This window comes from Macaca thibetana, chromosome 2, assembly GCF_024542745.1.
Source record: "Macaca thibetana thibetana isolate TM-01 chromosome 2, ASM2454274v1, whole genome shotgun sequence".
NCBI classification, from domain to species: domain Eukaryota; kingdom Metazoa; phylum Chordata; class Mammalia; order Primates; family Cercopithecidae; genus Macaca; species Macaca thibetana.
The window spans coordinates 99984701-100056454 of NC_065579.1; the positions used below are offsets into that span (position 1 = coordinate 99984701).

Genomic DNA, 71754 nt, shown 5'->3' on the forward strand with positions numbered 1-71754 from the left:
GCCCAAGCTAGTCTGGTGCCCAGGCATGGCTGGAAGGTGGACTGAGCTGGTCCTGTGAGCTGGAGTACAGCAGTGTCAGGGTGGTGGGCCTTCATTCATGGCAACTTGGAGCTCCCCAAGTGAATGTTCCGGCAAACCAGGTCGAAGCTGCATGGCCACATGATCTAGCCTTAAATGTCAAATGGTGTCCCTTCTATCATACTCTTTTGGTTGAAGCAGTCACAAGCCCACCTAAATACACGGACCCTATCCCTCCATGGGAGAGGTGGAAAAGCACATGTGGCCATGTCTGAAAACACGTTGGAGTTCCTGTAGGCCTTGGTCGGAGGCCCTCTTCACGTATACTCACCCTGGATGACCTCATTTAGACCTGTGACTTTAAATAACATCTCTCCACTGTGACTCCCAAATTTATATCTCTAGCCCAGACATAACCCAACCTCCAGATTCTTATGTTCAACAGGTTACTGGATATTTCCACCTGATTCACAGACATCTCAAACCTCACATGGTCAAACCACTCCTGAGTTTTACTCTGTAGGCCAGCTCTGTTCCCCACTTTCCTCATCTCCGGAAATGGCACCAGTATCCACCCAGCAGGTGAAGCTCTTTATCCCCCTTTCCCTTAGCTGGGCATCCAACCCAGCAGCAACACTTGGCAACTTTCCCTCCAAAGTATAGCTCAAGCTTGCCTATTTTTCTCCATATCCATTCCCACATCCATGCTGCCATCATCTTCCATGGGTTTACTACAGTAGCTTCTGGAGTGATTTTCCAGCCTCCCCTTATGCCCCACTCCCATCCATCCTCCGTGGCAACAGTGATCTTTCAAATATAAATCAGATCTTGCCAGACCCCACAGTGAACCCTCAGTGGCATTCTGTTTCTCTTCAAGGAAAATGAAGCTCCTTGCTGTGGCCTGCGAGGCCTTATGTGATCTGGCCCCTGCTCACTCCTCCAAGCTCACTTCCCATCACTCGCTTTCCCATTCCAACCACAGGCCTCCTCTCTGCTCTTTCCCTCCTCAGGGCCTTTGCACCTGCTGTCACCTCTCCTGGACAGACCTTCTAGGAATTTTAATGACTCGTTTGTTCTTTAAATTTCAGTTCACAAAGCTCCTCAACCGCTTAAAGTACTGTCCTGTTAACGCCACCACATCGGGCCATTTATTTGCTTCTTAGACATGATCACAGTCTGTAATCATATCATCTATTTGTTATGCATCATTGTCTCCTTTTCCAGAATGTAAGTGCCATAAAGGCCAGCGACTGTGTCTATCCTGTTCACCATTGCCCCGGCGCATACCAAGGGCCTGGTTTGTAATATACTATTTGGGTGATCTCAAAAAAGCCTGATCCACCCACTCTGCAGGAGGGTGAATAATAGAAAAGTGACCCACATGTAAGAGACTGGTCAGGAAATTCAGGTTAAGAATTTCCTATTTGTAGATCCACTTTTTGCCTTGCAAAGGGATGTGTAAATCTGTTATTTTTTTCTTCCCCTGACTGATACAGGGCAGAAAATCGGCTTATTTAATTCTTTACCCCAGCTTTTCTACCGATAAAGTGGCATAAGTTAATTTTTCCATGCAAAGTAACTCATACAAAAATCAAATACAATAGTTTACACACTCCTCCCCCTCAGGTGAGGCTCTGAGGTCACATTCAAACCTCATGTGGTTGTGCACGGCCCTGGCCAAAAGGAGACGCTGAGATGGGCAAGACTGCCCGGGATACTCTCAAAAGGAGTGGCAAGATTCTGCAGCAATTCCAAGGGGCTCACATTCTGTTTTAAATCTGGCCAATTAGAAATTTTTTTTCTAACTTTTCTTGTGGACTCTCTCATCTTCCCATGATAGACTTCATCCACTGCATTGGTGCAGTCTCACGGGTTACATGAGGAGGTTACGTGGAAAAGCGTGGTGGAAAAAAAATTTGGATGGATTTGCTCCCTCTTATTTTCCATTTTTTCAAAATTAGCTTGTGTTTCTACATGAGGAAAATCTTGTGTTGAGAGAGGTCTTAAACTGTATCCAGTAAGTGACAAAAGCAAATCCAAAAACAAAAAACTGTAGATACACTTGCTTAGTTATTTACTATGACAATTGCTAAAAAACAAATATTTCCCTACTCAATTTCTTGGAGCTAAATCAAGGTTTACTATGTTTCCAGTAAAAACAGAAAACTTTCCGGAGTCCATGATCTGGCCATCGCGCCATGGCGACTACTAAGGGCACAGGGATGGAATGTCCCTTTTTCTCTCCAGCTTATTGGAGGGTGAGTGGACAAATGTCGACATGGCCACTTTTGTGCAGTACCTAGGAAATGGCTAAGAACACTTTTTGAGATAGGATTGATTACTGGCTCAAGAGGATTCTTGAGAAATGCTCTGCTCTTCATGAAATTCACAGAAACGAGACATTTTCATCTGGAGCACATTATTCTGTAACAGTGGTGCTTCATCTGTTTGAGTTCCATGAGCAGAAACTATTCTGTAGAAGTAGCTCTTCCATATAATTGGAAATGCTCAAAAATGCTTTTTTAAAATTTATTTATTATTTTTTGTTTTTGTTTTTGTTTTGAGACAGAGTCTCGCTCTGTCACCCAGGCTGGAGTGCGGTGGCATGATCTCGGCTCACTGCAAGCTCCACCTCCTGGGTTCACGCCATTCTCTTGCCTCAGTCTCCCGAGTAGCTGGGACTACAGGCGCCCGCCACCACGCCCAGCTAATTTTTTATATTTTTACTACAGATGGGGTTTCACCATGTTAGCCAGGATGGTCTGGATCTCCTGACCTCGTGATCCGTCCACCTAGGCCTCCCAAAGTGCTGGGATTACAGGCGTGAACCACTGTGCCCAGCCCAAAAATGCTTTCAAATTTTGTTTTGTTTTGTTTTGTTTTTTGAGACGGAGTCTTGCTCTGTCGCCCAGGCTGGAGTGCAGTGGCCGGATCTCAGCTCACTGCAAGCTCTGCCTCCCAGGTTTACGCCATTCTCCTGCCTCAGCCTCCCGAGTAGCTGGGACTACAGGCGCCTGCCACCTCGCCCGGCTAGTTTTTTTGTATTTTTTAGTAGAGACGGGGTTTCACCGTGTTAGTCAGGATGGTCTCGATCTCCTGACCTCGTGATCCGCCCGCCTCGGCCTCCCAAAGTGCTGGGATTACAGGCTTGAGCCACCGCGCCCAGCTCAAATTTTTAAGTCATTTTATAAAATGAAAATATTCCTCAATGTACCACCCATATCCTTTCTTTTTTAAAGGGGTCCTCTCGATTTGGCTGCACATTGCAATCACCTAGGGAGTTCTGGGGGCTATGGAGGCCCAGGTCTTGCTTCCAGAAGGTCTGATGGGTGGCCCCAGGGTGTGGTGTGAGCATCTGGAGTTTTAAATGCTCCAGAGGTCGGAATGGGTTGCAAGGTGGGGACACTGAGTAAGGTCATGATATAGGACATTCATCTTTTCATTCCTGAGGCTACCTGGTGTTCAAGGCTTACGCACCCCGACTGATGGCTGATCCCAGGTGGCCCCGAGTTGTAAGACAGTGACCGTGAGTGGGGGTTGAGAGGAGGGCCAGACCCTCCAGGATTCAGAGCAGACTCGGTGCTGTGTTTGCCATTGAGTGTGCGTGCTCTTCAAGCCTGGACAGCAGGGTTTTTTTGACATAAAAGAACCACCTGATAAGAAGATTGAATCCGTGGGGTACGTGCTGGCTCATACATTTGAAAGTCAAGTGATCTTTTGATAACTGGACAATCAGGTGAAGCTGGAAGTATTGATGAGATGGTTGCTGAAGACAGTAGAAGACCTTTCTAAAGCCTATTTTTGCTGTAAGAGAATTTTACAGCATAAAAATAAAAAGACATCTCTGGCCAACGTCCCAAGTGAGTGTTTGTTTGTGTCTTCAAAGATGTCTGTGCAAATATATCCGCAGAGACTCTCCAGAATTCCATAGTCTCAAGGAAGCACTGGACGTTAGAGCAGGAAGGGACCTGCTCACTTTAGGGGTAACCTTGACCTACTTTATTGCAGTTAAAAAAAGAAAATTCTCAGGGTGGACTTGAAGGGGGCCAGCCCCTCCACACCTGTGGGTATTTCTCATCAGGTGTGACGAGAGACTGAGAAAAGAAATAAGACAGAGAGACAAAGCATAGAGAAAGAACAGTGGGCCCAGGGGACCGAAGCTCAGCATACAGAGGACCCGCAATAGCGCCGGCCTCTGAGTTCCCTCAGTATTTATTGATCATTATTTTTACTATCTTCGTGAGAGGAGTGTAGCAGGGCAACAGGTGGGGAAATGGTCAGCAGGGAAATATGTGAGCAAAGGAATCTGTATCATGAATAAGTCCAAGGAAAGGTACTGTGCCCAGATGTGCACATAGGTTAGATTTATGTTTCTCTTTACCCAAACATCTCAGTGTAGCAAAGAGGAACAGAGCAGTATTGCGGCCAGCGTATCTCGCCTCCAGAATAGAATGAATGGGAATGGTCAGCTTTACACCGAGACATTCCATTCCCAGGGACAGGCAGGAGACAGAAGCCTTCCTCTTATCTCAGCCTCGAAGAGGCCTCCCTCTTCCGCTACTCCTCCTCAGCACACACCCTTTACGCATGTCAGGCTGGGGGACAGTCAGGTCTTTCCCTTACCATGGGGTCATATCTCAGGCTGTCTCAGTGGAGGGAAACCTTGGACAATACCCAGGCTTTCTTGGGCAGAGGTCCCTGCGGCTTTCCGCAGTGCATTGTGTCCCTGGTTAATCGAGAATGGAGAATGGCGATGACTTTTACCCGGCATACTGCCTGTGAACATATTGTTAACAAAGCACATCCTGCACAGCCCTAAATCCATTAAACTTTGATTCAATACAGCACATGTTTCTGTGAGCGCAGGGTTGGGGCTAAAGTTACAGGTTAACAGCATCTCAAAGCAGAAACAATTTTTCTCAGTACAGATCAAAATGGAGTTTCTTATGTCCTCCTTTTCTACATAGACACAGTAACAGTCTGATCTCTCTCTCTTTTCCCCACAGGGACTAATGTGATATCAGAGATACGGTGTGTCTTCAGCTACAAGATGCTCTGTTTGAATTATATACATTTCAGAAAACTTATGTACAGATGAATCATTTAAAATGAATTGTAAGTGGTATTGTGGTCTTGATAGAGTTGGCCACGATGTCCAAATGTAATATTAAGCCTATGGGAAAAGTCAGATCCACTTCTTTTTTTTGAGTCAGAGTCTTGCTCTGTCACCCAGACTGGAGTGCAGTGGCATGATCTCAGCTCACTGCAACTGCCACCTCCTAGGTTCAAATGATTCTCGTGCCTCAGCAGCCGGAGTAGCTGGGATTACAGGCCTGTGCCACCACTCCCAGCTAATTTTTTTTTGTATTTTTAGTAGAAACGGGGTTTCGCCATGTTGGCCAGGCTGGCCTCGAAATCCTGACCTCAAGTGATCCACCTGCCTTGACCCCCAAGGTGCTGGGATTACAGGCGTGAGCCACCATGCCCAGCTAAGATCCACTTTCATCCTCACAGTGGCTCCTGACTCCTTTTCCAATGCACCAAGACACCACGGAGGGATGTCTGCGCAGACTTCTAATGTGGTTTGCGGTTGCAAACTGTCGTTGGGGCAATTTTTTGTAGAAAGGTCTGGTCCTGGACCCACTGTCAGAGAACTTAGAGAAAGGTTCCCTGTGGGGGTCCCAAACAAAGATCTTCTTTCTTTATAACCTGTCATCCTAAGATTTAAAGGGTGGAAGGGGAACACAGAAATTGCATATTCACTACAACTCAAAAAAGAAGATAATTAATTTTGCACCAGTGACAAATATGTCATCTTAGGCACTTCGAAACTCCTTAAATGGATCTAAAAATATTTGTCCTCTAATATTTTGGTGTCTCTTCAGCCAAAAACAAAAATTGCTTAAATTTGGTCCCATAAGAATTATAGTCATATTTTAGTTCGCAATGTGCCCTAATTCTAGGACTTTCCTGGAATGAAGGACCGCCGTTATCTTTGAGACTGGCTTTCATAGCCCGCCCCCTTCGATGATGAGGAGGCAGGCGCCGGGGAGGAAGGGCGGCCTCCGGAGGGTGTGCGTTCTCCCAAGGGAGTCTTCTTCCTGCACACCTTCCTCATCTTGTTTAGACACTCAGGAAGTTGACGGGCTGAGCACTTCTGGCTTAAGCATTTGAAAAAGCAGCAGAGGAGTTTCCGCCTGTAAATAGTATCCGTAAAACTGTGAGCGGCTGGGAAGCCCACATCTCAGGCCACGGGGGCCGCGTCTCCCCTCTTGAGGTGATGCAGAACAAAAGTCCCCAGGGCCACCAGGGGGATGCACATGGTGGAGGAGGCCACAAGCAGCCCAATGACAGCCAGTGCATAGGCCGGGTAATCTTTGGTCACAAGCTGGCCCTGAAAGGAGAGACTGAGTGTCAGCAGAGAGCACCTGCTGAGAGCACTGCCCCTGGGCCTCAGGGCCGCCACCCGTGATGCGGAGGCGGTGTGACGTGGGCAGAAAGCATGTGGGGCCGGTGTCCTTACTCCTGGGGCCACCAGCTCTGCAATTCACTAGCACATGTGCCAGGGGCCTAACCGCCCTCACCTTCTTTTTCTTCCATAAACTAGGAATAATAGTAACTACTTGAACCAGTGGGTGTAGAGCTATTGTTTGGAGCTACCCATAATAAATAATCATGGTAATAATCAAGCACCTTACGTCTAAGGCAACATTCAGGGCACCTAAAATATAGGGGACTACTCTTAGCCCGGAATGGAACTTTCCATGAAGGTAGCAATGTTCTCTATGAGTGCTGTCTGCTGTGGTGGGCGCGGAGGGCAGCGCTGCTCAAGAGGCAGGAGCTGGCGCCTTCGCAGCGGGAGTTTTTCTCAGCGTCCAGGGGACAGGTCAATGGGGAAGCTGTGGAGCAGTGCCTTCCTCTCGCCCCACTGAAGCATATACCTAAAAACTCAAAGCCCAGTTCCTCTGTCCTGGGCTATTTCTAAAATGCCTCAGTGATATTTCCATGTCGTGACAAATAACCTACCCACACTGTGGAAACAGTTCCCTGGTTTCAGACAACGAATGGCCCATGCTTTCGGGTGACCGTGGGGGCCCAGCGCCAGCCCTGCAGGGACAGCAGATACCTGGGAGGCATCCCAGGCTTGGTACTTCAGCGTCCCCGTGAGGATGTAGTCACTCAGGTAGAAGACAAAGAGGCTGACAATCAGTAGTGGGCTTACGCCAGCCCACATCACCTTCCAGTACCAGCTCACAGCTCGGCCAGTCATGGCCTTAAGGTCACTTTCAAATCTATTTGGAAAACGGGGAGAGAAAGTCTGGATTATCCAGGCTGCGGAGGTGAGGGCGTCCAGCTTACCCGTCCCTGTTCACAGAGGAACATTCTGTTCTAGGTGGTAACTGATGTCTGAGTTTGGCCACTGGACTCCTCTGTGACACCTTCTTGAGAGAGCAGTGCCGCGGTGGGGAGGGGAGAAGGGCTGAGACTGCCCAGGAAGGGTGACGGAGCAAGCACGCTGTGGAGAGTGGACGTCAGAAGATACCTTCCCAGTGCCAGCCTTCAGACGAAGGTTGCTGGCATAGCCCAGAGGGCAGCTTCCAGGAATGGTGGGCACAGGCAGCAAGGGAGGGACATTTGTTGGGCTGCTCATCAACAACAGGGGCTTCTTGGGCAGCTCTGCCCACCCCCCAATCCAGCCCACTGCTGTCAGTCAGTGACTCCCTTTCCCAGTAAACGCCACGGAGCAGAATCACTTGGTCCACTGAAACCAGAGCAGGTTTTCTGGGACAGAAGAAGAGCCAACCTCGGACTGAAGGCCTTCCCGTAGCCCTGGCCTGTTGGAGCTGGTCTAGAGCGGCCAGGACAGTGAGGCCCAAAGGCGTTGCCCACAGCCACCATCACCATCTCCATCATTCCTGTAGCTCTCTCTTTTCCCTCTTCTTTACTTTTCAACCTACATTTAGCAGCAACACAACAGCAGCCAGTTTCTCATAGACTTGACAGGCTAAGTACACGTATTTTTGAGTACACATACACAGTATAAAAAGTATCTTTGGCATTTTGGGAGATGTTGGCCCAACGAAACTCCCCATTTCACACAGGAGGAACCAAGGCCCAGGGTTGCAATGCCATCTGCCTTAGGGCTTGGTAAAGACCAGGCCCAGAACCTGGGTTGGCCTCCTGCCTCCGGCCCAGAGCCTTTAAACCTGCTCCCTACAGCGGGAGAGGCAGCCTTGGCGGGAGGGGCTGGGGTGGTGTGGGTGTGACGTCACCGGCTGCAGCCACAGCCCCTCCCTCCCTGGGACCTGCTGCATGTCCTGGGTGTCCACGCAAGGCTGTGCGGAGACCACCACCTGCCCTTTGCTGCTGCTGACATAGTGGGACTCTAGGCTGTAGGCCATGAAGGCTCATGTATGTGATGTGGAAATCTGGGGCTTTCAAAAATCGGACAGGTGAAAAAGTGTTGGGGGGTCCTCTTGTCCCTTCACACCCCCATTACCCCCCGCTTTCTGGATGGAGAAAGTTGGGAAGAGCTGGCTGCAGAAAAGCCCCAGGACACTGTCGCTGGGTGGTCACTAGATGGCGGTGTCCCCTGAGCAAGCCGAAGCCCTCCCCACCTACCACTTACAGTCAGTCCACCTACAACATCTCCAAGGCACGTTTGTTTCCGCCTGTCTCCCTTCGCCAGCCCCTTTTTGATGGACTTGTGCCCCTCACTGATCTAGTGACCTCCAGTGGGCCCTAGGTTCTGTTCCTCTCTCCCAACCTTCTCTTTTTATCCTGAAACACTCACCCTCTCAGTGACCAATCTCTTTCTCCCTCTAGACTGGCATTTCCTAGGTGACCAGGGATTTTCCCAGTTTTAACACTGAAAGTTCCACATCCCAGAAAACCCCTCAATCCTGGGGAAACAGGGAGAGCCGGTCCCCCTAACGCTAGTGTCCTCGAAATGTTAGTAGCTAAGGGTGGGAGTGGGGTGAGCGGAGGGTGAAAAGGCATTCCTTGACCAAGTAAGTCTGGAAATGCTGCAATTCTAACCCTCTCTTTGGGATCCATAACTGTCTTTAAGACTCTGAGAAGTCCTACAGGAAAGACATCGATTTGGCTTTGTTTAACTTATGTCCTGAAATGAATGGACCGTGGGAGATTCCGCAGCATGGCACAGGACCCTGGCCTTTGCAGGGACATAGCAGGGAATGCTGCTTCAGGAATGCCTGCCTCCCAGAGTGTTGTCAATGTCTCCCTCCCCACCCCGAACCAGCATGGAAGATCAAAAAGACTGGGGAAGAGAGCAGAAAACAACGTGGCACAGCCTCCTCGCCCAAACTGGTGCCCACTTGAGCAGCGCTGCCCAAACTGAGGTGCCTCAGGCCCCCCGGACGTAGCGTGAAGATGTAGGATCTGATTCAGCAGGACGGGGTGGGTCCGAGCTTCTACAGTCCCAATGAGCGCCTTGTTGCTGCTGCTCCCGCTCTAGGGACCACACTTGGGGTAGCAAAGCTCTCTAGGCCAGTGATTCTCAAAGCGTGGGTGCCAGACTCATCTGGGAACCTGCTAGAAATGTGAATTCTTGGCCTTCCCCAGGCCTGCCTGATCAGAACCTTGGGTGTGAGTCCCGCAGCTGTGTTTGACCAGCCCAAGGGACTGTGAGGCACACTCGAGTTTGAAGGCTGCTCTAGACTGGTGGCTCTTGCCCCAGCTGCACATTCCATCACCTGGGGAGAATGAAAACATTCCAGTCCTGTGCTGTGCACTGGGATTGAGAACCTCACTGACTAAATTTTCAATCTGCCAAATTTTCTAAGGTCTAAGTTATCAACTGCACTTTGGTCAGGGTTCTGGGAAAATACTGATGTTGGCCAATGATCAGAGCATCCAGTGCCTGGAGGCACAATTCCCTGCCCCAGTAAGCTGTGGGGGTCCAGCAGGGTCGACCCTAAAACATCCTGTGATACAAAGCAAAAGTACGGGAATAGAGAGAAAGATATTCACTGAAGCAAACTGAGCGTGGAATAGGGGCAGAGCATTAGCTGAGATCTGCGGGCAAAGAACAAACATTGAGTAACAATGCCAAGCTTAAGGAAGAGGGGAAAATGTGTATCAAGAAACAGCTGTTTTCCTTGAGGGGTGTGGCCTCTGTGGCTGTGTTTTCCCTGCGCAACTAGGGGTCCTGGGCCTCCTCACCTCCTCAACCCGTACACGTAGCACACGGCAATCGTCTCCACCAGCACGATGAGCAGCAGGGACAGTGTGGCCGCGTAGTCGTTGAATATATCAAACCAGTAGTTCCCAGCCTCCATGGTGAACACCATGCCGATGGCACAGTTGACAAGGCACACCAGACCTGGGGGCCACAAGACCAGCTGCTCACCTGCCCAAAACCCCCCACTACTGCTCACCAGTTTTCTAAGGGACAGCGGGGCCACTGGCCTTCGGGGGACCTTGGCTGATTGGTTCATCCACATGGGTTGAAAGAGCTGTCGTGGGTTGGACTCTCTGAAGGTGTGTGCCATGTGTGTGGGGCAGGGGGCACAATGGTGTCCCGAAGTGTGTCAGCAGGAGTCACTGATGTTGACTCACTGAGCTGCCCTGCAGGGGAGGCAGAGCTTCAAGCTCAATGAACAAGCAGACGTGGTGGGCACTGCCATTCCAGGATCCCGCCCAGGCTGTGGGTCTGCAATTCTAACCCTCTCTGTTTATCCCAACAACTCAGCCCTGGAGCTTATGAGAAAAGAATCAGGGGAGGAGGCTTGAATATGGGGTGGCCCCATAAGGACTTCCTAGAGAGGACTTGCATCCACCAAGAAGGGGGTGGGGCGGGGAAGAGACACATGTCCTCCAAGATCCTCCCACGTGCCAGGCACTTGCAATGCGTTGGACCCTTAGGCCTCTGAGGCAGATGTCCGGAGCCCCCTTTCACTGATGGGAAGGCAAGGCTCAGAGATGTCCAAGGCTCCCCCGACGTCCCATAGCACGTCAGTGGCAGAGTGAGGATTCAGATCCAGGCCCTTTAGCCTCCAGAACCTGGGCCTTCATCCCAGGCTCCTCCAGTTGCCTCCCCTGGGGACCCCATGCGTGTCTGAGTCTAGAGCCCACACCTGCCCTTTCGACTACCACACCGTACACTGCTTGCTACCGAGCCCTCCTGCCATCCTGACGGGGACACACAAGGAGAAAGGGACCATGCGCTGGCCAAGGGCTACAGGCACACCTAGTGTTGGCTACAGAGACCAGGTCCGAGGAAGGGGGCTAAGTGCTGCTGGACTCTGAAGAGGTGGGGGCAACTCCAACTGGAGTGGTCGGGGCTTGAAGGAGATGGCCTGGGAGCTGGGTTTGATTCGTCCTGCATGTGGAGGAATGGTGTCTTCAGAGGCAGAGGTGTAGGCCACAGGGTCCTTGAGGCACTCTGGTTGCAGATGGGCCAGGGAATGAAACCATGAGAGATGTAATTGGAAAAGCCAGCTCATTTCCTAAGAACTGAAATGTCCATCAACAGCAGAATGGATAAAGAAACTGGTATGTGATCTTACAATGGATTATTATATAGGCAGAAAAAGGGGCAGACGATTGCTGCTCGAAACATGAGTGGATCTCACAGGTAGATTCTGAGTGAAGAAAATAGGTGCAGAGTATGTACAGCAGGACTTCGTTCATATGAAATTCAAGAACAGGAAGGCCAGGCGCAATGACTCATGCCTGTAATCCCAGTACTTTGGGAGGCCGAGGCAGGTAGATCACTTGAGGTCAGGAGTTTGAGACCAGCCTGGCCAACACGATGAAACCCTGTCTCTACTAAAAATACAAAAATTAGCCAGGCATCATGGTGTGCACCTGTAATCCCAGCTACTCAGGAGGCTGAGGCACGAGAACAGCTTGACCCTGGGAGGCGGAGGTTGCAGTGAGCCAAGATCGCACCATTGCACTCCAGCCTGGGTGACAGAGTGAGACTGTCTTTAAAAAAAAAAAAATAGGAAAAAAAAACCCTAAAACGTAGAAGTCAGAATAGAGGTGAAGTCCGAGGGTGCATATTTCCTGGGAAGGGGTGTGAAGGAGCTGTCTAGGGTGTGGAAAATGTTCTGTATCTTGACCTAGGTGGTGGTTCCTCGAGTGGACACATATGTAAAATCCACTGAGTTTGTACTTAAGAATTGTACACTTTATAATGGTCATAGTTCAGGCTGGGTGTGGTGGCTCACGCCCATAACCCCAGCACTTTGGGAGGCTGAGATGGGCAAATTACCTGAGGTCAGGAGTTCAAGACCAGCTTGGCCAACATGGTGAAACCCCGTCTCTACTAAAGACACAAAAATCAGCCAGGTGTCATGGCATGCACCTGTAATCCCCGCTACTTGGGAGAGTGAAGCAGGAGAATCACTTGAACCCGGGAAATGGAGGTTGCAGTGAGCCAAAATCACGCCACTGCACTCTAGCCTGGTTGACAGAGTAAGACTCTGTCTGAAATATATATAATATACTTCAATGAAAACAAACAAAAGCAACAGCAAGTTCTCTCCTAGCCTGGAGAACTTTGAATGTCAGGTTGGGGAGTTGGGTTGGGGTGGCCATTTCACTTCCCTGTGATGTGGAGAATGGAACGCAGCCCCCTGCAGCCACCTGAACCAGCCCATGACCCCTGAGGGAACTCTCCCCTGCTCACTCCCATGCCCTGGCCCTCCTGATCCCCGCCCCCTCCACTGGCTGGCCTGCTGACCTGAGATGGCCTCCTTGGGCAGGTGGCTGGAGATGATCTTGCTGTCTGTCAGAGGGGTGAGGATGGCCGCTGTGTTTCCCAGCATGCTCCCAATGCCCAGCATCAGCAGCATGAAGAAGTAGAGCACCGACCACAGCTGGGACACCTCCATGTTTTTAATGGCCTCCGTGTAGACGATGAATGCCAGGCCAGTGCCCTGGACGGCCTGCCCAGGGTGAGAAGACACCAGTTACATGCATGAGGGACTTACAGTCTTATTCACACATTCAGTGCTAAGCAACATGGGGGACCTTGGAAGTGGTCATGAGAAGCCACATTGTGAGGTTGGAGCTTCCATCTGCAGACCAGCCCCTTACACTTAGCTGGGTCGAAAAGGAAAGGGAGCTGCTAGGAGCTCATATATGCAAAGCACGTGAGAACTTGCAGCCAGCCTGCAACACTGAGTTCCCCTCTCCTGCCCCAACTTACGTAAATTCTGGATGAAAAAGAATAAAACAATGCATAATTTCTGCTTCTAATGTGATGACTGACTAGGTGTCCTGAAACCTCTGTGGCTGGGACCTGAGGAGGGCGGGCAGGGCCAGGGCAGCAGGAAGCAGAATTGTGGAGAGCCAGCTTGGTCAGCAGGCAACCAGGAGGGCCAGGTGCTCAGCGGTCAGGTCCCTGTGTTGGTAACGCTGTTGTGGAGATGTTAAACTATGGAAATTGAGGCTGGAACTCCTGCTTAAAGACAATCCCCCAAGGGGCTCAAAAGGGATAATAAGTTGTGTGTACTCCCTGGCTACCCACAGAAGAAGCAAAAACAAGCCCTCCCTGGGTAGAAGCCCCCCGATTTAGACACACAGGTTTCCCAGAGATTAAGCAAAGTGCTCATAAACAGGGATTTACAAACCCACAAGGAGAGAAGTCACTGTGAGTGAAGAACTACCAAGAATAAGAAATAAGATTTAGAACAACCCTCCCCAAGGGTGGCAGATGTTGGATTGTCAGATTCAGAATTGCTATGGACTGAACCGTGTCCACCTGAAATTTGTATGTTGAAACCCTAGCTCCCAATGTGACTGTATCTGGAGATAGGGTCTTTAGGAAGTAATTAAGGTTAAACGGAGTTATAATATTGGAGCCTTAATCTGACCAGACTGTGGTCTTATAGCAAGAGGAAGAGACAGAGAGAACTCTCTATTGTGTGAAGACACAGTGAGAAGATAAGTATTCATGAACCAGGAAACAGGCCTTCATCAGAAACCAAACCCTGCTGGACCTTGATCTTGGACTTCTCAGCCTCCAGGACTGTGAGACATAAATTCCTATTGCTTGCTGGGCACAGTGGCTCATGCCTATAATCCTAGCACTTTGGGAGGCTTAGGTGGGAGGATCACTTGAGCTCAGGAGTTTGAGATCAGCTTGGGAAACATAGCAAGACCTCGTCTCTACTAAAAGTAAATAAAAGAAAATAAATTTATGTTGTTTAAGCCACCCAGTCTATGATATTTTGTTATAGCAGGCTGCATTGACTAATACAAGAACACAGGTCAATTCTATAGCATACCAGCTGCTCAGAGGCATACTGAAAATAGTTGGCTTCATGTGCTAACAACAAGGGAGTGACTACTTGTAGAGAACTTAAAAACAATAGTAAAAATCTACAAAAAGTTGATATACTTTTTATTATTATCATGAGCCAGCAATTCTAAACAGTGTTAAAATACTGCTCTCCTTCTCTTGCCTATGGCCACGACTGAAACAGTTATGTATGAAATGTTTAATGAAACAAAGAATAACATTACAAAGATAAACATGTATCAAGAAACTATTGGGATGGACAAATAAATTGGAAAAAAATAGCATCTATATAAAAAATATAGTTATTGAATTAAAAGGTTCAGTTGACAATTAAATACCAGATTAGATGCAGCTGAAAAGAGAGTTAGTGAACTGAAAGATATATCCAGGAATGACTCAGTAAGACAAAAAAGGATAAGAAGATGGGAAAAATAAAAGAGAGGTTAAGAAACCTGTAGGACAGGATGAAAAAGTCACATCTAATGAAGTTCCAAAAGGAGAAAAATGAGATAATCAGAGACAATGATTATGAGATAATAGGTACGAATTTTCCAAAACTGATAAGAAACATGGATCCATAGATCCAGGAAGCCCAACCTCACCTAGGCCTAGAGTGGATAAATAAAAATATATTCATGCCATGTCTAGATTGCAGAGGCCAAAGACAAAGAGAAGATCATGAGAAAGAGAAAAAACTGCTTGCTTACAAAGAATGAAATAAAATTTCAACAGCAACAATGGAAGCCTGAATCACATAGCAAACATCTTCAAAGTGTTGAGAGAAAATAACTGTTAACCTGGAATTTTCTACGCTGAGGAAAAATATCTTTAAAAGATAGATGCCAATTACAGAATAAAATTTAAGAAAACTGCTCTAAATGAAAGTATTTTAAGGAAAAACCTTTGGAGACACTGGGATGCAAGAAAGAATGGTGAACAAATAAAATGGCAAACATGTAGGTAAATACAAGAGCTGTATAAAATAATAATAATGTCATGTCCAGTGTATGGGGTTAAAAAGACAGAACTAGACAACAATCATTTAAAATGGGAGCAATAAAATGAAAGTACTCTAAAGTCCTTTTGAATTTTGGGAAGGAGGTCAAGATGCTGTTTAACTTTAGACTTTATTAAGTTAAATATGAAAGGAAAATTTCAAGAAGAAATCAAGCAGCCAAATTCCAAACAGCAGGGAATAAAGTGGAATGAGGAAAGAAAAGAAAGAAAGAAAGAAAAAAAGAACAAAGCAACAGGAAAAACGAAGTCTAGATAAATCAATAACCAACCATGTAATTCTTGGCTGTAGAGCCAAGCTCAGAAGTAGTGAGGAAAACTCCCAGGTGCCAAAACCATAAAGGAAAGTTGAAGTGAAAGCACTGAATAGGTGCGGAAGCTGAAGGACCTCATGGATCACCTGAACAGGACCTAGGCCTTGAAGGCTGGGGTTTCGGGGCTGCGGTCTGATGCCTGCCCAGGGAAGTAGGCTCATGCCACAGGCCAGTGCAAGCATGGAGCTAGGGCTGAACAAGCAGGAGAAAAAAGCATTGCCTAACTCATGAAATGACCTACAGTGGTTGTACCCAGGAAACAAAGTGCCAAACAAACCAAACCCAACCAACCAACCACCCCAAAAATACCAACCTCCAAAGTAGCTTACTGGCAACCAGAGCCACAGGCCCTCCCTACTCTCTACCCTTGAAAAGCATTACCTAGGAACACTCTGTAGAAATAATCTCTAGAAGTGTTTACTTTAAATATAAGAATTAGACAAATATGCCCACTATCACTTCTACTCCCATGTGCTAGAAATCCTAGTGAATACAATAAGAACAAGGGAATGAGATATAAGCATTGAAAAGAAAAATGCAAAATTCAGTCTGCAGGCGATAGGACAGTTTAACATAGAAAACTGAAGCAAGTCTATAGCTAAATGTGAGAATTAATAAGAAAATTCATAAAGGTTGCTGGATACAAGGTCAACATACAAAATTTTTAGCTTCCTTTTGCAACAAAAACAAACAATGATAGAATGAGGGGAAGAGACACCATTCACAATACAATAAAACAGTAAGGTAATAGAAATCTAATGAAAGATGTGCCAAGATGTTCATAGAGAAAGTTAGCTGAAGAATATTTTAAAAGACCTGAGTGAATGAGAGAAAGTATGCTCCTAAGTCGAATGTCACAATTCAAAAGATATTAATTCTCCCCAAATTACACTATAAAATCAATGCAAGTCTAGTAAAAATTCCCTAGATTTTTTTCCAATGAAACTTATCAAACTGATCCTCAAACTAATGTGAAAAAATAAAGCTCCCAGCACAGCAGAGATAATTCTGTAAAATATAAAGATGACTTTCAGTAGCAAAAATTAAAAAAAAAAACCTCCAAATGTCTATTAGTAAGGGAATGGATAAATTGCAGTATACTTGTGTGATGGAATAAAATGCAGCATTTAAATGAACAATGAGGTTCCGCATGTGTTATTGTGGACAGATCTCAAAATTAAAATGCTGAATGAGAGAAGTATCTTTCCAGACCATTTATGCCTATTTAAAAACTGCCGACATAGGAGTCCAAAGGCTTGTTGGAAAAAAATAAAATAAAATAAAAACTGCCAACAAAACAATGATATTATTTAAGAATACATGAATGGGTATAAAAATGTAAAATATAAAATATAAAAATGAAGGTTCTTGCCTCTGGTGAGTAGGGAAAACAAAGGGGACTTTTTAACTTCATCTTTGAAACGTTCTTTCCCTTTATATAAAGAAAATCTGAACTCAAAATGACAAAATGTTTATAATGGATCTTTCTGAGTGGTATATATATGGGTGTTTGTTATATTATTCTCTCTACTTTCCTGTATTTTAAAAGCTTAGAAACACAAAAGAAAAAGAACGGACAGAGAGGTTACTGTAACTAGCATTCTCCAGCAGCCCTCAGGAGAGTGGTGGTAAAGCCTCTCTTCTTGGAGTTGCAGGAAAAGTTATTCAAGATACTTCTTCATTTTTATGGACCTCACCTAGCTCCCAAGTCAGCAGCTCACCAAGGTCCCCATGAGTGTGTGGAGAGAAGACAGTCCCCAGCCTTGCCTGGGCACGTTACCGTGTCTAGCTCCGACTCCAAGCTGCAGTTTTTGATGTGCGGGAACACCTCGCTGTATTTGCTTGGGTAGGCAGATGCGAGGTAGCCCTTCACCTGCTCCAGGTTGCTGGCCGTCAAAAAGCCATCTTCAAGGTCAAAAGTGTTGGTCAGCAGCAGACTCACCCTGCAGAACACACCATCGGACCGACCTTCACTGATCAGAAAGGCAGCTGTCACCAAAGCCGCCCGTCAGCCTCTTCTTTTCTGATTAGGTGAGGAAAGGGAACCTGTTGCTTGGTGACCTTTTAAAGGGCGGGGTGATTTTGAATGGCACTGAAGAAGCCTCAGATATGAACAATGATGACAACAGGCACCAAACTCACACAGCTAGGCTCTTTTAACCTCTGGACCAACATAGTCCAGCAGAAGTTTCCGTGCTGATGAAAATGTTCTCTATCTGGGCTGTCCCATTTGGCACTCACTGCCACATATGGCAACTGAGTACTTGATGGTGGACACTGAGCAACTGATTGAAAGTAACATGGGAATATGAATTAAGTTGCATTGATGTAAATGTAAATTTGTAAACAGCCACTTGTGGCTGGTAACTACCCAACTGGACAGCATACCTCCTGGATGATGTCCATGTATTTTGGGCAAGGCGCCACAGAAAGTGTATCCTGCAATCTCTGTGGCTTAGCTAGAGGCTTCTTGGTTACTTTTGAGGTTGGGGAGATGGGGTAGAAGAAACAAAGTTTGATTGTCGTATGTCCTATTACGCTAAGTGCTCGCAACACATTAACGTGCCCTCGTCCCTGCCAGGCAGATGTTGACATGCCCCAGGGCCCCCAGCAACTGGTGGTGGTATAAGGAGTCTGAACGTGAGCCCTGGATTGAGGACTCCAAAACTGGTGCACTTTGCCCCAGCCCTTGCCCAGGCGACCCTTCAGCTCAGAGCTCAGGGAGGCCTGGGACTCGGTGGGACAGCCCGAGCTTACTTCTTCAAGCAGTTTTCATAATTGAAGGTGGCCTTGAAGCCATAGATGGAGAAGGTGACGATGCTGGCAAATATGGAGGTGAAGCTGTTGATGAGGGACACAATGATGGCGTGCTTCTGGCAGTTGTTGGATGGCTCATTGTAGCTGGCGAAGGCGATCAGGCTGCCAAAGCCCAGGCCGAGTGAGAAGAAGATCTGGGTGGCTGCATTGACCCAGGCCTTGGGGTTGGCCAGCTGTTCCATCTGGAAGGCCAACAGGGACAGGGCTGATGAGCCCTGGGTGAGATTCCAAACAAACACTTAGACCCTCAACAGGAGAGTAACCCAGAGAGGGGAAGGAGCTCGCCTACAGCACGCAGCCATCGGGGCACCCCTGGGACTGGAGACCAGCTCTTCTGGCCGCATCCACTCCCTGGCAGATGAAACACACAGCTCAAGCTGCACACCTCCCATGGCTAAGGTGCTGTGGAGAATACAGGTGTTATGTGGAGGATATAAGGTGCTACGTATCTTCTACAGCACTTCAGTCATAGGAGGTGTGTAACCAGAAGCAGCTATGCTCACCACTATACATCAGTGCAGAGGTGTGCAATGGAATACTGCAGGGTAAAATAATTAAAACACACACGGAGCCCTGATTCACAGGCAGATACTGCACAGGTCTGGGCATTCAGAGATGGAGGTGGTGTGGCCTGGCAGGGGAGGTCTAGGTGTGGGTTGACTCTCGGCACTGACATCAGGGGGCGTTTGGAATGGGGAAGGAGGAGGATGACACAGTCATTTAATTTCCAGGGGCTAGATTTGCTAAATGAAGAACTTGCCCCATCCCAAAGGCAAGAGGGCACCCTCCATGGATGAACCCTGGGTGTGGGGTGCATGAAGAGTGGGTGGGTTGGGAAGGGATTGTAGGAAACCCTGTAGGGAAACGGGTGCAGGGAACCATATGAGCCCGCAAACAAGATGACCAGAGCAGTGCTCATGGGAAAAAGCTTGGTCCAGTTTGAAAGGGGCTTGAGGTGAGGCGGTGGTGGGGGTGCAGCAGTTGGGGGACAGTGAGGATGAAAAGGAGAGGCTGAAAGACTTAATGCTCCAGAATTAACAGGGAGTGGGGACGACCTGGCTGAGGAGGTGATCCAGCGACTGCAGGTACTCCACGCTCCCACCACACCCTGGTGGGCTCACATCAGCTTCCCTGGGTACAGCGTTGGCCCACTCTCCATCTTTCCCTCTTCCCACCTGTCCTGGAAGGTGGCAGGATGAGTGAGGGGCGCCCTTAGGGACCTCCCACTTCAGCCCGTACCTTGGGAGTGAACATGTACATGAGGCCGTTGGTGGCTCCATGGAGCGTGAGGCCCCTGATGAGGTAGATGATGAGCACGCAGTAGGGCAGTGATGCAGTGAAATACACCACCTGCGGGCATCAGAGGGCAGAGTCGGCCTCCCGGAGCGGTGGGGTCCACAGGACAGACCCACGCCCCACGGAACACCGCCACATCTGGGGTATTCAGGCTGCACTGCCCAGCTGCTGACAGCTGGAAAAGGCATGGAGATTCTTGGTCACACACAGGCTCTGGGTTAGGGCTGGAGAAATGGGTTGGTGGGATGTGGTCACTCACAGTTGTGACCAGCAGGACATTCCTTATTCGGTAGAGAAGAGGCAAACAGGTACCGAGCCTCTGCCTTCCACCCTCCCTTCAACCTGACCTTATTCCGGAAAGGATTTGAGGTTACCCACAAAAACACATCAGTCACATTAACATTTCAAAATTGCTAGATAAAGAAATCAGCCTGAAAAAAATATATGGGCAATCCAGTAATGAGCCCACAGGAAAAAGCAACCCATAGAATCTGTGCATTAGTCTCTACCCAGTTTCTGAGGCAGATTCAGCTCCGAGCTTCCTGGTGGCCTACACACAAAGCAGGAACACAATTAAAAGGAAAACAAAAATCTGCAGCTTGGAGAAGGACAGATTTCCCCGGGATTGGGGCCTGAGAGCAGATTGGTCATGAGTGCTCATGCAGGAAAGCAGCGACATGTAGAGTAGAGGACAATGTCTCCATAATAAATACAATAGGAAATTCAGATCTGATTTTTATGGCAACCCTCCAAAAAGGGTTTACTTCCTTAGGCTTTAACATTACACCTGAATGGACATTTTTGTCAACCAGATCTTCTTTCTCCACCAGCATGCATGGTAAGTTCAATGATGTTTTGTTAATATATTCAGTGTTCATGGTAGCGTTAGTAGTCACCTGTCATGCTCTGGGTGATTCTAACTGTCACAAAGCCATAGAATACAGACCTTCAAGTGCACGTGTACCTATCCAGGAATGGAATTTTTTCTGTAAATCAACTCATATGTGTACCAGAGCCTCATTTGTAAAGCAAATAAATATTTTGCTAGATTGTCTTTTGTGTAAGAGTTCCCTTAAAGTTTGAGTCTCTCTGTGAGAAATATGGCTGGTGGCTCATGTTCAGGTGGACTTGAATTACACTTGACCCTCCCTTCCCACTGAGGTGTGGTGTCATCTTCTTATCCATTTCCAAGGCCGCCAGAGTGGCACTCCGTGCCCTGTCACCCAGAGGACAGCAGGTGGAATGCGGGGTGTGTCTTTTATCACTGCTTCTTAGCTGAGGTTGTTGTAACTTGAGAACAGTAATAAATCCACCCAAGATTATAAGAAAAGAAACCAGATAAGAGACAGAGATGAAAAGACAGGGCACTTACTCATGACCAACATCCATCACAATGGGCACTAAGCAGGCCCTTAGGGCCAGCCCCGGGAATTTCCCTCCTTCTCCCGAGGTGAGCAAGTTTCCCGGAGGCTCATGGAGTCTCCCCAAGTGGGCAGAATTGCTGGACATGTGATCCAGCCTAACCTATTGGAAGAAACCAATTCTGACCACTCTACAGAGATTCTGGCAGGAAACAAAGGCAATTCCAACAGAGGATGCCAGGAAATGGCACATGGTCTGTGACAAGATTAGTTCCCTTTACATAGAGCTGTTGGGGTATTTTGCCATGGAGAAGGGTATGGCTGAAGCAGAGGAAATAGATGATAAGAATAAGTAAGTTTTTATGGCATGACAGGTCTCATGTAACACATTTCTAAGTGATCAGGAAAAGTAATGGTCTCTAATCTCTGTATCTGCAGATGTTACCCTCTGATCTTTTGGATCATGATCATAATAACCTGGCAAAGATAAATTACAAAAACATTTTTTATGAGCATGACAGTATGGCCAGGCTTTACGATGGGACTGAGTGAGCTGCTGCAGGTTCTAAGCTCTCTCGGGGGAAGAGCACCTGTGCTCACTCGTCCCTCTCAGCCATAGCACAGGGGGCTTTGGGGGCTTAGAGGCTGGCCATCAGGGGGTCTTGGAAACCAAAATAAAATGTCCTACCAGGCATGATACTGGAGTTGTCCCATGGGCCCTGGAATACCATGGGTAGCTCTGGTCTAATGCCTCAAGAAATACATGGGGGGTGGGGTGCAGCTGGAGGAGGCAACTCAGGTAGTCAGAGGGTGAGGACAGGTGGGCTCTTAGGACTCTCAGCAGGTGACAGTTGGAGTTGATGACATCATTAAGGCATAGAGAGAGCTATGTGGCTACCAAACCAAGGCAATGGGAAGTCTTGGGGTGAGGCTGGGCTTTGCCCTCACTAGCTGTGCCCCTGGGCAAGTCAATTTACCTCTCTGAGCCTCAGGTGAGTGGGATCATGAAATCTACCTTGAGGGGCTGTTGCCAGAATGAGACAATGTGGGTGCCCAAGCCATGTTGGGTCTACGGTGAGAAGTGACGGTGAATGAGACAGGGCGTGCTAGGCTCTGGGACATCTGCTGAAACTTCAGGCAGGTGACGGGTGATGGGAACACTGAAAGCAGATCTTCCACATGGAGCAGACTAGAGCTGCAGGAACATGTCAGCCCCAGTGAAAGTATGAGCCTTGGGATGCACCAAGAAAGGACTATGGAGATCAAGCCTGACAGCTATGGAGGGTGATTGGAAGCAGCTTAGAACAAAGGGTCGGTCTCAAACTGAGCTGAACACTAGAATCAGTTGGCAAGCTTCTAAAATCCCCCCACCCACCCCATTGCTCAGGGCACATCCCAAACTGGTTACTGCAGAACTTTGGGGGCAGGGCTAAGGCATGAGATTTTTGAAAGCGCTCCAGAAAATATCAATGTGTAGCTGAGTTGGAGAGCCAGTGGCTAGGGTGTCTTGAGGACACATACAGTCTTAAAGAAAAGCAAACTCACTGTCTGGTTGCCTGGGTGGTATGGATTTTGGGCCGACTGATACAGAAAAACTTTTTTTTTTGGTAAGAAAGTCCTTGTTTTGAGATTTAGGGTTGCAACTTTAACCACCTCTGGCCGTCTCTATAGTCATCTAGTAGGTGACTTGTCCCAGCAACACCATCTGTGCCCTCTGCCCTAACATAGCTGCTGCCTCTCCACTGCAGAGGGCACTCCCTTGGCATTGCCCAGGGTTGGAGACAGAGGCAGCTGCCCCTTGGCGCACCCTCCCACCCGCCAGGAGCACTGGGTGTCTGTGCCTCGCTGTCCCACCTTGCCAGTGGACTCGGTGCCACGCAGGATGCACAGGTACACCACCAGCCAGGCCAGGAGGAGGCACAGCGCCGGCTCCCACTGCACACCCCCGTTCTCCTGGAGGGACGGCGAGATATTGAGGGTTTTCCTGTACCAGAAGTACTGTGTGGAGGACGCCTTCTCGCACTCTTCATCGTAGCCTGTGTGGTTACCATTCAGTGGGCAGACAGACCACGGCAGGGGATCCTGTGGGACCAAAGCGAGTGTTATCCAGAGAGGTGAAGGCTGAGGACAAAGGCTGTGGCAGGGGTGAGGGAGGTGACCCTGAGTGGAGACTCTTGAAAGAGAAGGGTGCTGGTTCCGGAAGGGCAGGTGGCTGGAGCCCCTGAAGGCAGACCGGGAGTTGGAGAGTTTGTCAGGAGACACGGGTGAGGCAGGAAGGGGTTGGAGGAGGGGGCTCTGCTCTCATTGCAATTCTTCAGGTGCTCCCTGAGGACTACTGAACTCCGTGGTGGGTCCCAGAGACTGAACAGTGAATGGACCACGGCCAGGCCAGCTATGATGATGGGACTCCAACCCACGGCCTGTGCACAGTCAGCTCAGGCACTCAAACCACACCCTCTGCAGCACTGGCCCAGATTGCTTAAGACTTGGTCAATGACTGAGAGAGTCCCTATTTAACCAACTAGAGAAAGTGACAGAGAGCCCAGTTCAGAGTAGCTTAAGCAGATGAGAGTCTTACTGGCTCCACCCTGCAAAGTCCAGGAGTCTAACTGATTCAGGTATACCTTGACTCTAGCTCAAAGAAGTCACTAGCACCAGGTTCTCTCAGGCTCAGAAAGGCAAGAGAGCTGTGGGGCCTGAACCTCATCTCCTGCTAGCTTCCAAACCCAGTGTATGTTGCAGGAAATGCCATTCACCACCAGCACTTAGTGAGCACGGAACCTGAGACTCATGCATCTCAGGACTTGTTAGGGACTTGCGGAAATCAACAAAGACCACCCAAGTGAGAACAAGCAGAGGTTCTTTCCTTAGGGCTTGCTACAACAAGGGAGGTAGCAGCATCGCTTGCATTTGGCAGGGACTCCAAGGCAGGCAGGGATTGGGAAAGCTTGTTAGTAAGGAAAGAGAAGGCTCCAGGTGTGCCCCCACAGGAGGCTGTGGGCATGTCACTTATGAACACAGGAGCCTCAATGGTGCATGCATCATGACCATGACCCAAGGCCAAGTAGTAAACGGTGGTGCTGAGATGGGAGGGAGGGGAGGAAAAATTACTTCTGACTTGCGGGGTGGGAGATCCCAGCCCTGCTCTTTGAGGACCAGCCCCACATTGATCAGTTTTGCACATATCTGGGTTCTGCAAGTCCAGATTTAATTAGACAAAATGCATCATTAATGGAAGCAAGTCTGACCACCCCACTGGGCTCAATCCCGTATTTCACAGGAAAAGAACCAAGGCCCAGGGGTATCACCTGATGGGTCATGGCTGCTGTGCCAGTAGGCAGCTGGAGCCCAGGTCTGCATACCCAGACAGCGCTCGAGACTGTGCTGGTGAGGACCTCCATGCCCACCCCTGCCATACCTCCCCAGGGCCACCCTAGCCTATTGGAATGTGTGAGCTGGTTTCTCGCTTTGACCCATATCGTGTTCAAAGCTGGCCACCAACAGTCCTTCCCCTCCCCATGTGCACATTTCTCCCATCCAGAAGTGGCATCTCTGGCCTCACCCTGTGAGCCTGGGCTGGCCTCCGATGCACGCTGACCAACTGAATATGGTGAAGAGATGCTGTGTGAGTGACTTCCCGGCCCAGGCCTTCAGAACCCTGTAGCTAGCCTCTCACCCTCTTGGAGACCAGCTGTGGGACATCCAGGCTAGCTTCCTGAATGATGCGGATGCAAGGAGAGGGAGGCACATGGAGGGAACTGAGGTGCCTGGTGGCAGCCAGCACCAAGTCCCAGGCAGGTGAGAGGGGTCCTAGTAGACCTGAAGCCCAGTCAAGCTGCCCTGGCTGACATCCCCTTGGGCCATTTACAGCCTGTGTGGGACTGACCTGAGTCTGTTCACTGGACCACCTGCTGATGCCAGCCCAGGCCTGCTTCCCAGGCTTGGCTACACAACTAAGTCACCCAGGGGTGATGTCCAGGCTGCACCCTCAGTGACTCTGATTTCATCTGTTTAGGGTAGGGCCTGGTCATTGGATTTTTCACACCTCCCCACCCCGCGCCCCGCAACTTCATCTCCCCAGTGTGCAGCCAGGGTGAAGAAGGTTTAGAGTATAGGAGAACTTGTTAAATGGGCCAGTTCCCAGTCTGACCTCCCTCACCCACCTCTGAACCAGCAGGTGAGGACAAGGATCCCTGCATTTGCATGCATAACAGCACAGGTGCTCCTGCTGAGAAGGGCTGGACCCAAGGCTGGAAAGCCTGGCCAGGGAGTGAGTAGACAGGAGCACAGACCCCGGGACCAGGTGCCTGATTCCAACCCCACCAGCTATGAGCTACTTGGCTCCCCTCTGCTCGGGTGCTCAGTGCGCTCAGCCTTGCGGGGTGGCTGTGATGATTACCTGAGTGAACACTTCTAAAGTGCCGGGACCTGTGTCTGACCCAGAGCACATGTAAGTGAATGTCTGCAGCTACTATTCCTCTCATTATTACGGGACCATGGAGGAGGGCTTCAAAGTAGAGGGACTAAGGGATAAGTCCACAGACCTACGAAGGATGCAATGAATGAACACTTAAGTGATTTTCAGGAATTGCTGGCCCCCATTCTTCTGACTATTAGAAAAAGGTGCCCCTTTCTTGAGGCACTTTATTTTTGCTTTCGGGGGATGAGCAACTTATTCTGATTTTGTTAGGACGAGACACATTGCTTCTGCTTTTGGAAACTTGTCTTAAAAAGTATACAAATCTATCATGTTTACAATGTGTATGGCAAGCCCTTAGTTGGGGGGGGTACCATTGTGCAGTGCACAACCTGCCCAACCATACATGGCAGCCCTGCAGAGAGGATAGGAAACAGTCACCAGGCAATAGAGTGAGAAGAGTTGCTCTGTTTCCACCGAGAAGGCTGGGGAGAGGCAGAGTTGTGGCCAGTGTTCATGAAACTCTAGGTTGAACCAGGGAAAGAAGGAGGAACTGCAGCTAAGCTCAGGGCACATCTTTCTTGCCAGAGATATGTGCAATGGGGCAAGCTTGGTGGAGCTCATTGGGAAGCCAGAGTAGGGTATGCCAAATCAGGATTATTAAAGTCATTCACCCAAGCATTCCTCACGCCCCCACAGAGTCAAGGCTGTGCTCAAGCATCCCAGAGGCAAACCCAGTTCAGTCCATAGTCCATGCCAGCCCTGTCTTGCTTGTGGACCTAGGGGACAGCCATATCCCATGAAGGCCTGGCTCAGGGGCAAAGGGTAAGGCATCGGCCTGATTAGCTCCTGCCTCCTCCTCTGTTCCCATCTGGGAAGAAGCCAAGGTGAAGGTGGTTCCTGGAAGCAGGTGGAGGCAGTGGAGGATGGGGTTCCTGAGAGCGGAGCGGCAGGAGCCAGGTAACAGAAATGAGCATGAGCAGTGGAGAGGAAAATTCCTCTTGTCCTGGATATAACACCAGCTCTCTGTGTGGAATTGGAGTTCTCGCTTCTCTACAATTTCCAGCCCCTTCCACGTTTTCTACGGAGTGTCAGCTGCAGTTATCATCAGAAATGTGTGGTTTAAAATGTTTAGGAATGGCCCTACTGTGTTACAGGGTGACAGTGGTCCTTCTAGGAGAACTTGGAGGTCTGCAGGGAAAAGGAGAGGCTCAGGCTGGAGTCAGAAACCTGGAAGCACAAGTGGCCCTGTGGAAAGTGGGAGAAGGGGACGGGGAGGAGGACAGACGTTGCTGTCTTGCTGGATTGAGGGAATCCCTCCCCATCAGCCCTCTCCGCAGATTTCCTCCTAGGCACACTGTGCGGTAGTTATTAATTGTTTGTTGGAGGGAGTCACGTCCATCAGAGAGAATCCACTGAAGGCCATGGACCTGCTCTCCAAGAACACACACACTCACACCGGTGGACTCTTGCTTACAGTGTAAGGGGCCTGTGGAGCCCGGGTTCAGAAGCCCTCCACGTGGTTTGGGGTGCATGGCTTCCCCTCCACCTCACACCACCCACTGGCTCCCCGCCCCGAGGCTGCTTACCTTGCCCCACACCCCCTCCCCTGAGCGGTGGCCCTGCTTTTCTCTCCCTTTCTCGTTCCCACTCCTGTTCTGGCACGGGCCGTGGCTCACCTGGAAGGAGTGGAAGAGGTACCAGAAGGCCCAGGCGTTGATGACGTTGTAGTACATGGAGAGGAAGAAGGAGACCACCACGCTGGCGATCCCTGCAAGGAAGCAGAGGGCTGCGCTGAGGACTGAGGATGGCCCTTCCCCCTCCGCCAGGCCCAGCGTGTGCTCCCAGGATGCACCTGTGGCGAGGCCTCCCTCCACCAGGCTTGTGTGGTGAGTATTAAGCGAGACCAGGCAGCTGTAAGCACTTCATAAGGGTGATTTCTTTTTCTCCAACCTCCCTCCTCACCTTCTGGGACAGGAGGCTGATGACATGTTTTTGAGATCTAACTGCCAGGCACTGTGTTAAGTAAGTACTTTACGTGCCTTTGGTCCTTACGACGGTATTATCTTCGTATCGCAGAGGAGAAAACTGAGGCCTGGAGCCTGCCCAAGACTACCCAGCTGGTAAGTGGCAGAACTGGGTTCACAACGTCATGCTGTGAGAAGCACTGTTGCTGTGAAGTGCCACCTTGTGCCAGATGTACAGTTACGCTCCCTCCTTGGCTCACCAGCGGTTGAGTCACCTGGTGACCAGGAGAGGAGGGATGGGGAGGGGGCTGCCCGTAATTCGGTCAGGTCTGCACAAAACCCAGGGTGGTCCTGAGAGCAGAGAGAAGGGTGGCAGCCAGCAGGGCTCTGGGGCTGGCCCACACCAACCCTTGAGAACCAGCATTCCCTCCTCTCCCCAAGCCCAAGTGCTGGGACACTCAGTAGTAGAAACTGGCCATGGTGCACGTGTTTACCCCCACAGGCATCGGCATGTGCTATAAACCAGGGCTTCCCCTCCCCACTCCCACTCCACTCTGAGAGCTGGTTGTTAAATATTCACCAGCATCCCCTGGTTGGCACAAATATCTGGTATCTTTCTTATGATGCAGAAGATGCCTCTGAGAAGTCCTCTGTGATTACTTATTCAGGCAGATCGTAAAACCACACACTTCTGTGTTAAAAATTAATAGCCTAGCGAAACCCCGTCTCTACTAAAAATACAAAAACTTAGCCGGGCGTGGTGGCGGGCACCTGTAATCCCAGCTACTCAGGAGGTTGAGGCAGGAGAATCGCTTGAACCCAGGAGGTGGAGATTGCAGTGAGCCGGGATCGTGCCACTGCACTCCAGCCTGGGCGATAAGAGTGAAACTCCGCCTCAAAAAAAAAAAAAAAAAAAAAATTAATAGCCATTCAAGACAAGGAGGCAGTCTGGGGTTGGAGATGATTTGTGAGAACACTGGACACATTTCTTCTGCATCTGCGACCAGGTCATGTATACGCTTCCACCCTCTTTGCTCCTGAAATGTCACTCTGCTTTCCTCCCTGCCTTCCTTTCTGGGGCAGGAGGGGTGAGCATCACACGCCATGGCCACTTCTGGTCAGGGCTCCTTCTGCATGCAGAGGCAGCCCTGGGCCATAAGCGATGTGCAGGGCAGGTGGAGGTTGTCCTGGAAGTGCCTGGGACTCTGGCTCAAGGTCACTCAGGAGAGGCATGAGATGAAACAGCCCCCTCCTGCTGTCCGTGTGGGCCTCAGCCTCCCCACCCCAGAGACATTAATGGCACTCTGCAACACCTCGGCAGTGTAAAGAAGATTAAATGAGCTCATGCACATATATCCTACAGGCTGGCTCCCAGCAAGTAGTAGGTGCTTACTAAAAGAGAGAGCTGTTATTTAACAGGGAGCAGTTGGGGGAGTTTCCAGGACTTGGAGTTACAGCTGTTTCCCTTTTACAGGTGACCAAGCTGAGGTCCAGAGAAGAGAAGCAGGGTGGCATCTGTTCCCCAAGGGGCATGCATCCTCCCTGTCTTACTGCCCTGCGGGTAGGAAACCAGCTCCTCTCAGCCCACATTCTATGACATCCCCGCCAGGCCAGTTGTTCACTCCAGGCAAGGGCTCTCTCTTGGGCCTTGTGCTCGCCCCTTGATCCAGCAGCTTTGCTGATGGGATCCCACCCACACTCCCATGCTGCCCAGGTCTCTGGGTGGGAGAGGACTGGAGGGGCCCCACGTACCGACACCGCTGAGGTACGGGCTGATGGTCCTCCAGGCACCGATGCTGCCCTGCCGCATGCGCTGCCCCACAGCTAGTTCCAGGTACAAGAGCGGCATTCCCTCCACGATAAGCATGATGATGTAGGGGACCAGGAAACTACCTGTAGAGGTCTAGAGCTGAGAGCCAGGCCACCACCAAAGGGCTTTTCTCCACCACCACTCAACCTCTGTGCAAACATCCTTCCATCCTCCTGTCTTTCCACTTGTCCATGCTTTCTCCCACCTTTCCATCATCCATCCTCCTCTTTCTACTCATCCTTCATCCTTCTTTCATTCCACATTTTCATCCATCCCTCTTGCTGCCATTCCTCTCACCTATCTGTCTACCATTAATTCATCAACTTGCCATCCATCCTTCCTTCCATCCATCCTTCCATCCAACCATCCATTCATCCATCCATTCTTCCATCTATCTTTCCATCCTTCCATCTATCCACCCTACATCCATCCATCCTTCCTTCCTCCCATCAATCTATATTTCCATCCTTCCATTCATCCATCTGTATTTCCATCTTTCCATCCATCCATCTATCCATCCATCCATCCAGCCATTCATCTATCCATCCTTCCATCCATTCATCTGTCCATCCTTCCGTGCATCCTTCCATCCTTCCATCCATCCTTTCATCTTTTTATCTTCCTACTCAGCCACCTGTCTGTTCATGCATCCACCCGTGGATGACATGCAGCCATGTCAGTTGTTAAACTCTTTAAATTCATCCTCCCTAGGAGGCAAACTGCCACTGTCCCAAGCTGCTTGAGTGCCTTTCTCAATGCCTCCCCTGTCCCAGCCCTTCTGCCATACCCAACATTCCATCTTCCATTTCAGCAACTAATAGTCGATCAGAGCCAAGACAATTGTGTTGTTAAATATGTCAAACATCATGCCTGGATCCATGCATTCAGCTGTCAACCTCTATGCACTTCCTTTGGGCTTTGTGCACAGCCCTGATGCTGCTCCACATGAGGTAGTGTATGAAACGGACACTTACTAAGCACTTACTTTGGGCCAGGCCCTGGCTGGTGTGGAATGGGAGAGTAGCAATCATGCTCCCTGCCCTTGAGGTTCCCTGATGTTGGTGATAGTGAGGAGCCAGGGAGTGTGAATTTTGTCAGGGTGAGCTTAACAAAATGTCCAGTGGGAAAAGAGGGCAGGACTTCTGATCAAATAAAACCCAGACACTGCAACTGCAAAGATTAAGGGCTGATTACAAAGAGAACTGGATCCTCAGTTGTTAAGGTAAACAACAAAATAACTATGCTTACATGAACATCTAATATTTACCAAAAAGTCTCCATTGTACACACGTACCATCCTGTAACCCACTCTTCTCACCCTATGGCATTCCCCATCACTCTCCCAATCACAGACCTTTGCATCGCCCCTTAAAGAGCTGCATGATATTCTGCTCTGAAAATGAGCCCAGACCGCATTTAATCAATTGTTAGACACTCGGGCTGTTTCCAGCTTTCTGCCGTCCTAAACAAAGCTGTGAAACAAAGCCTGGTCCACTTGTTTGTGTATTTCCTTGGGATACAAATCCCAGAAGTGGAATGGCTGGGGCAAAGACCAGGCAGAGCCCCCATGGCCACACCACAGAAAGAAAGGCACAAGCCACCTGCACGGGTGAATGAGCGCTCACACCACCAGGCGTGGAGTTCCCAGCTTCATCCTGCTCATGTGGGGGCCTAAAACAAATCCTGCCCTCTCATGTCCAGACACTGCTATAACTCCTCCAGGCCAGGCTCCCTTCCTTCCCTTCAGAACCTTGTTTCAGCACCTTGTGAGTTTCCTCTCAATATCAAAGGAGTCCAAGAGGTCATTAGCTCTCAATCATGAAATATCTGACAATAAAGATTGGGCTCACACACTGAGGCTTTGAAGCCACGTTCAAACCCTCAGTGGTTATAAGATAATCCTGTTTTCACGCAGGGTGTTAAACAGTAACTACGTAAGGCCTGACAAGGTCCAGGGACGACTGTCTGTTTGACAGGGTCTGACTGCCCAGTGCCCATGGGTAGGGTGGAAATCTAAAACCTGATGCCAAGTGGGAACACGAGGGCTGTTTGGCCCTAGGCATCAATCATTTCTATCACTCCTGCCCCAACCATTCAAATAAACACATAATCCAGGTGAATTTTCTCTGCAATAAATTTTTCAAGAAATGATGCTAGAACAACCAAACATCCATATGCAGAAAAATGAAACTCAACCTGTAACTAAAATTTTATACCAAACAAATCTCAGAATGGATTATAGAACTATATGTACAACTAAAAGCTATAAAACTTATAAAAGAATACAGGAGAACATCTTTATGAGCTTCAGTTAGGCAAAGATTTCTTAAATACAATGTTAAAAGCACTATCTATGGAAGAAAAGATCGATAAATTGGATTTCATTACTTCTTTGTGAAAGACACTATTAAGAGAATAAAAACACAAACTGGACTGGAAGAAAATACTTGCATCTTGAGAAAAACTTTGTATCGAGAATATATAAAGGATTCTCAAAACTCAATAAGAAAAAGAATCCTTTCAAAAAATGTAAAAACAAGTGTGAACAGGCATTTCACCAAAGAATACCTGTCTTAGTCTGTGCTGCTATAACAGAATACCAGAGACTGGATAATTTATAAAGAATAGAAATTTATTGGCTCATGGTTCTGGAGGCTGGGAAGTCCAAGAGCATGGTGCTAGTATCCGGGGAGGGCCTTCTTACTGCATCATCCCTTGGCAGGAGGCGGGAGGGCAAGAGGGAGCAAGAGGGAGCAAGAGGGAGCAAGAAGGAGCAAGAGGGGGCTGAACTCTCTTTTATAACAAACCCACTCTCTCAATAATGAAAGCACTCCTGAGATAATGATATCAATCCATTCACGAGGCCAGAGTCCTCATGACCTAATCACCTCTTAACGGTTCCACCTCTCAACCCTGTTGCATTGGAGATTGAGTTTTCAACACATGAGCTTTGGAGGACGTATTCAAACCATAGTAGGATGATTCCATTTATATGACATTCTGGAAAAGGCAAAACTACAGGGACAGAAAACAGGTCGGTGGTGGACAGGAATAGGGGAGTAGGAAGGGGTTGACTACAAGGGGCATGATTTTGGTGGTAGTTGTGATGGCTAATACTGAGTGTCAAATTGATTGGATTGAGGGATGCAAAGTATTGATCCTGGGTGTGTCTGTGAGGGTGTTGCCAAAGGAGATTAACATTTGAGTCAGTGAGCTGGGGAAGGCAGACCCACCCTTAATCTGGTGGCCACAATCTAATCAGCTGACAGTGAATGTAAAGCAGGCAGAAAAAAGTGAAAAGGTGAGCCTGGCCTAGCCTCCCAGCCTACATCTTTCTGCCGTGCTGGATGCTTCCTGCTGTTGAACATCAGACTCCAAGTTCTTCAGTTTTGAGACTTAGATGGGCTCTCCTTGCTCCTCAGCTTGCAGACAGCCTATTGTGGGACCTTGTGATCGTGTAAGTTAATACTTAAAAAACTCCCCTTTATCTCTCTCTCTCTCTCCCCCGCTCCCCCGCGTCTCTCTTTCCCCCCATTAGTTCTGTCCCTCTAGGGGACCCTAATACAGTAGTAATACAACTACATGCCTTAAAGGCATGTGTGGAGATTAAATACAGCCACACATTCTTTTTTTTTTTTTTTTTAATTTATTTATTATTATTATACTTTAAGTTGTAGGGTACATGTGCATAACGTGCAGGTTTGTTACATATGTATACTTGTGCCATGTTGCTGTGCTGCACCCATCAACTCGTCATTTACATCAGGTATAACTCCCAATGCAATCCCTCCCCCCTCCCCCCTCCCCATGATAGGCCCCTGTGTGTGATGTTCCCCTTCCTGAGTCCGAGTGATCTCATTGTTCAGTTCCCACCTATGAGTGAGAACATGCGGTGTTTGGTTTTCTGTTCTTGTGATAGTTTGCTAAGAATGATGGATTCCAGCTGCATCCAAGTCCCTACAAAGGACTCAAACTCATCCTTTTTGATGGCTGCATAGTATTCCATGGTGTATATGTGCCACATTTTCTTAATCCAATCTGTCACTGATGGACATTTGGGTTGATTCCAAGTCTTTGCTATTGTGAATAGTGCTGCAATAAACATACGTGTGCATGTGTCTTTATAGCAGCATAATTTATAATCCTTTGGGTATATACCCAGTAATGGGATGGCTGGGTCATATGGTACATCTGGTTCTAGATCCTTGAGGAATCGCCATACTGTTTTCCATAATGGTTGAACTAGTTTACAATCCCACCAACAGTGTAAAAGTGTTCCTATTTCTCCACATCCTCTCCAGCACCTGTTGTTTCCTGACTTTTTAATGATTGCCATTCTAACTGGTGTGAGATGGTATCTCATTGTGGTTTTGATTTGCATTTCTCTGATGGCCAGTGATAATGAGCATTTTTTCATGTGTCTGTTGGCTGTATGAATGTCTTCTTTTGAGAAATGTCTGTTCATATCCTTTGCCCACTTTTTGATGGGGTTGTTTGTTTTTTTCTTGTAAATTTGTTTGAGTTCTTTGTAGGTTCTGGATATTAGCCCTTTGTCAGATGAGTAGATTGCAAAAATTTTCTCCCATTCTGTAGGTTGCCTGTTCACTCTGATGGTAGTTTCTTTTGCTGTGCAGAAGCTCTTTAGTTTAATGAGATCCCATTTGTCAATTTTGGCTTTTGCTGCCGTTGCTTTTGGTGTTTTAGACATGAAGTCTTTGTCCATGCCTATGTCCTGAATGGTACTACCTAGGTTTTCCTCTAGGATTTTTATGGTATTAGGTCTAACATTTAAGTCTCTAATCCATCTTGAATTAATTTTCGTATAAGGAGTAAGGAAAGGATCCAGTTTCAGCTTTCTACTTATGGCTAGCCAATTTTCCCAGCACCATTTATTAAATAGGGAATCCTTTCCCCATTTCTTGTTTCTCTCAGGTTTGTCAAAGATCAGTTGGCTGTAGATGTGTGGTATTATTTCTGAGGACTCTGTTCTGTTCCATTGGTCTATATCTCTGTTTTGGTACCAGTACCATGCTGTTTTGGTTACTGTAGCCTTGTAGTATAGTTTGAAGTCAGGTAGTGTGATGCCTCCAGCTTTGTTCTTTTGACTTAGGATTGTCTTGGAGATGCGGGCTCTTTTTTGGTTCCATATGAACTTTAAAGCAGTTTTTTCCAATTCTGTGAAGAAACTCATAGGTAGCTTGATGGGGATGGCATTGAATCTATAAATTACCTTGGGCAGTATGGCCATTTTCACGATATTGATTCTTCCTATCCATGAGCATGGTATGTTCTTCCATTTGTTTGTGTCCTCTTTTATTTCACTGAGCAGTGGTTTGTAGTTCTCCTTGAAGAGGTCCTTTACATCCCTTGTAAGTTGGATTCCTAGGTATTTGATTCTCTTTGAAGCAATTGTGAATGGAAGTTCATTCCTGATTTGGCTCTCTGTTTGTCTGTTACTGGTGTATAAGAATGCTTGTGATTTTTGCACATTAATTTTGTATCCTGAGACTTTGCTGAAGTTGCTTATCAGCTTAAGGAGATTTTGGGCTGAGACAATGGGGTTTTCTAAATATACAATCATGTCATCTGCAAACAGGGACAATTTGACTTCTTCTTTTCCTAACTGAATACCCTTGATTTCTTTCTCTTGCCTGATTGCCCTAGCCAGAACTTCCAACACTATGTTGAATAGGAGTGGTGAGAGAGGGCATCCCTGTCTTGTGCCAGTTTTCAAAGGGAATTTTTCCAGTTTTTGCCCATTCAGTTTGATATTGGCTGTGGGTTTGTCATAAATAGCTCTTATTATTTTGAGGTACGTTCCATCAATACCGAATTTATTGAGCGTTTTTAGCATGAAGACAGCCACACATTCTTCAGCGCTCCTCCCCTGAAGAGATGGAGTCTATTCCCCACCCTGTGAGGCTGGGCTGGCCTTCGGGCTTGCTTTGTCCAGTAGAATGTGGTATCCGTGTGGGTACCAGAGCCCAGGCCTCAGGATGTCTTGTAGCTTCACCTTCCTCCTCTTGGAGTGTGCCTGAGACAGCCACATAAAGATGCCGGTCCAGGCTCCAGAGGATGAGAGGCCATGAGGAAGAGAACTGAGGGAGCCCAGCCAGCTCAGCACCCACTACCAGGTGTGTGAGGGACCTTCTGGCTGCATGAGCAAGGCCAGACACAAACAGTAAAGGAACAGCTCAGGCGCCCACAGAACTGGGATAAATGATTAATTATTGTTGCTTTAAGTCACTAATTGTTTTTTTATTTTTACCTCTCAATATTTTCAATATGTATTTCCAAAAGCAAGAACATTCTCTTATATAATCCCAGTGCAATGAGTAAAATCAGGGAATTAACACCAACATCAAACTATTATTTTATCTGCAGCCTTTCTGCAATTTTCCTGACTGTCCCACTGATGTCCTCCAGGCATCCAGGCTCCAGGTCACAAGCACACAAGGCCTCTAGTTCTCAGGTTTCTTTAGTCTCCTTTAATCTGGGACAGCTCCTTAGACATTTTTTGCCTTTCTTTGTCTTTCATGACCTTTCACGATGCTTTAGAGGAGCACTGGCCAGTTACTTTGTGGAATGTCCCTCATTTGGAGTTTTGGCAGAAACACTAAAGTGATCCTGTGTCCTTGTCCAGAGGCACAAGATGTCAATGTGTTCCATTCACGGTGATGTAGACTTTGCTCGCTTGGTTGAGGGGGTGTCTGCTGGATTTCTCTGCTGAGAGTTACTATTCTCCCCTTAGAAATGATTATCTTCTTGAATTATATTCTGAGCCTCAGTAACTATCTTATTTCTCATACTTTTGCCCAGTAGTTTTGGCATCCAGTGAAGATTCTTGCCCAAAACAATTATTGCTGCGTTGGTTGCCAGATAGCAATTTCCTAATTCCATCATTCCTTCTAAGTCCTGGAGTTCTTGAGTGGTTTGTTATGAATAAATAGGTAACTGAGGCACACATTGAGCCCTGTGGTAATGTCTCTGCCACTGTGAGTCCACATTGCCCCAGATGAGTGGGACACTTACAGTTGCAGAATTATTGGAAGACGTAGACTCAGCTCAGCCTGGGGAATCCTTACTCATCACCACCTCCCTGGCACCCACTGTCACATCTCCACTGCACCACCCTCCAGGCAGGTCTTTGTGATTCCACCCTCCAGTCCCCTCCGTGCAGTTTGTTCTCAGATGGTGACACACCTGCCCCTTCCATCCCTAACCTCTCACCCAGTCAAACCTTCCTTGGCTCCTCCTTCCACCTGGAATCAAACCCACACTCCCTCCCTTGATCTCTGAGGCTAGGGGAACAGGGTTCCCACCTTCCCCTCCGTGCCGCTGGCCTCTCTCCATCCACTGCAGTCACACTGGCCCTCCTGCTGGTCTCGCCTCAGCACCTTGGTTCTTGCTGTTCCTCCTGCCCAGGATGCTTTCTCTCTTCTTTCAGTGCTCCACCCAGACTTGGCTTCCCCAGAGCTGCCTTCTCTGCGCGCCCTCGCTAGAACAGCCTTCTTGCCCTCTTGAACTCCTTACCCTGCTTGATTTACCTTCCGAACAGTTCTCCACGTGAATAATGCTATACTTTTCTTTGTTCACTTGAGATCTGTCTCTCTACTAGCAAGGAAGCTCTCCTCTTGTTCCCTGCTCTGCTCAGAACAGCACTGGGCAGAGAGCCAGAGTCCAGTGAATATTTGTTGAATACAGGAAAGAATCCTTAGGGTCCCACTGGATCTTCCAGATGCATCACTTCCTCCAGGAGCCACCAGATCACCCAAAACTAAGACCCATCCTCTTGTCTTGCAAGCCCCTGTTGTTGAGGCACCTGCTGCTGCACTGAATGTCTACTGCTCTGTCCACACCTCCACACCTAAACAGTCAGCTCCTTGAGGGTAGAGATGGGATCTGCATGGCTTATAGTTGATCTCTAGCTTCTAATGAAGGACCTGGCACAGAGTAGGTGCTCAGTAAATGCTTGTTGAGTAACTGGCTCTACCATGGTGGATAGAGTAATGCTTGGGCTTGCTGTCCATGTCTTCTCTTCTTGTAATCTCCACCTCTTTAACCTGTTCTTCTGAACTGTGGAATAACTTTGAGATAGGGTCTTGCTCTGTTGCCCAGGCTGGAGTGCAGTGGTGCGATCACGGCTCACTGCAGTCTCGACCTCCCAGGCTCAGGCGATCCTCCTGCCTCAGCCCCCATGAGTAGCTGGGACCAAAGACATGCATCACCGTGTCTCACTAATTTTCAATTTTTTGTAGAGATGGGATCTCACTATGTTGCCTAAGCTGAAATTACAGGATGAACCACTGCACCTGGCCCTGCCATATATGATTTCTTGCTCGGGGAGATCCATACTGGCTCTTGGTGAGAACTGTTTCCAAAAAATAAAAAAAAAAAAAAAAAGAAAGAAAAAAAAAAAAAAAAAAAGAAAAAAAAAGAAAAAGAAAGCTATCCCATAGCTCAGAAGAAAAAGATAAAAAAAAAAAAAGGATAAAGAGATGGAGATTACAAGAAGAGAAGAGACATGGACAGCGAAGCCAAGCACTACTCTATCTCTATTAAGCATTACTCAGTTCCAGCAGTTGTGTCTGCAGAAAGAACACTGAGTTAAATTAAATATGAAAACATATTTAATACTAGACATATAGCCTGTGATCTTTCAGAAATTATAAGATTCACATAATACCATATTAATTTATATAATATTCTAGGTATCCCTGATACCTAATAACTAATAACAAATAAAATTGGCTGCAGAATTCTCCTTCACAGAAATGAAAATCTGAAAACAACAGAAAAGCATCTATAGAGTTTTGAGTAAAAAACATTGTAGCCAATTCATGTGGCTACAAAGGATGGATGTTCTCAGACATGCTCAGAAAGCGAACCACTTATTTACCATTCCTGAAAAACTTAAGTGCTCATGAACTGCATCCAACCAGTGTTGGATCAAAATAAGGAACTCAAATATAGGGTTGTGTTATAATAGAGCTAACTAGTAGTAAATAAATCAACAAAACAGAATCAAGTCTGAAAATAATACTGTTAATATCATTGTAAAGTTATACAAATGGAAAATGCAATTTCTGAATGAGAAGAAATAAAACATAAATAGTAAAATAGTCATCATAATGTGTCTGAAATCCCAGATTAGATTATATCAATAAAAGTTGTTAAGTGGAATGGGGGTGAGGAAAGAAGCAAGAAGTACAAGTGTGTTAAATTTTTTTCTTTCATAGGGTGATATCAATAGATGACATTTCATTCTTAACACTGATAACCAGAGAAAATAAGTATACTTCCCCCCCCAGATTTAAATTACTACTAATAGAAAAAATAGGAATTATACCTTCTAAATCACTTGAGGAAAAAAGTGAAGAATATATACTTCATATTGTAAAAGATCAAAACAAAATTAAACAATAATAACTAACAAAAAGGAAAAGTAAGGCAGTACAAAATGTGATGAAAAATAACAGCAAACATAACCTGATAATAAATATAAATGGATCAAACTTCTCCACTAAAACATGAGGATCACTGGATTATAATAGCATAAAACTTCACATAACTTAAAGTTCCACAACTAGAGAATGGTTAAGTAAGTTATGTTACCTCTGTAAATGGAATATTATGGAGCTATTTAAGTTTATACTTTCAAAAAATATTACATGATTTTGGGAAGGATTAAAATAAGTTAATTTTGAAAAAGCAAAATACCAAGTCACATATAAAAATATGGTTCTAATTTTTTACAGCAAAAATGTTAACAGTCATTACCTCTGGGTGGTGGAACTTCTGGTAATTTTGTATTTTATTATTTGTATATTTCTGCATTTCACAGAATTTTTTTCTAACTTTTATATTTTTAGTAGAGGTGAGGTCTCACCACATTGCCCAGGCTGATCTTGAACTCCTGAGCTCAAGCAATCCTCCTGCCTTGGACTCCCAAAGTGCCGGGATTACAGGCATGAGCCACCACACCCGGCCCTTTTACACAATTTCTACCATGAGCATTCATTACATTTATAACCCCCAAATTCACACCATATGTTATTCTAGAGCATGTTGTTGCTCATTTTTCTAATTATCATAGCCAGTACATTGTCTATTTGCTAAATCTAGGAAACTCACTAGAAGGAGACATTCCTTTCTGTATGAAATGTATCCCTGCAAGCCCTCACATCATACTCTGTCTCCTTTGAGGGCCACAGAGATGCCAGCCCGAGTCGGCGCCTTTCATGGGAAAGCTTACTCAGATGTCCAAACTCTTTCTCTCCCTCCACTTACATACCTTTGTTTTCCAAAAACAACAACAACAACAACAACAAAAAACAAAAAACACAGCAGGGATTTTTTTTTTTAACCTTTTTTTTCTTTCTGGGGCATGTGTGTGCTTGTGTATGTGTGTGCACATACACACATGTTTAATGTAAGGAACACTAAGCACAAGCCCCCAGGGGGTGCTGAAGCTGCTGGTCTGGGGGTTCCACTTCGGGAACCACTGCTCTATTCTGTGAGACTCTCGACCCCAGTGTCTTCCTTTTCCTTATTCACTCGCCTCCATCTTATTCTTCCCCCAAAAGTTTCCCATTTGGAGTCAAACCCAGTCAACTTTTTGAAAACCAAAAACAAAGGCACAGGTGAGATAAATGAAAGCCATCTTTACTCTTCCTGACCCTCACTGGTTTAAAACTTCTAGAATTCCTCTCCCATCTGTTCTCTGCTCTCCTTGCCCTCCCCTCGGGCAGCATCACCACTTCACCAGCTACCCAGTGCATCCCTGGCATCCATGCTGGCAATCTCTGTAAACCACAGCTCTGACTGTGTCATTTCCTTGCTTAAAATCTGGCTTTGCTGTCAGAGCTAAGCTCCACCTTCTTCGCCTGTTATTTGGGGCCCTTAGGGATATGCTGACTCCTTTTTCATCTTCAGCTTCCTCTCCTGCCATTGCCCTAGTCCCCACCTCACTTCTCACAGCCACATGAGGTTTCTGGCCATTCACCTCAAATGTGTGCTCTTGTGTGCCTTTTGTATACACTTTCTTCTGCCTGGAATGTTTTCACCCCTAATTCTACATGATGAGCTTTGACTCCTCTTTCACAGCTGCTACTAAATGTTGCCATTGCCAGAAGGCTTTCTAGATCCTCTTGAGCAGTCAGTCCTTCATGAGTTATTTCAGCAAAGCCTCTGAACGGTGCTTTGTTAAAGCTCTTCCTACTTGGTCCACCCCCAAACCTTGCACCCCATAATCACCATAATCCCGACAGCATAGTCCCTGACTTACAGAAGATACTCAGTGAATATCTATTGAATGACTTAAATTAAGTGCCTAGAAAGTTTATATTAGGTATTGTTTGTAAGATAGTGATAGAGTTGCACAGTAGAGCTCCCTGGGGAGCATAAAACTCCTGTTCAGGTCACACCTGAGACCAATCCAATCAGGATTTCTGGGGGTGGGACAGAGGCATCAGTATTTTTTAAAGCTATGGGTTGATTCCAACATGCAGACAAATAGAGGCTTCTCCACCAGTAGGCAGACTCTGTGTTCCTGACTGGTCACTCTTCCTCCCCACCAAGTGGGAGTGAGACATGTCAGACCCCACAATGCATCAGGCACAGGAAGGATGGTGTATCAGTCTGTTCTCACACTGCTGTAAAGAAATACCTCAAACTGGGTAATTTATAAAGGACAGAAGTTTAACTGGCTCACAGTTTCACAGGCTGTACAGGAAGCATGGCTGGGGAGGCCCCAGGAAACTTACATTTATGGAAGAAGGTGAAGGGGAAGCAGGCACATCTTATATGGCTGGAGCAGGAGGAAGTGAGAGAGTAGGAAGCTGCTACATACTTTTAAATAACCAGATCTCACTGATAACTCACTATCACGAGAACATCCCCAAAGGGGAAATTCACCGCATGGGAGGTGATCCAATCACCTTCCACCAGACCCCACCTCCAACACTGGGGATTACAATTTAGCATGAGATTTGGGTGGGGACCCAACTCATATCATATGGATTTAGCCCAGGGATCAGAGGAGGGCTTTGTTGAAGAAGTCATCTTACATTTAGGGAGGGGGTTTCCTGGAGAGGATGAAGAGCACACTGGGAAGATGCCAAACATTTTGGGGTATATTCAGGGAAGGTCGAAGGGGGAGAGGAGGTTGGACCAGAAGGGACAAGGGATCCTTGCAGGTGGACATCGCACAGGCTCCTGGCCAGGCCCTCCTCCAATGTCAAGGTGAGGCATGGGTGAGTGTCACAGGAGAACCACAGGAAGAAGCACCCTGAGCCACAGCAATTCTTATTTGGGGGTCCTAGAAAGGCCTGGACACCTGAGGAGTCCTGTCCTGCCTGTAGCAGATGAGTGCAGGGTGCTGGGGAGACAGTCTTGCCTTATCACAGAAGTGGCTTGAGCCCCAGCTACTTCTCCAGAAGTCCTGTTCTCTCTGACTTGTTTCCTATCTGTAAAGGGGGGTGGCAGGACTAACTGTGGGCATGTTGTGAAGACCAAACCAAATTCCTTCAGAAAATGCTTCACATTATGCCTGGCACATGCTAGGAGCCCAACAGGGCAGATGTTACCAGGATTGAGTCTGGAAACCTTGGGGGAGCAGCAGGGGCCCCTGATCATGGTATTTCCCAACTACTGGGGGTCCCCACCCACTTTACAAGTAAACAGCTGCAGCACTGTTCCCTGATCCATGCATGGACTGACCCGGTGTGAATCAGTCCCAGGCTGGGTGCTGGCCTGAAGAGCTGTGGCCACCACAGCACCTGGATCCAGACTGGCTCACAAGAGCCAATTGGCCCCACCTCTCCCCAATCCCACACTCGGGGACGATACGTTGGCAGTCTGCAACTGGCCATGGTGGGAGGATTTACATCAAGGTAACCTGCAAATTCTTGGAATTGGGTCCTGCTGTTCCACCAAGAGCCAGTTGTTAAACATTTACTGGCACCCCACTGCTGGGCCAGGGGCCACATAAGCAACCCTGACCCTTCCCTGAAGTGTGGTCCATGGACCAAGCCTTAGCCTTACTAGGGAGCTTTCTGGAAATGAAGAACCCTGTGCTCCCCTACAGGCATCTGGATCAGAATCCCTGGGAGTGGGGTCTAGCAACCTGCAGTTTATGAAGATCCTCAGGTAGGCTACAGTTTGACATGTAATGCTCTAAGCAATTTGGGGTGGGCCGTACAGGCGGCTGAAAGAGCTGGTTTCCTGTCCCAGAGAGCGGGAGCTTTGCAGGGATGTGGAGCATTCCAGTCTGAGAGTGTCATTGTCCTACTGCATAGTCAGGTGTCCTCTGATTTCCCCCTCAATATTGCAGAGAGAAAATTTAAGAGAAAAAAAATCTGTATTTCCACCAGCCACACAACTGTTCTCATCTCTCCATGTTTCTTTCATGCACATGTTTACATAATATAAATAGTGTAGTATTTGCTTTTTACACCTTATCACACACACACTTGCATCCCCGATTTCTTCCCGAACAACCACTGCCTTAGATTTTGACGTGGTCGCCCAAGACCTGCTGACTTTTTCCAAAAGAGATTTTGTGAAGTTCTTGGGGTTGCCTTTTATTTATTTATTTTTTTCTAGAGCAGGCAGCCAGGGCTGTACAGAGATGTTCGGTACCTGGAATGTAATCTTCAGAATTAACATTCCTCATGCTGGGCCTGGCCTGGGGAGCAGGAAGCAAACAAGCCTCTCCAGTCACGGGCAGAGTCCCATGGAGAGGGGCACAGATCCCTAATCCGTCTTATTCTGGGAAGTATTTTGGCACAGCCTGGCTCTGTGGTTTATAAACAAATTCTTTGTTTGCTGGGGGTATCTGCAGCTCCACTTACAAGGAAGTTATACACCCCTCTGCAGCCTTTCATAATGTGGCTGATTTTTACCTTCCGGTAAGGGCTGTAAAGTGCCTGGGTTTGGGGCTACACAAATCACTTCTTAAAGGTGACTTTCCTGTGCAATGAAAGGCTTGGGAGAGCCTCTAGCATCCTCTAGCATCATTTATTCTGTGGCTTTTCCTAAGACTTTGCTCATTCACTCAACAAATATTTATTGGATGGCTCCTGTGACTCCATCACATCACAGAGGTTGGGCTCGGGGGAGACAGAGAAACTGGAGAACAATGTTGCAGTCCTTCTGACCAAGTGCTTATTTGGCCTGTGAGGTAGTGAGGAGAGTCAGAGAGCGCAACAGAGAGAAGGCAACATTTGGCCCGGCCTGGAGGGAACGGTGGGAGTTCTCCCAGCAACAACAGCAGGTGAAGGAAATATCTTGTGTAAAGTGTTGAGGCACAGAAGGAGGTGCTCATGGAAGTGTTCGGAAGGCAGGGGAGGTTTGAAGCTGTGTGGCAGGAAATGAGGTGGAAATATTGGACAAATGGTCAAGTTAGGTGGTCAAGTGCCTACTGTGCCAGGTGGACTGTTTGGTCTTTATTCTGTAGACACGTGGCTGAGAAAGTGCCATCCACCAGACCCACACCCTCCTTTTGTCTGTGCACCCACTAATCCATGCATACACCCAGCCAACAATCCATCCTCCGCCCGGCTTCCACTAATTTATCTAGCCACCCATCCAGCCGAAGCATCCTCTGCACAAGGCACAGGATTTCTTATTTCTTTTTCTTGGAACCTGAGGGTCTTGAGGTTTCCCTAGCAACCCCTTGATACATATTCAACTCCAGAACTATCAGCCCCACATGCATCCCTCTGCAGACTATTTTCAGGTGATGGTGGTATTATAAACAAGGAATTAAGTAGTCATGTGACAGTGAGGCTTACCTGGACTGATGACTGGGAAACATGTACCCAGGATAAAGGTATCACGGGTAGGTCTACTGAGCACAGAATGATGTGGAAATCTCATTCTGACAAATCATTCTTTTTAAGAGTCAGTTATAAAGCTGTCAGAGCACATGGCAACGCTGTTAGAGCATATGGCAACATACGCCCTTCACATCATTATGGTGTATTTATGCCCTTCAAATTTAAAAAAGGAATCCGGAAATTAAGAATGCACTATTTAAAAAACTCTATGAATTAACCTTTTGTTGATTTGGGGTGAGGGGAGGAGGGAGCAATGTTTAGCTCTTGGTCTTCTCAAATGGGTTCATTTTTGTAAATACTTTGGTCTAACATCTTTCATGATCTTTTATGGTGAAAAAAACATGCAGATTATAGAAGTCCTAATACACAGACGCACACACACACACACACACACACACACACACACGACAAGGTAAACAAAAATCACCCAGAAATTTTGTTAACAATTTGATGTCTTTTCCCCATTCTTTTCTCTGCATATTTTAAAGCAGTTGTTTTTAAATATCAAATCCATTTTACATAGCTTTAAATCTGACTTCTCCTCCCTCCACTTAATATATGATGCGATAAAATACAATTTTTTTTTGAAAATGCCGCCTTAATGGCTGCGAAGAGCAACATCGAATGGATGCTCTAGAATTTACTGAAGCAATGCCCTTTATTTGAGGGCTTAGGAACTTGCCAATGTTTTGCTTTTATTAAATGATGGTGACCATCCTTCTACCTCGGTCAGAACTCTGACAATTTCTAGATACAATTCTAGAAACGAGACAACCGAGAAAAAAAAGTGTTTTAAATGCTGAGACTTAAATCTCTCTTGCCATACTGCCTTCCAAAAAGGTACTTGGGCTTCACGAGGTTCTTGGCATGTGTAGAAGGCGTTCCCAGCTTTCCGCAGTGCTCGGGGAGTGCAGTAAGAGCGCGTGGCTGGCTGGCTGGCCCCGGAGCGTGCATGATGCTTCCGAGGAAACATTTAAGAAAAACAAAATAAAACAACAACAAGAACAACAACAAAAACCTAAAACAAAACATGGAATGATTTGCATTTCCTGCTTTCTATCGTTCCAAACTCAAACCAATCTGCTTATAAAAACTTTAAAGAAATGGCTCAAGATCCTCCTAACCTGAGTTTCAAACCGTTGATTTAAGTTTCGGATCTGAAAGTTGTATAACGAGTTTCTGTTGAATAAGACAATTTCCTACTCACTTTTTACACCTAAACGTAAGGTTTGCTCACTGACAAGTCAGACCATTGCCACTTCTCTCGAAGGAGGAGACAGCGTCCCCTGCGCTCTCAGAGCCGCAGCCTGGCCAACAAGGGTGAGGGTTGGGGGCTTGGCCGCCCCCGGGATGGGGCGAGGGGTTCCCGAGGGCTTGGGAGGGCGGTTTGGGAGAGAGCTCCGGCTCCGGAACGGGGTGTCCTGGGAACAAACACTCCCGGGTCTGTGACTTCGGACAAATCACGCTCGCTCTCCCAGCCTCAGTGTGCCGTTCTGTAACTTGCGTCCAACTCCGGCGCGCACGGACCGAACGCCCCTCGGCACGGAAAGAGCCCGCGGAGACGCGCACAGAGCGGGGCTGGGGCCGGGGCACGGTGAGCACTCACCTCCGCCGTACATCTGGCACAGGTAGGGGAAGCGCCACACGTTGCCCAGGCCCACAGCGTACGAGATGCAGGCGAACACGAACTGCAGCGGGTTGGACCACAGCGGCCGCGTTTTCTCCATGGCCCCGGCCTCGGCGCGCTCGGCTCCGGCTCGGGGGTCCGGCACGGCGGTCTCGGTGCGCGGTCGCCAGGAGCACCCTCCCGCCCCCGGCTCGGCTTGGGGGTGGCCCCGCGCCTCCGCCGCCGAAGCAGCTAGCCGATTTTTAAATTGCTAATCTCATTAACGGCGCGCCCGTCGGAGAGGCGAGGCTGGTAAATGGATGACGGCGAGCCCCACCCCGCCCGGCCGCCGCTGCCGGGAAGGCACCCGAGATTACAGAGGACAGGGCGGCGTCCCCCGGAGTCCTGCGGCTCGGCGGGGCCTTTCCTTAGGTTGTGGAACTCCTAGGAGTGGGCGCTTTCCCTCGCCACTCACCTGTCATTTATCAAGCGCCTACTGTGTGCCAGGCATTGTCTGGGGACACGGCTGTGAACCACATCCCAGCTCCCTCTTGGAGCTGACATTCTGGTAGAGGGAAACACTTGAATTGGACTGCATGAAATGCCCCATTTTCAACCATTTTTTAAAATTTATTTATAGAAAGGACAATGTCATATGGTTCAACCTAGCCCACTTATAAGACTGAGAGACGCGAGGAAGACACTTAAGGCAAAGTAAAGGGGTAAGCAGTTCCGGGGGGTGGTCAGGGATGGTTAGGGAGGGCTTCTCAGAGGAGAGGGCATAACATTTGCCAGGGAACAGAAAGAAGTGAGGGACCTTCCTGGCAGTCCCGTTCTCTCCATCCACCCAACAGCTTGGCCCTGCGTGCCTACTGGGTTCGGGAACCGAATCAGATTTTGAACTGTTATGGGGGACTCTACTGCTCAGGCCAGCCTAGGGGCCAGAAATTTTGATTTATTAGGCCAGGGTAGGGAACTAAGAAATCTCATATTTCTGCCAGTCTTACAATGTGATTTGACTGAGGGTAGTCACTAGACAAGACAGAGCTTGGTGCTTTGCAGTAATGTGGGATCTGGGTTTGTATCCCAACTCTGCTACTGACTCAGCTGTGTGACCTTGGACAAGGCACTTGACTTCTCTCAGTCTCTGTGTACTCCTCCGTAATGCCAACAGATGTCTTCTCCTCTCTCCTGCCCGGCAAGGAAGGGCTCATGTGAGGATTAATTGGGAACTTAGCTTACTACCTGGCACAGAGTAAGTTCTCAATAAAGAGGCCGTTATCAAGTCTCCAGCAGGCTGAATGAATGAATGGGTAACACATTAATACTAATGCCGTGCTTTCAGCAGTGCCTGGTACATTGTAAGAGATAACAAAATGCTAAATGATAATAATAAAATTTAAAAGAGATGGAAAGCAGAGTTGCTAGTGAAAATCTGACTTGAAGCCAAAATGAAATCAGTGTTCTAGGACAGCTCCTCGTTGGGCTTTCCCTGGAGTTCCTCCTGCCTGTCTGGTCCCAGAGGAGAAGCGTGGGCAGGGTGAGGGAGGTGGAGGCTTCCTCAGACACATTACCTGTCCTGGAACCTCCTACTTTGAAAAAGCAAAGCAGAAAAAAAAGGCAGCACAGCAGGAGAAACTATTTTAAATTTTTAAACTTCAGATTCTAGATAAATGTTTTTCCTACCCATTGCCTCCTCCCCAAAGGAACCTACCATCCTGGTGTCTAACCCCATGGGTTAGTTTTGACCTTGATGAAGATGGAATTAAATGGGATGTACTTTTTTTGTGCCTGGCTTCATTTGCTTACTGTTGTTTGTGGGGTTCATTCATGTTCTAATGTGTTGTGTAGCTGTGGGTCATTCTCTCTCACTGCAGTATAGTTGTCGGTGGTGTGAATATGCTGCAATCTACTACTGACGGATGTCTGTGTTGTCTCCGGTTTGAGGCTGTCATGAATAGAGCTGTGATGTGCATTCTAGTGCACAGTCTTCCCTAGGTGAATGCACTCACTGCTGGGAACTTCCTGACCTTAGGTGTATTTGGCTTTAGCAGATATTGCCAAACTGTTTTCCAGAGTGGTAGTACCAGCTTATGCTCCCTTTGCATCCTAATACTTGTCATTCTGTTTTTAAAGGTCTGTGCAGTCTTGTGGGTGTATAGTGATAGTTCATTGTGCCTTTTTTTTTTTGAGTCTTGCTTTGTTGCCCAGGCTGTAGTGCAACAGTGCAATCTCGGCTGACTACAAGCACCACCTCTGGGCTTCACACCATTCTCCTGCCTCAGCCTCCCAAGTAGCTAGGACTACAGGCACCCGCCACCACGCCCAACTAATTTTGTTTTTGTGTTTTAAGTAGAGACGGGGTTTCACTATGTTAGCCAGGATGGTCTCAATCTCCTGACCTCGTGATCTGCCCGTATCAGCCTCCCAAAGTGCTGGGATTACAGGTGTGAGCCACCATGCCTGGCCCATTGTGCCTTATTTTAACTTCCCTGATGACCAGTAAAGGCTGCATACCATTCCATAGGCTAACTGGGCCATCTAGGTATCTTTTTTCATGAAGTGCCTTTTCAAATTTTTTGTTAGTTTTTAATTGTGTTGTCTGATTTTTTCCTACCAATTTGTAGTTCTTTATATATTCTGGATATGTGTCCTATGTCAGTTTAGTGTATTACAAATTGCTTTTCTCAGGTCTGTGTTTCCTTTTATTCTGTCAGTGGTGTCTTCTAATGAAGAGATATTTTTAACTTTAACAAAGTCCAATTTCCCAATCTTTTCCTTTAGTGTCCTCGTTTAGTGATTTTTCTTATGTCCTGTTTAAGAAAGCACTCCTTTATCAACTCCAAGGCTGTGAAGATATTCCTGAGAATATATAAGACTCAGGCAAAATGAGTCTCAGCCATCCATAGATAGGGCTACCCACCTTCCCCTTCAAAGGACTCCTTACCGCAACGGCAGCATCTGGAGTGCCAGCATTTGCTTATGCTTGTTCCCTGGACTCCAATTCCACGGGGCTGCCTTTTTAATGTTGTTTTGTATTGTTTAGACAGAAGGCTTGTTGCTGCCTCCAGCTATCTACTTGCATGTTCTTGTTCTCATATGTAAGTTATTCCTAGAGGGTACCTGGCTATGCAGTGACCTTCAGGAACTGGGCACTTTGGAGAGATGCCTCACCTGGACCATGAGGCTGGCTGCTGGGACCTTGTTGGTTTGGTGGAGGCAAGGCCTCTCTTTAATTCCCCACCCCTGAGATCAGGCCAGCATCTCCTTCCATTCATACTGCTATACTCCCTGGGAGCCCATCCAGTGTGTGAGGCCCTGTGTGGCAGCTTTGGGCAGCACGAAGAATCACCCAGATAACCCTAAAGAGCAGTAAGGAAATGCAACGGGGCAGATGCTTAGGGTTCCTGGTAAAGTCTCCATGACTTTCTGAAGCCCATGTGACAGCTCTAATCTGACAAGGCCAGTTGTGCCTCTGGAACTCCTAGAGTGGAGAGGACAGGCCTGGAAGGGTTGGGGGGCTTCCGCAGAGAGCCAGCACGACAGAGGGTGGAGAGGAGTGGTAGGCTGGCAGGTGTGTAACCACTGGCTCTCTGCAGAAAAAGCTCTGATTTGTCGCATTTGCCAATTTCTGTGGTGTAAACAGTCTTACTATAACCTTTTTTTTTTTTTTTTTTTTTTTTTTTTTTTTTGACAGAGTCTTGCTGCGACGCCCAGGCTGGAGAGCAACGGCACAATCTTGGCTCACTGCAACCTCCATCTCCCGTGTTCAAGCAATTTTCCTGCCTCGGCCTACTGAGTAGCTGAGATTACAGGTGCCCACCACCAGGCCTGGCTAATTTTTGTATTTTTGGTAGAGATGGGCTTTCACCATATTGGCCAGCCTGGTCTTGAACTCCTGGCCTCACGTGATCCACCCGCCTTGGCCTCCCAAAGTGCTGGGACTACAGGCATGAGCCACCTCGCCTGACCTTACTATGACTGATTCTAAGCTACCAAGGTGATGTCACTAAATGTGGAGACATGCGGTAGCACACCATTGTACTGAGTCTCCACTATCCAGATACAACAGGCATAGATAATAGTACAGTCAGTAATTAGGAAGTGCCAAGTTTTGCGTATTTATTACCTCTGTTTAAAATAATGTATTCAATTGTTAGCTTATGTAGTTTAATTCTTAGTGGCCATGTTTAACAACCAGCCCACAGAATTCTAGAAAATTTACCAGTTGGTTCTCAAGAGTGTGTGGGAGCTGGCTCTGGCATTCCACAGGGGGATCGGGGCTGGGGAAATCACTTCTGCATGGCAGGGACAAGGGGAGTGAGTTCAGCTCAGTGATGTCTGGTGCCCCATGGCAACGGGGTTTTCAGCTTAGCTGAGCCCCATTCTGAGTGCTCCTTGGGGCCTACAGTGCTAGTATGCAAGATACTGCCCGTGGACCGGTCTCACTGTGCCCCGTGTCAATCAGGACAGACTTACCTGCAGGATCGAAGGCTAGCATGCCTTAGTTATCTGATTTCTGGAAGAGGTGGAGACACTGGGGAGGGCCCTGACTCAGCTGCATGGGTGTGGGCTACTGGGCCCACGCCAGGGTTCCTGATTACCCTGCCGACTATGAAGGTCATGCAGCTTTCAATAATTTGCTCATCCTAGTGATTCCATTGTTACTTAACCACCATCAGTGGCTCCCAGTCACCACAAGATAAAGTCCAAACTCCTTAGCCTGGTTTGTAAGGTTCTGAGGATTTTAAAAATTGGGCCCTGAGGAATTTAACCCTTGCATACCTAGGCTCCCAGAGAAGCTAAACTTTTCACTTTCCGGAAAATGCTATGCATTTTTATACTTCTGGGACGTCTCTCAGCCAAAAGCACCTCTGCTTTCTCAACCCAGAAAAATCCTGTCCTTTCTCTTGACCCAGATGATTTATTACCTCTTTTTAAAACTTAAATTTTAACACATTAATTTTTTAGAGATGAAGTCTCACTATGTTGTCCATGCTGGTCTTGAACTCCTGGGCTCAAGCAGTGCTCCAGCCTCAGCCTCTTAAAATGCTGCGATTACAGGCATGAGCCACTATGCTTGGCCTTTTACCCTTTTTAAGAAGCCCGAGAACCCCATCTGCAACTGGAATATATTGCTTGCTCTTCCCTGCCCACAGGCCCTGGGTACATACCTGACTTTTTTTTTTTTTTGAGATGGAGTTTTGCTCTTGTTGCCCAGGCTGGAGTGCAATGGCAGGATCTCAGCTCACTGCAACCTCCATCTTCTGGTTTCAAGCAATTCTCTGCCTCAGCCTCCTGAGTAGCTGGGATTACAGGTGTGCACCACCACACCCAGCTAATTTTTGTATTTTTAGTAGAGATGGGGTTTCATTGTGTTGGCCAGGCTGGTCTCAAACTCCTGACCTCATGATCCACCTGCCTCAGCCTCCCAAAGTGCTGGGATTACAGGTGCGAGCCACCGCGCCCGGCCCACAGCTGACTTGTAATGCCTGCCAGCGCTGTGCTGTCATGAAGAGTGCATCGTATGTGTCCCCTCTGGACTGTGGCTCGCATCATGCCTTACTCATCCTTTTCTCCCCAGCGCCAGGTACATGATTGAATCTCAATAAAAGTCAGCTGGTAAAGGAAAAACCTGCTGCAGATTCTGAGCACTTTAGTACAAGTTTATTTCTGCTGTTCATAGCTTCGGCAACAGTCAGATGTCTGCATTTCAGAACATTTCTTCAGCACATTCAAGTTCTTGATATGACTGTTCTCCCTGCTTCCCAAAGCACTTGCTCACTATCCCTCAGGGAGCACAAAGACACACACAGTACAAATAGGAATGTAGAAGCCACCAGGAGATTCTGCAAAGGAAATGCTGGGGCTGCTGTGTTGACTTGCCTAGCTCAGGTGGTGAAGGAGAACCTGTGGGTGCACGTGCACACATGTGTGCGTGTATGTATGTGTATGTGGTGCCAAAGAGGTGGGAATGTCCCAACTTTTCCCTGAGCCCTGGAACTCTCTTGGCTGCAAGTGGAGCTTCTGGCCTCAGAGCCCCGCTGTCTCAGAGCTGCCAAGCTCCTTGGAGCAGTGCTCCTTAAACATCAGTGAATCTCCTGGGGGTCTTGGTCCAATGCAGATCCTGGCTCAGTAGGTCTGGGACGGCACCTGCGATTCTGCATTTCCCACAAGCCCCCAAGGGATGGTGGTGCTGCTGGTCCAAGGCCCTCATTCCAAATCAGACCCATCAATACTCCCATTCTCCAACCATGTTTGCCATTTTTGCCAATAGCCGTATTTATCATGCTTGTGAACCATGTGGACTTTTATCATTTTTCTTTAAATTAATTCACTTTTCACTTAAATACATTTGAAAATGAAATTTTACATCACTACCACATACGTAAAGCTAGTGTTTTTAAAATTCATTTAAGATAAATTGACGAAAAATTAAAAAGTTTAAATGTCTATGTCTGGTGCTGCCTCAAAACACGTTAGGTACTCCCAGTGGCAGATGTCCCATATTAGGCAACGCAGACCTTGCCCACAAACCGTGCCACAGAGCCCTAGAATTTCATGAATGTGCCTGTAGGATTGTGCCCAGGGCTTGGATGGGGTGGTGGGAATCCAACCAGAGGAGCCCCACCACCATATCTTGATATTCTGTATTGTGTTTCTGTGTGGGGATTCCATTTGACAAAAAAGTTAAGGTCCAAAACGATCAGAAACCTGCTGCTGAGCCCATCCGTTTGTTTTAGAGACGCCCTGGAGTCTGCGGTCCGATATGGTGGCCGCTAGCCACATATCTTTACTTAACTTTAATTAAAATGAAGTACAATTAAAAATTCAGTTCCTCAGTCACATTTCAAGAGCACAACAGCCACATGTGGTTAGTGGCTACTGTCAGGACAGCACTTATATAGAACATTTCCATCACTGCAGAAAGTTCCATTGGACAATCCTGACTTAGGGAAGCTGGGAAAAGAATTTGGTGATAATGCTTGCCACAGTCTCTTGCCTTCTGGGCCTGGACTGTGGGCAGCTGCTTGGGATAAAGTAATGTCCCTCACACTGTCCCTTTGTTCTCAGAGAAGGAAAGATGGGAACTTCCTTCTCTTCTCTCCTCTGCCTCTCACAATGCTGACCAGGGGATCATCTCCCGGGAGGAGGCCAGCTGTGCTGAAAGTGGCTCCATCCCTACAAGCTACTTCAGCTGCAAGATGGGAAACTGTAATACTATCTTTTGAACTCCAGTCCCTACCTCTCCTGCTACCTTTCAGTCTCCTGGGCCCCGGAATGTGCTCTCTGCCCCACTGGTCCCCTATCTCTGGCCCTCCGTTTTCCCAGTGCCTCCCTCCCTGGCCTGGCCTTTGCGGTTGGTCAAGTCCACGTGTCTCCCTCTTACTCACCTTTGCCCTCTGTTCCTTTTGCTGTTTCTCAGCCCTGTGCCACCCAAACTTGAGGATTTCTGGGCTCCCCAGACTGCTGCTAGGGACTTCTGGAAAGTCTCACAAAGCTATGACTGTATCTGCTGCAAGCATAGACTGTGAGGCCGCGGCGGGGCCTTCCTGTTGCTCACTTTTTTGTGATCCATGTCTGGCTGTGGTTCTTTCTTGTGGTCCTGGGGCAGGGTTCCCAGATCTTCTCCATATGCTTCAAACTTTTCTTTCCATACTCCTCATCCCGCTGATGATGTAATAAAGGTCTTGGGAATCTCCCAGATGGCTAAGGGAACCACCCCCAGGCTGGGCCTCCACCTGAGATTCTCCCTCCTGTCCAGTCAGCTTGAGTGTGGGCTCTCACTCCCTCCTGGCCCTTCGGCATCTCTCCCATCAGTCATCCCTCTCTCCCTGGCATTGCTGATGGCTTTTCTTTTCCTTTCCTTTCCCTTCCCTTCTTTCTCTCTCTCTCTTGCTGTTTGCACAAAGACATTCTCAGGTTCCACTAGAAGCATCTTTAAAACCTTCTAGATCTGCTTACCATCAACCTTTAGACAACTGTGTGGTCCACATTCCTTACCTTGGTTCCTCACCACACCCTTCATTCCTTTACCTCTTACAAGGTAGTAGTGTGGCACTCAGACCTAGATTATAACAAATCCACTCTGTCAAATATACCCAGAAACATGACCCATCCTTTTTTCCTTCTGTTATAATGGAGGGGTTAAGGGAAGACCCTTCTTCCTGGCTAAGCCCCTTCCCATGCCAGGACTAGGTGTGCCTTCAACTTCCTCTGTATCTTCACACACCTGGGCTGATATAGGTATATGGTAATTTCTAAATAAAGACTAGATGACTTAACTTAAGGAAATTAATATTGTTAGAGAATAGAGAAATTTGGAAAATGATGTTAATGAGTACTCAAAAAGATATTAACTATATTCAATTTTTTTCTTTTTTACTTTTCATAATGAAATACATGTAGAGAAAATTACACATAAAAAAATCTATACCTCAACAGATTATCATCTCCTTGTGTCTTTCAGATCCCAACTTTCTCCCTGAAAAAGTATCCACTATGCCAACAGTCCTTTCTTTGCTTTTTTGTGTGGTCTTACCACTGAAGCATGAATCCCTAAACGCTATACTTTAATTTTGTCCGTGTTTGAACTTCATATTGTGAAAAAATAGAGTGGCTATTCTTTGATGTCTGACTTCTTTTGCCTTACATTATGTTTTCTTTGTTGTTGTTTCATCTAAGTTGATATTGCAGCTATAGTTTTTACTTGGCCAGTCTATTATATTTCTTATGTAACTACAAATTATTTAACCATTTTACTGTTGATAGCTATTTGGATTACTTAGCTTTTGGATATTATGAAAAATGCTGCTTGGAACATTCTGGTACATGTGTTCTGGTACACATGTGTAGAAAGACTGAAACATAGTGTGTATGTATTTTAAACTTTGATAGATGATTCCAAAAGTGTTTCAATTCATTTATATGTATGAATTAGAGAATTCTAACTGCAATATATTCCTGCATAGTCTGATGAAAGCAAAAAAAAAAAAAAAAAAAAAAAAGAGAAAAGAGTTATTAAAAATTCAGGACAAATATAAACCACAAAGTAAGACAGGAGAAATATCAGTTCAAATGTATCAGTAATTACAATAAATGTAAATGGATTCAATGGACCATATGAAAGACAGAGACTATAATGACTGGAATAAAAAATTCACACATACAGTTACATGCTATTGACAAGAGATATACCAAACATATGCTCACAGCAACATTTACAGTAAAATGATGAAAATAGGAAAACGCTATCCAAAAGAAAGCAAAAAAAAAAAAAAAATCATTAGTGATAGAAAGGACATCTATCACCAGAAAGTTGTAACATTAAAAAAAAATTACAGTTCATAAAACAGCTTCAAAAAACAAGAACAACAAATTGATTTATTCGTGGATTACATGGATAAACTGACATATCTACCATCATGACAGAGATATCTGTACTTATTTCTCCATTTTTGATAGATAAAGCAGAAAATAAAAAGAACAGGGAGTGAAAATTGATGATACAGATTATTAGGATAAAAACTAAAATGGAACTTCTAGAAATAGCAATAATAGAAATTAAAAATTAAGTGGATGGATTTAAAAGTGGATGAGACACAGTTAAGGAGAGATTTGATGAACTCAAAGATATGTCAGAAAAAAATTATGTGGCACATTGCAGAGTTAAGACGCGAAAAACAAGAAAAAATTTAAGATATATAAATAAGCTATGTAGGACAATAAAGTCTAATATATGCTTACCTAGAATTCTAGAAGGAGAAGAGAGACCGGGACAGAGAAACACTTAAAGTACAACAGCTCAACATTTCCCACCACAGATTCATGAAGCCCAGTGAATTCCACGTAGGATAAAAAAATGTAATGCCCATCAAGATGTCTCATGATCATGCTCCAGAACATCAGGGTGAGGCCCTCAACCCACATCAAAGGTCTCGCTGCAGAGGAGTATTTAATTGGTGGCATTTTGAAAAAAATTAAAAGGTAGAACTTAAATCTTGGACAGGTAAAATAGCATATGACAGAAGAGTGGTAAGAGCGGAAATGTTCTAAGGCGGTGAACAACTTTAGACTTTGTGAAAGTATGCAAAGCAACCATTTCAAGTTGTCCCCAGGTTTCTTTTATAGCTTTCCAGGATAGAAAGAATTCATACACTGCATTTGGTTGTCATGAATACAGTTGCTTTTAGGACAGTTTTCCCACCTTTTTATTTTCAAGACATTGACTTTCTAAAGAGACCAGGCTAATTGTTTGAATTGTATAATGTCTTACATTGAGGATTTGTCTGATTATTTCATTGTGGGGTCATTTAATATGGCCTTTTCCCCCGTGACTTGCAAAGAATGTGTTAATGTAGTCTTTATACGGCACACGCACGCGTGCGCGCGCACACACACGCGTGCGCGCGCACACACACACACATTATAACATCCTATAGGCACTTAGGCAATTAACTGTATTTATTATTAACGGAATTTTGAATTTAAAAAGTGTATAGGCTAGGTGCAGTGACTCACGCCAATCATCCCAGCACTTTGGGAGGCTGAGGTGGGAAGATCGCTTGAGGCCAGGAATTTGAGACCAGCCTGGGCAACATAGTGAGACCCTCTCTTTGCAGAAAATAATTTTTAAAAAATTAGCTAGGCATGGTGGTACACACCTGTAGTCCTAGCTACTTGGGAGGTGGGAGGGTCACTTGAGCCCAGGAGTTGGAGGCTGTAATGAGCTATCAATGTGCCACTGCACTCCAGCCTGGGTGACACAGTAAGATCCCATCAAATAAACAAACAAATAAATAATAAAATAAAAAGTATACAACCTTCCTGAGTTTACATTCACCAAATGGGGCGTAGTGCTGACCTTCTTCACTGAGCTATTCCAAGCAATTTAGAATATTTAGCAAATATAACAAGAGGCAGAGAGCTTCTAGGATCAGAGGAACTGCTGGCCAGAGCTGAAGGCCAGGTGGCTGCATAGAACTGGCACTGGGTTGGCAGCTGCAGGCTACAGCTCCGTGTTGCTGTGGCTCTGTTTCTGGCCACACTTCTGTGAGATATGATAACAACTAATGGGACACAGATGACTTGAATGGCAGCCTTAAAAATAAAAGAAAATGAAAAGACACCTAAGACTTGAAAGCAAAGAAAGCCTAACTTAAAATAATGTAGGGAAATACTAACATAAATGTTTAAACTTGTACTTCACCAGTATATACTGGTAAAAACTCAGGGCTTCCCGAGCCTCTGAGTAAGGTTACAAAATGATTTTAATATTCCATGTCCTTTTGCCTATATGCCTACATCCAAAGGACAACTGTGTCAACTGAGTAACCCAAGTGGATTTTCTGTGAATTGATGCCTATGTATTCTGAAGTAACTAATTTGAGTAAACACCACAAAGTGGGAGTCCTTTCTAAAGGAACAAGAGGAATGGAACAAAGAGGCATTTTTCAGGTCAGAGGGAACAGATGCAGAAATGAGCTTGTTCAGAAAACATTGTGGCTTCTCACCACGACCACTCAGCTGATCCCCCGCATTAAGGAAGATTCAGCCACGTGCTATGAAAACAAGGGGCTCAGAGAGCAGTGAGGAATCCTTCCTTCCTTTTTGTTGGTCTTGGCTGAATTTATTCCTTCACCTCAAATATTTTTGCTGGGAACAAGCAATCAAGACCAACTAGAAGGCATAATCTGGTGGAGAAAAACAGATGGAGCACTGTGAAAATATTTTCAAGGGTCAGGGTACACCTGGGGCCATGCTGTCTCAATTAGTGACCCCCTAAGGAATTTCACTGTGTCCTGCTGCGCTGTTTTGTACTTGCTCTTTTCATTTCATAACAGGAGAAGCCCTGTGAATCTCACTCTGCCAGAAAACACACATGCTTTGTTTCACAAACTTGGCGGTTTAAATTATATTTGATTTCTTTCCCCCTTCAATACTCCAAATGTGGCCTAGGGATGGGCAGCGTCGGCATTGCCAGGGCACTTGTGGGAAATGCAGACTCTCAGGCCCCTCCCAGACCTCTAAAATCAGAACCTAGTTTTAAAAAGCACCCCAAGGGATTTGCAGGCAGGTTAATGTCTCAGGAGCACACAGGCTTTTTAACCCTGGCTGCACATCAGGATCATCCATATGGAGCTTTAAAATACAGATGCATGAGACTCCCTGAAAAACCAAGCTTGGCAGAGGAGTCTCTTGAATGTTTGGCTTCTAGAAGCTTCCATGGTGGCTGATGTGGAATACCTTTCTCCAGAAGAGGAAGGTCCCTACCAACACTGCCCTGCCACTCATTAACATTTCTAGATCTTCTCCCCTCTGGCTCCCCCTCCAGTTTCCATATCCCCAATGTCCCTTGTTTAAGGTCCACCTCTGCCTGCTCTTTCCCACTGTTAAAATTTCTCTTCTAAAATACATTCAGAGTCAACAGGAAAAGGTCTTAAAGATAATTTGTCATAGATACCACAACAATTTCTTCTCATGAACTTGAGGAGCCCAAAATCTTTTCCCTGCTTGCCAAGGTGCTATATTGTCTGAAAATAGCTCAACTGCTTGGGAATGGTTTTGCAAAATCAATTCCCTACTGCATTACAGGGAATTAAGTGCTCCTAAAACTTCCCTTCTGACTTTGTTTCCATTTCCTAATATACGGCCTACCCAGAATGATGTGTTATCATTGTCTGTCACATTTTGTTTCATTTATGCTGTACTTTTTTGGCGGGGGGGCACGGAGTCTCGCTCTGTCACCCAGGCTGGAGTGCACTGGTGTGATCTCAGTTCACTGCAACCTCCGCCTCCTGGGTTCAAGCAATTTTCTGGCCTCAGCCTCCTGAGTAGCTGGCATTACAAGCACATGCCATCACGACTGGCTATTTTTTTGTATTTTTCAGAAGAGACAGGGTTTCACCATGTTGGCCAGGCTCATCTCAAACTCCTGACCTCAGGTGATCCATCTGCCTCAGTCTCCCAAAATGCTAGGATTACAGGTGTGAGTCACCGTGCCTGGCCTATGCCGTACTTTTTGTGTTATAATACAGCATATATGGCATAGAGCATACTATGGAAAATAAATACACGTATAAATGATAATTACAAGACAAGTGCTCTTGTAGCCATCACCCAGGTGGTTGAGACTTGGTATAGTGTGTGGCCAGTTTTCATAAATATTCTGTATTTGCACAAAGAGAAAAAAAATTGGATGCTGTAGTTTGTTTTATTTATTAGGCCAAATCTGCTACTGTATTGTTCCTATCTTCTGTATCTTTATGATGATTTTGTGTCTGTGTGTTCCATCGATCACTGAGAGAAGTGTTAAAATCTTCCATTATGATTGTGGATTTGTCTATTTTCTTTTAATTGTGTCAATTTTTACTTTATAGAATCTGAAGCCATTAAGGACAAACTTTAAATTGTTGTATCTTCTTGGAGGGTTAAAATTTTAATCATATGGAGTGACTCTATCTCTAGCAGTGTTAAATTCTCTATTTGGATAATTCAGATTGTTGTGTGTTTTCTGCATGCACAATTATATCATCTGTGAATGAGTTTTTTTTTTTTTTTTTTTTTTTCTGGCCTCATGCTTTGGTTTAGGCCTCTACCACTATATATACCTGTCATTGCTCCAAAGTCTCCCTGTCACTGAAGCCTTAGTGATAGCCCTATGTAAAATGTCAACTACCACCCCAACATTGTTTCTCTCTTTCCTTCTTCATTGTATCCCTTGGGCACTATTTGGCATGTTGGCATGTTATATGTGTTTCTTGTTTATCAAGCCCGATTTGCTCATCTATTTAAGAGAGTTATTGAGTCTATGTGCCAGACCCTGTTCTGGGTATGGGGGATGCAGCAATAAACAAGACAACCGCAGATCTCAGCCCCCTTGAAGGATACATTCTGGTGGTAAGGCAGAAAAAAGTCAAACACCATGCTTCTACTTCAGTGAGGCCTGTCTTGACCACCATATTTTAAGAAAAACATCCCTTCTCTTGATTTTACTTTCCTTTCTACCTACCTTATGCCCCCCTCTTGTTTTTTTCTTTTTGCTTTGCTCTGTTTTATAGCCCAGCCCATCAAGAGATGTTGATGCTTACTTTTGTCTCCAAGTTTCTCTGGTTACTTCTCAGTCACCTCAGCTAGGCCCCTCAGCAGTCCAACGAAACTGTCTTGTCAAGGACACCAGTGACCCCCCACGTAGCTAAATCCAACAGTCAGCTGTCCTTTTCCTGGACCTGCCAGCTGCATGCCACCCAGGTAATGATTCCTTCCTGCTGATGTAATTTCCCCAGCCAGCATCCAGGGAGACGCTCTCTTGGTCTTCCTTCCTCTCACTGGCTCCAGCTGTTCTATCTCTTTTGCTGATGTCTCCTATTCCCTGATTCCTTGGGGTTGGAGCACCCTAGGGCGTCTCACTGACACTGCCCTCCTTGGTGTGCCTACCTCTTTAATGGTTTAAAAACCCTCTCCACCGATAACTCCCAATGTTGTATCTCTAGTCCAGACCACACTTCAGAGGTCTAGATTTGTATGTCTGGTGCCTCCCAACATCCCCATTTGGGAGCCTGAGAGCCATTTCATGCTTGTCTAAAAGAGGATTTCTGGCCAGATGCAGTGGCTCAGGCCTGTAATTCCAGCACTTTGGGAGGCCAAGGCAGGCGAATCACCTGAGGTCAGGAGTTCGAAACCAGCCTGGCCAACTTGACAAAACCCCGGCGCTACTAAAAATACAAAAATTAGCTGGGCATGGTGGCGGGCACCTGTAATCCCAGCTATTAGGGAGGTTGAGGCAGGATAATCACTTGAACCCAGGACGAGAAGGTTGCAGTGAGCCAAAATCGTGCCATTGCACTCCAGCCCAGGCGACAGAGCAAGACTGTCTCAAAAAATAAAAAAAATAAAAAAAATAAATTTCTGATCTTTGCCCACTTCCCTTCCCAAAGCCAGCTCCTTATCTCTGTTGATACCAAGCCTAGCCTAGCAGTTGCTCAGCCCCAAACCCTTGAAGTCATCCGTGAGTCCTATCTCTCATCTCCTTTCAATCTGTGCTGATAGTCTATTAGTTTTCCCTTCAAAATATATCCAGAACCTAACTCTCTGACACTGCTGATGGGAGTGTAAATTGGAAACCTGGAAAATTTGGGGGGCAGTGTCTACTAATATTGAACATTCATATATGCTGTGATCCAGCAATGACACTCCTAGATGTACATACCTACATCAAAAGATCCACACTAGACGTTTATATTAGCATTCTTTGTATTAGCCACAGACTAGCAAAACCCCAAATGTCCAGCAACAGTATAATGGATAAATTATGGAATATTGCCACTATATAGCAATGACAACAAAAAAACAATTGCTACATGCAACAATAGGGATGACACTCACAAGCAGTGTTGAAAGAAGCTGGACACAACAGAGTCTATGCTGTATGATTTCACGTACATAAAGTTCAAAAAGGAAGTCAGGACAGTGGTTACCTTTGAAAGGGGATGGTGCCTGGGGCCAGCACAGGAGGCCTCTAGGGGTGTAGATAACGAGTGATTCTTCATCTGGGTACTTTAGATAGTGTTTACTTTGTGCAAATTCTTTGAGCTGTAGGCTTATGATTTGTGCACTTTGTGTATGTAAGTTTTACTTAAATTGAAAAAGAAATCCAGCTTCATCCACCCTTATCACTTTTTTTTCTTTTTGACAGAGCTTTGCTCTTGTTGCCCAGGCTGGAGTGCAATGGCACCATCTTGGCTCACCGCAACCTCTGCTTCCCGGGTTCAAGAGATTCTCCTGCCTCAGCCTCCCAAGTAGGTGGGATCACAGGCATGTGCCACCATGCCTGGCTAATTTTGCATTTTTAGTAGAGACAGGGTTTCACCATGTTGGTCAGGCTGGTCTCGAACTCCCGACGTCAGGTGATCGGCTCCCTGCTTGGCCTCCCAAAGGGCTGGGATTACAGGCATGAGCCACCATGCCTGGCTTACCCTTATCACTTCTATATTTCTACCTTGGTCTAGGCCTCTACCATCTTTCACCTGGAAGACTACTATTTTTTTTTTTTTTTTTGAGACGGAGTCTCGCTCTGTTGCCAGGCTGGAGTGCAGTGGCATGATCTCGGGTCACTGCAACCTCCGCCTCCCAGGTTCCAGCAATTCTCCTGTCTCAGCCTCCTGAGTGTCTGGGACTATAGGTGTCCACCACCACACCCAGCTAATTTTTTATCTTTAGTAGAGACGGGGTTTTACCATGTTGGCCAGGATGGTCTCGATCTCTTGACCTCGTGATCTGCCTGCCTGGGCCTCCCAAAGTGCTGGGATAACAGGCGTGAGCCACCTCGCCGAGCTGACTACTAATACATTCAGTCACCTCTTCACCCCTGCTCACAATCTAGCCCAAGGATAGTCTTTTTTTTTTTTTTTTTTTGACAGGGTCTCACTTTGTCACACAGGCTGGAATGCAGTGGCATTATCATGGCTTACTGCAGCCTCCACCTCCCTGGGTCAAGCGATCCTCCCACCTCAGCCTCCTGAGTAGCTGGGACTACAGGCATGTACCACCTGGCAAATTTTTAAATTTTTTGTAGAGATGAGGTTTTGCCATCTTGCCTAGGCTGGTCTCGAACTGAACTCAAGTGATCTGCTCACCTGGGCCTCCCAAAGTGCTAGGGATTACAGGTATGCACCATTGCACCCGGCCAACATTCTATTCTTAATGCAACCACAGAGTGGTCCTTTTTAAATAGCGTCGGGTTTTATCATTCCAAGGCTTACAACCCTGCAATGGCTTCTCATATCCTTTGCTCAGTGTCTCTTCAATGAAGTCTATCCTGACCACCCTGCTGAAGCTGCATCCAGCATCCCTCCAGCACTCTTGATCCTCCTTGTTCTACTCTATTATTATTATTACCATAGCACTTCCTTCTTCTAACATATTATAGGGGTTTAAAAGGTAGCCCCCCAAAAGATACATCTACCCAGAACCTATGACCATGACTTCATTTGGAAAAAGGGTCTTTGCAGATGTAATTAAGTCAGGGCCTTGAGATGAGATTATCCTGGATTAGGATGGGCACTAAATCCAATGACAAGTGTCTTGAAGAGGAGAAGATGGAAGGTGACCTGAAGACAGAGGCAGAGACTGAAGTGATGTGTCTATAAGCCAAGGAATGGCGAGGACGGCCAGCAGCCACCAGAAGATATGAGAGGCATGGACTGCATCTCCCTCAGAGCCTCCAGAAGGAACCAGCTCCACCAGCACCTGCATTTAGGACTTCTGGCCTCCAGAACTGCGAGGGAGTAAATTTCTGTTGTTTTAAGCTACCAGGTTTATGGTAATTTGTTACAGTAGTCCTAGGAAACTAATACGTATACTGCATAATTTATTTATTTTTTTCTGTTTGCTGTCACTGTAAGCTCCTTGAGGGTATAAATTATGATTCTGTTCACAATGTATTTCAAATACCAGTGCTCGACACACAGTAGGCATTCAAACTTAAAAATAATTGATTCTACTGATAATAAATATTGATTAAAGTAGTCTAAGATTTCGTTGGATAAACGAACTGTGACATATCTATACACTAGAAGGTACTACTCAACAATAAAAGGAATGAATTATGATATATACACCAATATGGATGAATCTTTTTTTTTTTTTTTGAAATGGAGTTTCACTCTTGTTGCCCAGGCTGGAGTGCAGTGGTGCAACCTCTGCTCACCACAACCTCCGCCTCCCAGGTTCAAGCAATTCTCCTGCCTCGGCCTCCTGAGCAGCTGGGATTACAGGCATGCACCACTATGCCCAGCTAATTTTGTATTTTTAGTAGAGACAGGGTTTCTCCATGTTGGTCAGACTGGTCTCGAACTCCTGACCGTAGGTGATCAGTCCGCCTTGGCCTCCCAAAGTGCTGGGATTACAGGCGTGAGCCACCGCACCCGGCCAATATGGATGAATCTTAGATACATTTTGCTAAGTGAAGGAAGCCAGATATTAAAGAGAATATACTGTATGATTTCATCATGTGAATTCTAGAAAAGGCACATCGAAGCTGTCAGCAGAAAAAGCAGTTTGGTGGTTGCTCAGGGACCAACCAGGGTCAGGGCGCCTGGCTACAAAGGGACATGAAAGGACTTGGTGAAGTGATGAAAAGTGTCCTCTATTCTGATTGTGGTGGTGGTTCCAGGGCTATCTATATGTGCCAAAACTCTTCAAACTGTACCTTTAAAAGGGGTGCATGTTATTGTAAATTATACCTCAAAAAGGTGATAAAATAAGGTGATATTGCATTTATTTAGAATGCAATAATTGTCTAAAGCAAATACCCAGTACTGACTCTGGAGCAGGCCTAAAGATGTCAGAGTCAAAAAGTATATGGCAAGAAGGTACAGTAGAAGGAAGCTGAAGATATAACCTCAACAACAGAAAAGAGATAGCTGCTGATTACTGAGAGCTCTCCCAAGGATGTACGCACGAGAAGACACCATTAGTACAGCCCACGCTGTAGACCACGCAGTGACATCTCCCTTGCTGCATCAAGCCCCTGGAATACAAACCAGCAGCTTCTGTCATCAAAGAAAACCTCTGCTGGAGAGGCACGAGGACAGCCTGAGCCCAGGAGTTCGATACCTGCCTGGGCAATACAGTGAGATCCCATTCTCCACAAAAAGGAAAAAGAAGGAAAGAAAGAAAATCTCTGTGGGGTAAACAGAGCAGCTGTCCTGGGGGATGCTGGTAGTTGTTTGTTATCCCCACCCACCTCACTATCTCCCTGTTCTTTCCTTCAAGATGGGCTTAATTCTGATGACAGATCACTGATTTCATTTATGAAGTGGAGTAAACACTGCTTAAAGTATTCAAAGGTTTCACTGAATATGATCAGGATCAAGCTCTTTAAAAAAGTTAATCAGTTATTGGTTCAGAAATACTGCTGGTGGCTTTCAAATAACAGATGTTTTATAAGAAAGAGAAAGAAATTCCAGACTAGTCTCTCTTGTGAAGACTGATGTAAAAACCTTCAATAATTTATCAGCTAACTGGAACTAGAAAGATATAAAAAGGATAGTATGTCATCACTGTCTTAGAACAGGACCCTTATAAATTATACCTCAAAATAAGGGGGAGCAGACTCTGAGGCCAAGATTGTGTGCAGGATGTCGATCAGGAGGGAGCCTTGAGGCCAACAGGTGTAAAGGAAGTGAAGGCAGCAGGACTGGGCAGGCCAGGTGGCATGGCTGTCAGCCCCGTGGGGAGCTCTGAGGATGAGCCACACTTTGACACTGTCCCACACTGGGGTGACAGAGTTATGTCTCCATTGATTGTTATTGGAGGCAGCCACCTTGAAAGGGAGCATAAACTTGGGCAGGGTGGTTGTCTTCAGCTGGGCAGTGCTCAAATGGTAGACAGTGAAGGGCCAGCTGCTAGCAGGTCTTCCAGGGGCTGGGGCCATAGTCCTTTATTCCTGAATGGAGATTAGGAATAATCTGCACACAGTGGCAGCCAATGCAAGGCCAAGTCAGATGGTAATGATACGATGAGCTGCTTTTAGTTTCAGGCACTTGATTACTGACATAGACAGGGAAAGGAAGTGGGTAAGCCAAAGTGCCAGGTTCCTGGGTCCTTCTCTCATAGTCCAAAAAGGACAACACCTACTCAAAAGGGGCAGGATGACTGCAGCAGGAGTTGTGGGATACTTTGTTGCTGGTGAGCCAAGCCTAGACTGCAGCTAAGTGGTTTTGCATTCTGCAGGTCTATTCTGAGCTCCTCAGAGTCTCATCAAAACCTTCACAGGAAAGACAGGGAGGCAAGAGGAGCTGGCCTCAGGGCAACTCCTCACAAGCCTCCCATCCTCTCTGTTCTGGGAGAATCACGAGGCATTTTGCCAAGAACTGGGTTATTAATAACTGTGGCTCAACCCCTGCCCATACAGCATCTGGGCCAGGGTGGAACCGTCCTCTACAGCACCTGCTGTAACAACCAAGTGGAGCATGTTTCAGACCTCTAAGGATAGTTTAACAGTAAGAAATTAAATATCATTCACAACATTAACAGAAAAAAGAGAAAAATTATATCATCTCAATAGATGCAGAAAAGGCATCCTGCAAAATTCAACACTCATTTATAGTTAAAGCTTTTCTAGCAAACTACAAATAGAAAAGAATTTCCTTAATTTGACACTGAATATAGCAAGCATTATTCTTTTTTTTTTGTTTTTTTGTTTTGTTTTCTGAGAAGTCTTGCTCTGTTGCCCTGGCTGGAGTGCAGTGGTGCGATCTCGGCTCATTGCAACCTCTACCTCCCAGGTTCAAGCTATTCTTCTGCCTCAGCCTCCTGAGTAGCTGGGACTACAGGCATGCACCACCACACCTGGCTAATTTTTTGTATTTTTAGTAGAGATGGAGTTTTAACATGTTGAGCAGGCTGGTCTTGAACTCCTGACCTCAGGTGATCTGCCCATCTGGTCCTCCCAAAGTGCTGGGATTATAGGTGTGAGCCATCATGCCTAGCCTGCAAGCATTATTCTTATTGGTGAAATAGTTAAAGTGTTCTCCCTGAGACTGGGAATGAAGCGAAGATGCTATCATTTCTATTCAACATTGGACTAGAGGTCCTAGCCAGTGCAATAAGGCAAGAGAAATAAATAAAAGGCACACAATCTCACTTATCCAAAATTATTTACCTGGAAACCCTAACTATCTGAAACAAAGCTGGTAACCTGGAAGACTAACGTTCTCTTATAAAGCAATCTAAAAAGGTCTTGGAGCAGCAAAGATGTCACAAAGCCTATGCTCTCCACACAGAGTCCCTTAAGCCCTCATCCGGAGGCTAAGTATAATCCTAAGAAATGGCTCCATTTATTTTCCAAGCCCACCTTGGAAAATGGTAACAGAGATTGGAAAACCAAACAAAACCAGTGTTAGCTACTAGTCTAAAAGGAAAGAACATGCATAAACCATAAAAGGCAGACGCAGCAGTTTAAAAAAACAGTGCTTATAAACCACGGACTAAAGGGGCAAACAGCTCCATACCTCAGCAGTCCTGAGGGCACTGCAGTACAGGACAATAACTGACACTTGTAATAATGACTTTGAGTCATCAGGAAAAGATAAGATTATGCTTATGACTCACTGCTTAAGAAGGCAGGAAATTATATTTTGTATTAAAAGTTTTTAATGTTTGATTTTAAAGAAGTTTGGGTTATTTACATGGAGAAATTTTACTGTTAGGAAATTATAGGTAATATCTGATTTCTTTTACAACCTACCCACCAAGGTTTTTCATGGCTTAAGCAGTACTTGGCCAGGAAACAGAAGTTCAATTTCACAAGTGTTTGGATTGAGCACCTGTGATACTTGAGTCACAATGACGGGCTCTGCTCCAGGCACTCAGTCCAGGGATTTTTTTTTTTTTTTTTTTTTTCCAGAGTTGTTACTATTTAAAGGCAGCTGTGGCTTGGCCACATGAGCATACTGGGCTGAAAATGCTGATCAGGGTTTGTAATTTCTTCTAAGTTGAGTTGACCCTTTGATGAGTAGTATCGAAAGCATGCAAATATTCATTGCATTTGCTCTTCTATCTTCTTAGTTCACTGTGGGATGAGATGCTATTGATGTCACACCCAATTCCCCTTATCCCAGCCTGGAATGTGGCCTGCAGAAGGTTCTCTGTGTCTCTTCACCTGAAGCCCTTTCTTGGCTATGGAAGCATGTTCAGCCTAGGTCCAACAAGTAGTTAACATCTCAGGGGTAACCCTCATCTTGATAACTGAAGGCCTGGTGGATGCATTCCCAGCTTCCTCACTTCTCAGTGGGATTCAGTGCGGTGGTCCACAGTGCTAACCTGCTCATTAACACACTTTTTATCTGCTTTCTTCCCTTTCCTGTTTCATGCCTCCGTACCCTCACCCCACTCTCTGGGATCACCTCCCCACTTCAACCAAGAACCGTGCCTCAGGGATTTGCTTTTGGGGAAGCCGAAATAAAACATCTGGTGCCAGAAATGGCCCTAGAAAGTAGTCTCAGGATGAGACACTGGACTTGATGCTAGCCAGATGACAACAGGATCCCACTGCTGGTAGGAAGTGTAGTGGTGATAAGCCCTGTCACACTACTGGGTCAGTTACCTACACTCTCACCTGGGTATGGACTGGAATGAAAGAAGAGAAGACAGGCTCCGATTAGCCAATTATTACCTGAAGAGATGCCCTGACAACTAGAAAGCCCCCAGGTCTCTATTTAAAAGAACCCACATCTCCTATGTGCAGAAGCCAGAATGTACTGAGAATCCGGCCCATAATTGGATTACAATGGTGGTGCACATACAAAGGAGACCAAATTCACACGCCCAGAAAGGCTCCTTTGCTTAAGTCAGGGCCCTGATTGGGAAGGAGTGTGACTCTGAGATATGTGGGGCCCATTTGGGCAAATGCCCTCAACAACCTTGATACCCCAGATTCTTCTGAACCCTTGGGTCTAGCAGAAGTGGCTCACTCCCTTTTGCTAGAGGAGAGTAGCCTCCTATCACCTGGAAGCCATTCCAAGTCCTCTCTTGAAAGGAGACTGGCAAGATAACCTTGGTCTTCCTCAAGATCTGTCCCTACTTCCACTCCAGTAAACAGGGCTGAATACCAACATGCCCTATGCAGAGAAATATTATCCTGCTTTGAGAAGAAATGGATTATTCCCCCAAAAGAACAGAACCTGGACTGGCAGAAACTGGAAGAACATGTATGGTTATGGATCTTGAGGATGCTGGCCTAGTGGGAAGTAGAAAAGAAGCTGGATAAGGAAGAGTTTATTGACATAGAGACAGGCTTCTGTGACTCAGGATTTGGCATGTAAGAACACATGGAGCCAGTCCTAATACACTGCTGCAATGGGCCTTGGTGCTTGAGGATGATGGTATGCCAAAAACGAGGTGGAGATTCCACAAATGCTTAACAAGAGTGCTGAGGAGGGGTCAGAAGGCTCAGAGGGATGGCATGCTAGAATGGATATAAGGCAAGAGAGCCCACCCATGGGCAGGGGTATTCCCTTCACTGAAACAATGAAGACTGCACTGGTAAGGGGACATTAGCATTGTTGAGAAGCTCAGTGGTGGCTGTCTTCTTTTGGCTAGAATGGACAATAGACGATCCTGGCACGTAACTGGGCTTCCTATCATAGGAAGGAAGGATTCCAGAACAAAAAAACTAATGTCTGCACTCAGACATTAGAGGAATAAAATGAATACAGTAACCTAATGGGCCGCAAGGCCAGAACAACAACCAGGGAGCCAAGGACAAGTGGCTAAGAGATTATGGCGCTCCTAGAGGTGAGATGAATGGGCAGTCAATGAAGTTACTGTTATAAAATCAAGCCAACTAACCAAACAGCTGATGAGTAAAAGACTGATGTCAGCCACCACAGTGGAAAATCCTGATCTCTTATAGTTACCAGATCCAGTCAGTTCTCAGTTCCAGAGCCCATGGATTGAAGGAGAGGCTGGGTGTCCTGAGGAGGAGCCCTGGAGCACTATAGCAATCTTACACAATACACACTCAAATCTTTCCCAAAGAGCCCCATGGCCATTTCTCAGAGTAACTGTACACTGAGAAAGTAGAATATACACATCTTTCAAGAACTACTGAACACAGGGCCTAAGTGATATACCCAGAGGATCTAAAGCACCATCAGAGCCCTCATGTTAGAGTGGGACATATAGGATAGGCAATCTATAAATTTCTGACCCAAGGCCATCTCAGGGTAGATCCAATAGGCCTGTGGGTCAATCCCCTGATCTCCCTTGCTTCTGAGAGGATAAATGGGATGAGTGTACTTAACTGAGAGACCCCAAAATTGGTTTCTTGACCTGAGGGATAAGAGCCATAATGGTAGAAAAGGCTTATTTAATGATCCAAAATGCTCTCTCCATCCCACCCCCTCCCCACTCCTGGTCAAAATCAGAGGCAACACCATATCCCAGGAGTATTGACAGTGGTCCCCACAATATCCCATTTAATGGCTCCTGCAAAGCAAAACAGAGCAAAACACAGATAGATGGTGGAAGATGACAGTGGACTAACAGAAACCAAGAATTGGCAGAAGTAGCTCCAATGGCAGCTGCTGTGCTGGATGTAGTATCCCTTCAAGTCAGCACTTGTATGAGGCTGGAGATCTGGTTAATGAATTCTTTTAAATCCCCTTCAGAAAAGAGAATCAAGAACAGGTTGAATTCACCTGGGTCAGATAACACAGTGTACATTCACGGTTTTGCTCCAGGAGCATATAAACCCTCCTGCTCTGTTACAGAACAGTCCAAAGAAGTCCTTGATCATCGTGACATTCTGCAGAACATCATCCTGGTCCAATACTTTGATGACAAAATGTTAGCTGGACTTGGTGAACAGGAATGAACTGGCAAATAATCTGAGTGTTCCTTATGACACATGCACCAGAGAGAAGGAAGTAATTCCTACAAAAATTCAGAGGCCAGACGTCCAGCAATCTAGGGAATACTGGGACATCCTGCCAAGTCAAGAACCAGTTACTGCATTTTGTACCTTCTACTACTAAGAGAGGCAAGCACTAGGGAGTATTATCTGGATTCTGAAGTCAGCATGTACAACACTTAGGAATATTGCTCTGACCATTTCTTGGGTCACTCAGAAGGCTGCAAGTTTTGAGTACACAGTCAGGAGGGCTTTGTACCTCTCTATGGTTCAGGCTGTAGTGTAGGGGTACCTCTTAGTGATATGTGGGGTAACAATAAATGGGACATTTCACAACTACAGCAGGACAGGGGCAAAATGATCAGACATCTAAGAAAGGAAAGTCTAGGTCATCTCATGAGGCCAGCCATGCTGACCGGCAAAAGTGCTGGTTGAGGGTGAGAGGAATCTAGAATAAGTAGAAGAGGGAGATAATAAATGTTAATTATGGCTTCAGGACCAATACGCAACACAGAGGACTACAGCCTGTCCCACTAACCTTTTAGTTGATGTTTTCCTTTTTGTATTCTTTGTTTTAAAAATATTGTGACCTGCCATTATCCTCGAGAGAAAGTGAACTTAACATGGGACACCAGGTGGTATAGTAGAGCGGGGTGGATGACTGGAGATGCTGGTGGTTACTTCAACATATCCCTTTCATTTATTCCCAGAGGTTTTCTTTTTTTTTAAATTGAGATATAACTCACATATAAAACTTATCATTTTAAAGTATACAATTCAGTGATCTTTAGCACAGTCGCAAAGTTGTACATCTATTACCACTATCTAATTCCAGAACATTTCATCCCCTCAAAATGAAATGCAGGACCCATTAACAGTCACTCCCCATCTACTCCCGAGTTTGCAAGCAGACAGTTCCCATGCTTGGCTTCTGCAGTCTCTGCCTGAGAGCATTCTCTGGTTATGAGGGTGAACTTGGTCCACATCCAGGCAGGCTGGACATCGCAAGGAATTAATACCTCAGAATCGACCCTCAACCAGTGAGGGATGGAAAGTGGTGGATAATATTCCCAGCTACTTTGTCCTTCAGTGCAATAATTCAGAGATGTTTTCCATACCGTGTCTCAGAGGGTCCCCAGCAGGATTGGGTCTCAGTTGTCCATGGTGGTGACTCTTTCGATCTGTCTCAGTTCCTCAGTCTTCTGCAGGATTTCCTGAAATCACTTACCAAATAAACTACCTGCACCCAAATCCTTGGGAAAACCTACCTAAGATTCTTTTCAAGAAGACTATCATGAGGTCTTTGTCAAGCACCTTGCCGAAATTCTGACATACTATATACCTCTCATGCTTTTAAAAAGACAAATGAGGCCAGGCGTGGTGGCTCACGCCTGTAATCCCAGCACTTTGGGAGGCTGAGGTGGGCAGATCACGAGGTTAGGAGATTGAGACCATCCTGGCTAACATGGTGAAACCCCGTCTCTACTAAAAATACAAAAAAATTAGCTGGGCGTGGTGGCGGGTGCCTGTAGTCCCAGCTACTCGGGTGGCTGAGGCAGGAGAATGGCTTGAACCCGGGAGGTGAAGCTTGTAGTGAGCCGAGA

General features: G+C 46.5%; 1 protein-coding gene and 1 long non-coding RNA gene across 2 annotated transcripts; one reads left to right on the forward strand and one right to left on the reverse strand.

Moving 5' to 3' along the window:
* Nucleotides 1-5787: 5787 nt before the first annotated feature.
* SLC6A20 (solute carrier family 6 member 20) lies at nt 5788-45975 on the reverse strand. Its single transcript, XM_050780513.1, has 11 exons — nt 45736-45975; nt 29232-29372; nt 27192-27283; nt 22950-23177; nt 19678-19788; nt 18379-18620; nt 17402-17564; nt 12731-12935; nt 10204-10363; nt 7145-7310; nt 5788-6412 (listed from the first exon to the last, which is right to left on the reverse strand). Exons 1-11 carry the CDS (start codon nt 45854-45856, stop codon nt 6263-6265), a joined length of 1779 nt encoding a protein of 592 aa, XP_050636470.1. The 5' UTR covers nt 45857-45975; the 3' UTR covers nt 5788-6262.
* A 23-nt stretch (nt 45976-45998) lies between these two features.
* Nucleotides 45999-54296, forward strand: LOC126948574 (uncharacterized). The gene is made up of 4 exons (XR_007723489.1): nt 45999-46047; nt 46376-46457; nt 49433-49550; nt 54206-54296. It is a non-coding gene; the product is annotated as an uncharacterized LOC126948574 (long non-coding RNA).
* The last annotated feature ends 17458 nt before the right edge of the window (nt 54297-71754 follow it).

Excerpts from the sequence above, each read along its gene's own strand:
- SLC6A20 (XM_050780513.1), bottom strand. The coding sequence starts at position 45,856 with ATGGAGAAAACGCGGCCGCTGTGGTCCAACCCGCTGCAGTTCGTGTTC. Across the intron at positions 17,565-18,378 it reads TATGAAAACTGCTTGAAGAA|GGTGAGTCTGCTGCTGACCA; the intron begins GTAAGCTCGGGC and ends TGTGTTCTGCAG. Across the intron at positions 10,364-12,730 it reads GCCCAAGGAGGCCATCTCAG|GTCTGGTGTGCCTTGTCAAC; the intron begins GTCAGCAGGCCA and ends TGTGGCCCCCAG.